This window comes from Triticum urartu, chromosome 2A (genome assembly GCF_056163025.1).
Source record: "Triticum urartu cultivar PI428250 chromosome 2A, HENAU_Tu73, whole genome shotgun sequence".
In the NCBI taxonomy this organism is placed as follows: domain Eukaryota; kingdom Viridiplantae; phylum Streptophyta; class Magnoliopsida; order Poales; family Poaceae; genus Triticum; species Triticum urartu.
Genome location: NC_141874.1, coordinates 72,459,743 through 72,531,831, shown reverse-complemented (window position 1 = coordinate 72,531,831; position 72,089 = coordinate 72,459,743). Strand labels below are relative to the sequence as shown.

The 72,089-nt window shown below is 43.5% G+C and overlaps 3 protein-coding genes across 3 annotated transcripts; 1 reads left to right on the top strand and 2 right to left on the bottom strand.

Annotated features, from left to right (window-relative positions):
• Window positions 1–46,200: 46,200 nt before the first annotated feature.
• Window positions 46,201–49,113, top strand: LOC125535710 (T-box protein). Its single transcript, XM_048698774.2, has 7 exons — window positions 46,201–46,721; window positions 47,207–47,284; window positions 47,366–47,508; window positions 48,013–48,083; window positions 48,176–48,271; window positions 48,406–48,498; window positions 48,589–49,113. Exons 1-7 carry the CDS (start codon window positions 46,278–46,280, stop codon window positions 48,669–48,671), a joined length of 1,008 nt encoding a protein of 335 aa, XP_048554731.2. The 5' UTR covers window positions 46,201–46,277; the 3' UTR covers window positions 48,672–49,113.
• Window positions 49,114–49,413: 300 nt separating this feature from the next.
• Window positions 49,414–51,814, bottom strand: LOC125535712 (Ribosomal protein S8e family protein). Its single transcript, XM_048698777.2, has 9 exons — window positions 51,669–51,814; window positions 51,370–51,489; window positions 51,209–51,276; window positions 50,828–50,936; window positions 50,676–50,744; window positions 50,526–50,583; window positions 49,999–50,234; window positions 49,803–49,854; window positions 49,414–49,713 (listed from the first exon to the last, which is right to left on the bottom strand). Exons 1-9 carry the CDS (start codon window positions 51,669–51,671, stop codon window positions 49,646–49,648), a joined length of 783 nt encoding a protein of 260 aa, XP_048554734.1. The 5' UTR covers window positions 51,672–51,814; the 3' UTR covers window positions 49,414–49,645.
• Window positions 51,815–52,564: 750 nt separating this feature from the next.
• Window positions 52,565–57,383, bottom strand: CPA (Subunits of heterodimeric actin filament capping protein Capz superfamily). Its single transcript, XM_048698775.2, has 10 exons — window positions 57,158–57,383; window positions 56,921–57,036; window positions 56,442–56,531; window positions 55,545–55,609; window positions 55,307–55,468; window positions 54,764–54,842; window positions 54,582–54,659; window positions 53,106–53,180; window positions 52,989–53,024; window positions 52,565–52,871 (listed from the first exon to the last, which is right to left on the bottom strand). The coding sequence occupies exons 1-10, from the start codon at window positions 57,267–57,269 to the stop codon at window positions 52,746–52,748; spliced, it is 939 nt and encodes a 312-aa protein (XP_048554732.1). The 5' UTR covers window positions 57,270–57,383; the 3' UTR covers window positions 52,565–52,745.
• Between the last annotated feature and the right edge of the window lie 14,706 nt (window positions 57,384–72,089).

The window sequence follows — 72,089 nt, the reverse complement described above, 5'->3', positions numbered from 1 at the left end:
CTTAGTCATAAAGAACTCACATACTTATTGCGAAAATCTATTAGTTATCGAAACAAAGTACTACGCGCATTCTCCTAGGGGGATAGATTGGTAGGAAAAGACCATCGCTCGTCCCCGACCGCCACTCATAAGGAAGGCAATCAATAAATAAATCATGCTCCGACTTCATCACATAACGGTTCACCATACGGGCATGCTACGGAATCACACACTTCAACACAAATATTTCTAAAATTCACAACTACTCAACTAGCATGACTCTAATATCACCATCTCCATATCTCAAAACAATTCAAGTATCAAACTCCTCATAGTATTCAATGCACTTATATGAAAGTTTTTATTATGCCTAAAAGAAAATTGCCATGTTGTTCTAAAGGAATCTCCAAATAATATAAGTGAAGCATGAGAGATCAATTATTTCTATAAAATAAAACCACCACCATGCTCTAAAATATATAAGTGAAGCACTAGAGCAAAAACTATATAGCTCAAAAGATATAAGTGAAGCACATAGAGTATTCTAATAAATTCTGATTCATGTGTGTCTCTCGCAAAAGGTGTGTACAGCAAGGATGATTGTGGCAAACTAAAAATAAAAGACTCAATTCATACAAGAGGATCCAAGCAAAACACATATCATGTGGTGAATAAAAATATAGCTCCAAGTAAAGTTACCGATGAACAAAGACAAAAGAGGGGATGCCTTCCGGGGCATCCCCAAGATTAGGCTTTTTGGTGTCCTTGGATTTTACCTTGGGGTGCCTTGGGCATCCCCAAGCTTAGGATCTTGCCACTCCTTGTTCCATAATCCATCAAATCTTTACCCAAAACTTGAAAACTTCACAACACAAAACTTAACAGAAAATTTCGTGAGCTCCGTTAGCGAAAGAAAACAAAACACCACTTCAAGGTACTATAATGAACTCATTCTTTATTTATATTGGTGTTAAAACTAGTGTATTCCAACTTCTCTATGGTTTATAAACTCTATTACTAGCCATAGATTCATCAAAATAAGCAAACAACACACGAAAAAACAGAATCTGTCAAAAACAGAACAGTCTGTAGTAATCTATAACTAACGCAAACTTCTGGAACCTCAAAATTTCTAAAATAAATTTCTGGACGTGAGGAATTCAGCTATTAATCATCTGAAAAAATAATTAACTAAATATCACCCTCCAATAAAAAATGGCAGCAATTCTCATGAGCACTAAAGTTTCTGTTTTTTACAGCAAGATCAAAAAGACTTTCCCCAAGTCTTCACAACGGTTCTACTTGGCACAAACACTAATTAAACACAAAAACACAACCAATACAGAGGCTAGATAAATTATTTATTACTAAACAGGAGCAAAAATCAAGGAATAAAAATAAAATTGGGTTGCGTCCCAACAGGCGCTATCGTTTAACGCCCCTAGCTAGGCATAAAAGCAAGGATAGATCTAGGTATTGCCATGATAATGATAAGGTAAATCGTGAAAGCTCATCTCATACTCCCTAAGTTCAGCAGCAAGATTTCTTTGTGGCAAGCAAAAGTAATCAAAAGGGCTAAATTTAATGGGACAAAAGTCCCCAAGATCAAGCTCAGGAGGTGTTGGTTCCTCCTTTGGCCCCTCATATTGCATAATCAATTCATCATTATAGGCATTCTTTTGGCAAAAAGTCATGAGCCTTTGTTCAAGGGAAAAACCTAGCCCATTGTTATGGATGGCAAAATTATCATTAAGTTCAGAGATCCTATTAACAAGAGCATCGGTAGGTACCTTTTTTCTAAGGTTTTCATTAAAAGCAACATGATATAAAGATCGTAAACGCATAATTCTTCTTGATAGAAAAGGATCGCTTCTATGGGAGGACGGCCAGCATTCACCCTATAATGGGCAAAAATTTCATTGGCTTCTTTTATTATAAATCTGAACTCATGAGCTAAAAAGATGGTTGCTGCTCGCTTAACAGAAGAATGCTCAATATTAGAAAATTCCAGGAAAATCCTTTGTATGGAAGGATGCATATGTAAAAATTGTCTTTCGAGTTCAACTATGAGCAAAGATATAGCATCTGCGAGACTACTAGTTTTATGAAGGATAGATCCACTCATGGTGGGCAAAGCACCGGCACAAGTAAAGAAATCTTGAATAACTCCCTTCCCAATAATATTACCGCTACCAATCCGAAACTTTTTAGTGTGTAAAATAGTAGGATCATCAATAGCATCAAAGTTTTCCATATTATTATCCTTATCAATGATAATCTCCCCAGTTTCAGACATGATGGCAACATATTGCAAAAAGAACATGCACACAGAAGGCAGGAAGGAAAAAGAGGCGAACGGAAAAGATAGCGAATAAAACGACAAGGGTGAAGTGGGGACAAGAAAACGAGAGGCAAATGGCAAATAATGTAATGCGAAGGATAAGAGTTGTGATGGGTACTTGGTATGTCTTGACTTGGCGTCGATCTCCCCGGTAACGGCACCAGAAATCCTTCTTGCTACCTCTTGAGCACTATGCTGGTTTTCCCTTGAAGAGGAAAGGGTGATGCAGTAAAGCAGCATAAGTATTTCCCTCAGTTTTTGAGAACCAAGGTATCAATCCAGTAGGAGACCACGCGCGAGTCACCTCGTACCTGCACAAACAAATAAGAACCTTGCAACCAACGTGATAAAGGGGTTGTCAATCCCTTCACGGACACTTGCAAGAGTGAGATCTGATAGAGATGATGATAATAAGATAAATATTTTGGTATTTTTATGATATAGATAGAAAGTAAAGATTGCAAAATAAAATAGATTGGAAACTTGTATGATGGAGAATAGACCCGGGGGCCATAGGTTTCACTAGTGGCTTCTCTCAAGATAGCATAAGTATTATGGTGGGTGAACAAATTACTGTCGAGCAATTGATAGAAAAGCGAATAATTATGAGAATATCTAGGTATGATCATGTATATAGGCATCACGTCCGAGACAAGTAGACCGAAACGATTCTGCATCTACTACTATTACTCCACACATCGACTGCTATCCAGCATGCATCTAGAGTATTAAGTTCATAAGAACAGAGTAACGCCTTAAGCAAGATGACATGATGTAGAGGGATAAACTCATGCAATATGATATAAACCCCATATTTTTATCCTTGATGGCAACAATACAATATGTGTCATTTCCCTTTCTGTCACTGGGATCGAACACCGCAGGATTGAACCCAAAGCTAAGCACTTCTCCCATTGCAAGAAAGATCAATCTAGTAGGCCAAACCAAACTGATAATTCGAAGAGACTTGCAAAGATAAACCAATCATACATAAAAGAATTCAGAGAAGATTCAAATATTGTTCGTTGATAATGTGGATCATAAACCCACAATTCATCGGATCTCGACAAACACACTGCAAAAGAAGATTACATCGAATAGATCTCCAAGAGAATCAAGGAGAACTTTGTATTGAGATCCAAAGAGGGAGAATAAGCCATCTAGCTACTAGCTATGGACCCGAAGGTCTGAACTAAACTACTCACACATCATTGGAGAGGCCATGGAATTGATGTAGAGGCCCTCCGTGATCAATGCCCCCTTCGGCGGAGCTTCGGAAAAGGCCCCAAGATGGGATCTCTTGGGTACAGAAGGTTGCGGCGGTGGAAATAGGGTTTCATGGTGCTCCTGGATGTTCTCGGGGTATATGGATATATATAGGAGGAAGAAGTAGGTTGGTGGAGCAACGAGGGGCCCACGAGGGTGGAGGGCGCGCCCAGGGGGTAGGCATGCCCCCTGCCTCGTGGTCTCCTTGATTGTTTCTTGATGTCCACTCCAAGTCCCCTGGATCACGTTTGTTCCAAAAATAACGCTCCCGAAGGTTTCATTCTGTTTGGACTCCGTTTGATATTCCTTTTCTGCGGAACACTGAAATAGGCAAAAAACAGTAATTTGGGCTGGGCCTCCGGTTAATAGGTTAGTCCCAAAAATAATATAAAAGTGTAAAATAAAGCCCATTTAATATAATAGCATGGAACAATCAAAAATTATAGATACGTTGGAGACGTATCATCCGCCCCCCTTCCCGAAGACTCAGCGGACCCCGTGCTAACGAGGATGCTGGCACCAGCATCGTACCAGGCGCCGGTGGAGGAGGGCAAGGTGGGGAGCGGGAAGACCAGGGATGGACTTCCTTCTGGAGGTAAATTAGACACCAGGTCCGGAGAAATCGATGTTTCTTCGCCCGAAGAGAAAGGCGAAGGAGAAGCAAGCATCCCTTCTCCATGTAGGAAGAAAAGGATCGCCCCCGAAGGTTGGGAGGAACTGACTCCCAAGAGGGGCAAGATGCCATCGTCGGGAAACCCGGGATTGGAAGGCGACGCCTTTGAACAGCTCCGTCGTGAGGAAAAACCTTTGTCCAAATCGTAAGTGAATCCGGGGTGCTTTAATCACGTCATGTTACTGAAGTAACATGTAATGTATATGTGTATCTTTACAGTTCGGCGCAGAGTGTTCCTGAGCGATTCTCTTCTTTGGGAGATCTTCTCCCGAAGATGATGGAAAGTGAGACGCCTCCCCCGACCTCCTCGCCCAATAAGGCGAACGACTCTGAAGTGTCGTCTCGGAGGGTTTTTTCTTGATCAACAAGCGGCACGAGGGATGAAGGAGGTAGTACCCGAAGGTGAACCCCCGATTGTTCGAGATTCGGGGGCCAACAACGAAGGCCCCAGACTATCCGGTTTTCAACCAGCAATGATTCTGGAGACAAGTAAACAGGTTCCTTCAAAGGATGGTCGTGCTCCTACAGCGTCTTCTAGAGACCCGGCGGCGCCGGATATGTTGAGGGATATGCTACGAAAAGCATCTGTCTCAGAGGAACAGCGTACCTTGATGGGTATGGTGGTTGAGAGGATTCTGTCCGCGAAGAGCGGATTGAATGAAGCCTGCTAAGAGGCTTCGAGGTTCGTGGTGTAATATTTTCAATCTATATTTTATTTGCAAAATGCACCTGTGTATAGGTAGTAGCCCCTGAGACTCGGGTTGGCTTCCCATGGGAGGCAAACAGAGGATCAAGAAGAAAAGCTCGGGGAATTATCTGGTTAATTGGAACACATGATGTTTCTCCCCTGACGACTGCCCGGACTATGGATATTGTCGAGCTGCAGCGGAAGCTTGATGTGGCAGGGGATGACATTGCGTTAATCAATAGGCGCCTTGACGAGTCGCAAGGTATGAATTCGGAGCGGTCCTTACACATACGTGTTTGTAATATAAGCGTGACGCTGAAAGTTGCATACTGGGATATGTATGGCTGTAGATGGTGCCGCCGCCATTGAGATTCTTCGGGCGGAGCTGGCCCGGGCCAAGGAGCAGGCCTAGTTTGGTAATGCGGCTACCGAAAAGGCATCAGCCGAGTTAAAGGCCGAACAAGCTGCTCCGCACCAAGACGAGGAGAAAATATCCACGATGGCGCTCGAACTAAAAAATGCTACTAACCGCTGTGAATTTCTTGAGAAGGAGAATAAAGCCAAAACGACTAAGCTTGACAAGGCCTTACGAGAGGCGAGAGAAGCGCGGTCCAAATCTAGAGCGGCTGATGTCTACTACACAACCTTCTTCTTGTAGACGTTTTTGGGCCTCCAAGTGCAGAGGTTTGTAGGACAGTAGCAAATTTCCCTCAAGTGGATGACCTAAGGTTTATCAATCCGTGGGAGTCATAGGATGAAGATGGTCTCTCTCAAGCAACCCTGCAACCAAATAACAAAGAGTCTCTTGTGTCCCCAACACACCCAATACAATGGTAAATTGTATAGGTGCACTAGTTCGGCGAAGAGATGGTGATACAAGTGCAATATGGATAGTAGATAATGGTTTTTGTAATCTGAAAATATAAAAACAGCAAGGTAACGAATGATAAAAGTGAGTGTAAACAGTATTGCAATGCGTTGAAACAAGGCCTAGGGTTCATACTTTCACTAGTGCAAGTTCCCTCAACAATAATAACATAATTGGATCATATAACTATCCCTCAACATGCAACAAAGAGTCACTCCAAAGTCACTAATAGCGGAGAACAAATGAAGAGATTATGGTAGGGTACGAAACCACCTCAAAGTTATCCTTTCTGATCGAACTATTCAAGAGTTTGTAGTAAAATAACATGAAGCTATTCTTTCCGTTCAATCTATCATAGAGTTCGTACTAGAATAACACCTTAAGACACAAATCAACCAAAACCCTAATGTCACCTAGATACTCCAATCTCACCTCAAGTGTCCGTGGGTATGATTATACGATATGCATCACACAATCTCAGATTCATCTATTCAAACCAACACAAAGTACTTCAAAGAGTGCCCCAAAGTTTCTACCGGAGAGTCAAGATGAAAACGTGTGCCAACACCTATGCATAGGTTCATGGGCGGAACCCGCAAGTTGATCACCAAAACATACATCAAGTGGATCAATAGAATACCCCATTGTCACCACGGGTATCCCACGCAAGACATACATCAAGTGTTCTCAAATCCTTAAAGACTCAATCCGATAAGATAACTTCAATGGGAAAACTCAATCCATTACAAGAGAGTAGAGGGGGAGAAACATCATAAGATCCAACTATAATAGCAAAGCTCGCGATACATCAAGATCATATCACCTCAAGAACATGAGAGAGAGAGAGAGATAAAACACATAGCTACGGGTACATACCCTCAGCCCTGAGGGTGAACTACTCCATCCTCATCATGGAGAGCGCCAAGATGATGAAGATGGCCACCGTAGAGGGTTCCCCCTCCGGCAGGATGCTGGAACGGGTCTAGATTGGTTTTCGGTGGCTACGGAGGCTTCTGGCGGCGGAACTCCCGATCTATTGTGCTCCTCGAAGTTTTTAGGATATATGTGTATATATAGGAGGAAGAAGTACATCGGTGGATCTCCGGGCTGTCCACGAGGCAGGGGGGCACGCCCAGGGGGGTGGGCGCGCGCCCCACCCACGTGGGCAGCCCGCGACTCTCCTGGTCCAACTCTGATACTCTGTGGGCTTCTCCTGGTCCAAAAATAAGTTCCGTGAAGTTTCAGGTCAATTGGACTCCGTTTGATTTTCCTTTTCTACGATACTCTAAAACAAGGAAAAAACAGAAACTGGCACTGGGCTCTAGGTTAATAGGTTAGTCCCAAAAATCATATTAAATAGCATATAAATGCATATAAAACATCCAAGGTTGGTAATATAATAGCATGGAACAATCAAAAATTATAGATACGTTGGAGACGTATCAGCGACCCGTGAGGAGATCTGGCAAGCTGGGGAGATTGCGGCTGGTAAGCCCTTTTTATTACAGACTAAGTTCGGCGATCTGAATTATGCTCAGCGTAACCAAGTGTGGAGCTCTCCAGACATGTTTTTGGACCTGCCGAAGAGTTCTTTCGATGCAACATAGTTTTACCAAGCGCAAGAGGGATATGCAATGGAGAAGCTTTTCTGGTCGTAGTTTGGTGCATCAAAACGCCCTCTGCTGCTGAATGAACAAATGTCCTAATGGGCCGAGCTTCACAGGATATCCGACGCTGGCATGAAGAACGTCATACTCCGGTTGTGGCCAACTGAGCCTATTCCGAATAGCTACTTTGGCTTGGTGCAGCGGCTTGCTGATGTGGTGCCACGTATCGATGCCGTGAAGCGGTTGGCGTGCATTGAAGGTGCACGGATGGCCTTTGCCCGAGTCAAGACATACTGGGGGAAGATGAAGGCCATCGATGTTGTAGCGAAGGGTCCACCCAAGGGCAAGGACCATCACGCACCAGAGCATTATTTTGAGGACGTCTTAGAGGCTGCCCGCTTGATAGAGGGTCAATGTTCGAAAGGAATAATATTCGAATGAACTCTGTACGAATTGTAAAAGACAATTTTTATAATTAGACTATATTTTAGTTTTGCCTAAAGGCTTTTGTTCCTCCTGTGCGGCCATTTTTATATGATCTAAAACTTTTCCAGTCGTCGGCTTCAGCCCCCTCGTAGGAAATACGGGGGTGTTTGGAAAAGCATCTGATCACTCGTGACCCAACGTCTTGGTCCGTGAAGGAGGTGTCAATGCGGTGAACCAGGCAACCGGACTATAGGGCGTTAACACTTTCACTTAGCCATAGGAGTTTTATGGTGGTTCTACGATATAGCCCCTGGTATGTACGCGGCTTATTCTCATACGATGCGTTTACATATTCGACCTAAAAGAGGTCCTTCGTGTGACACGGAGGGAATCGCGAAAGATTCAAATAAGTCATCGAGTGGTTGACTAGCTCTCGCTGCATCATGACAGTCAGTTTTCGGCTTTCTCTACTGAGGTGCTTAACCAGGTTAACCGGAAGCACAATCGCAGTAGTTCTCCCTTTACTACCCTAGCCGATAGAGCGGAACATAGGGTAGCAAGCACAGGAGCCGGGCAACCCAACTATTGACCCAAGACATGATTCGAAGCTGATGCATATAAGGCCAAACTCACGACACCGGAGTATGCTATAGAGCTGTTCGGACTTGTCGGCAACTCGTTTGTTCCCATACCGAGCCCCTGGCAAGTTACGCCGAGGTGTATGTTTGAAACAACCGTAGGGGCAAAACTCGGTTCTTTTAGAAAAGAGTGGATTATTTGTACTGGGATTTGAGTGATGTGCCAGTCGTTTATATAGATAACAAAGCCGCACCCTGGCTATTTTACATGCCAAGGGTGAAAGGTTGAGGATAAAGGTACTTTACAGGCTCGAAATACTAAGTGCGGTCTACAAAAATTTATTTTGGACCTCCTGTCGCACGTCTGCGTCGCCTGTCCTTGGTTAGGGTATTCCTTGACGGAAATGACTTTTGGATGAGTGTATGAATCCGAACTCCGATAGAGTCAGTGGGTGACTAGCCTTTGAGCCATCTGTAGAGAAGGTAGTAAAAAAAGAAGATAATTAGAAAAACAAGAGAGTTTATGGGAGTGCTTGTAGGCCCATCCTTATTGTGCTTCTGCCGATGACCAGGGTACTTTAAGTGCATAATTGTGTATGCGTGGTGCCGACTTCACAGGCATATCAGGTGAGTGGCGGAAGCTGAATTGCTAGTCTAGTATGGACATTGACCGGTCATGTTGAACGGAGACAGGCGGTGCCATGGCCGATGAGGTATGCGGTGAGATGAGGCCGCTTTGTAGTTCGGCTAAGGTATCCATAGTATGGTCCTCTATACGGGGGGGGTCCAGTGCATTCACCTCTAGGGGTGTATGTGACATATGCCATGTTTACTGTTTTTACTTCGGGAGGAAACTGCTTCTGTCCTCCAATGTTCGGTTGATGTGTCTCTTCGCTGTTGCTATCGCCAGGCGGCTTCTTCCCCTTGTGTTCGGCATTTAACTTGCCGGCCTGTTTGAGAACCCAACAACTTCTGTTGGTATGATTAGCTGGTTTGTTGGGGTGGCCATGAATCTGGCATGGCCTATCCAATATTTTGTCTAAATTGGATGGTCTGTCCCTATTTGCCGTGAAAGGCTTTTTTCGTTGGCCGGGTCTGGGGCCGCTGAATCCAGCGTTGACCGCTGTGTCATCTCTTTCCTCATTGTTATTGCGGTGCTTGCATTTATTGCGTCGTGGCTTCCCATTGCCATCCCGGACTCCGGAAGTGCCCGGGTCACTGGCGCTATTGCTTCTACGAGCGAGCTAGCTGTCTTCTCCTGTGCAAAAGCGGGTCATCAGAGCCGTAAGTGCTGGCATGGATTTTGGTTTTTCCTAACCGAGGTGGCGGGCAAGCCACTCATCTCGGACGCTATGCTTGAAGGCCGCTAGGGCTTCTACATCCGGACAGTCTACAATTTGCTTCTTTTTAACTAAGAACCTAGTCCAGAGCTTCCTGGCGGACTCCCCGGGCTGCTGGACAATGTGACTTAAATCATCGGCATCCGGTGGCCGGATATATGTACCTTGAAAGTTTTCGCGGAAGGCGTCTTCCAGATCGTCTCCACGAGCCATATGGATGTCGAGGACAAACCTCCTGGTCCTTTGAGTTTTAATGGGAGGTATTTGATGGCGTGGAGATCGTCTCCACGAGCCATATGGATGTCGAGAAGGAAAACTTCGATCCACACCGTGGGATCTGTTGTTCCATCGTATGATTCGATATTTACAGGTTTAAACCCTTCTGGGAATTCATGATCCATTACTTCATCAGTGAAGCAAAGGGGGTGTGCGGCACCTCTATACCGGGCCACGATGCGACGTGTCTCTGATGGGGTTCGTCTGCGATTTTCGGCCCGGGCGTGACTGGGTTTGGCACATCCGAATAGATAGCCGTCGTCATGTGTTGAGGTGCGTCCTTGCGATCTGTAGATTGATCTGGTATGACCTGCTTTGTTGTTCAGGTCCTGCCGGAGGTCATATGTGTGACCATGAGTTGTTTCATCTCTGCCTTTATAATGAGGCGGGGCGGGCTGGTGTTCGTCTTGAGTTGCCATTTTATCTCGACCACGTGGTGGTCGGTCAACCCCGTTGCGTGATGATGGTATGGGCTCCAGCGCCTCATCATTGAACTGAGGCAGCAATTTGCGCTTCGGGTAACTTTTAGCTGGGCGCTTAAGGTCGTATTCTTCGGCTGCCAGGATATCAGTCCACCTATCGTTCAGCAGATCTTGATCACCTTGAAGCTGCTGGTGCTTCTTTTTCAGGCTTCTTGCAGTGGCTATTAGCTGGTGCTTGAAGCGCTCCTGCTCGAGAGGTTCCTCAGGCACGATGAACTCCTCATTGCCGAGGATCACCTCATCCTCGGAGAGTGGAAGATAATTATTGTCCACTGAGTCTTCGTTTACGGCCTGTTCGTCGGGGCTAACTTGCCCATCTTCCTGTTCTTCTTGTTCGGAAGTTTCTTCAATGGGGTCTTCATTATCGTCGGCACCGTCCGGAGTATTATCTTCTCCCGTGCCGGTGTTGTTGTCTTTGCTGCGGCATGATTTAGAGCGGCGCTGCTGACGTTGGTGCTTAGGCTGTGTCCCAGGAGGTTTGTCCTCGACTGGGTTTTCTTTGTCATCGTCGTTGGCTACTTTGGGTGTATCCACCATGTACACATCGTACGAAGAAGTGGCCGTCCATTGTCCAGTGAATAGAGGGTTTTGGCTCTGCTCCTCGTCAGCATCGTCGTCCATACCGTCGATGTCTTCGGAGCCGTAATCAAGAATGTCGGTTAAGTCCTCGACTGTGGCTATGAAGTGGGTGGCGGGTGGGAAGCAAGATTCTCCATCATCAGCCCCTAGTTCGAAACGAACATAGTTCGGCTGTGAGTCCCCCGCCAAGGACGGGTTCTTTAATGAGTTTAGCACATCTCCCAAAGGTGAGTGCTGGAAGATGTCTGTGGCGCTGAATTCGAAGATCGATAAATGATCAAGTTCAACGTCCGCGGGCTCACATGGTTCGGAACTTATGGCCGAAGACGAGTCCGGAGTTCCGGTGGCACAGTTATGAATCTGTGGCCTCCGTGGCGGGGTTGAGCTTCCCGCCCTTGGATAGCGTAGTCTGCTCCAGATCTAAGGCCAGAGCAGTTACAGGAGCTGTCTCCTGGATGCGGTCCGATGACAGATTTAGGTCATGTCCATCGGGGTGACCAGAAGTGGTTGCCGCGGTCTCGAATCCGGCGAAGGTCAAATCTCCACGGATGTCCGCAACATAGTTCAAGCTCCCAAATCTGACCTGGTGGCCAGGGGCGTAGCTATCGATCTACTCCAGATGGCCAAGCGAGTTGGCCCGCAGTGCGAAGCCGCCGAACACGAAGATCTGTCCAGGGAGGAAGGTCTTGCCTTGGACAGCATCGTCGCTGATGATTGAAGGGGCCATCAAACCTTTAAGGGATGGCATAGTGGAACTCTCAATGAAAGCACCAATGTCGGTGTCAAGATTTCGGGTAGGGGGTCCCGAACTGTGCGTCTAAGGTTTATGGTAATAGGAGACAGGGGACACGATGTTTACCCAGGTCCGGGCCCTCTCTATGGAGGTAATACCCTACTTCCTGCTTGATTGATCTTGATGAATATGAGTATTACAAGAGTTGATCTACCACGAGATCGTAATGGCTAAACAAGGAGGATCTAGGGTTACACAAGGTCGGTTACAAAGAAAGGAATCTACATATTTGGTCGCCAAGGAGAGTCCCATCCGGACACGGGTGCAGTCTTCGGTCTTCGTATCTTCACAACCCATATGTTCGTCCCATGGCTAACAGGCCGGACACCCGAGGACCCCTTAGTCCAGGACTCCCTCAGTGTACAGCAAGGATGATTGTGGTAAACTAAAAAACAAAGACTCAAATCATACAAGACTCTCCAAGCAAAACACATATCAAGCTTAGGCTTTTGGTTGTCCTTGAATTTTACCTTGGGGTGCCATGGGCATCCCCAAGCTTAGGCTCTTGCCACTCCTTATTCCAAAATCCATCAAATCTTTACCCAAAACTTGAAAACTTCACAATGCAAAACTCAAACAGAAAATCTCATGAGCTCCGTTAGTATAAAAAATAAATCACCACTTTAAGGTACTGTAATGAACTCATTCTTTATTTATATAGTGTTAAACCTACTGTATTCCAACTTCTCTATGGTTCATACCCCCTCGAAACTAGCCATAGATTCATCAAAATAAGCAAACAACACACGACAAACAGAATCTGTCAAAAACAAAACAGTCTGTAGCAATCTGGAGGTTTCGAATACTTCTGTAACTCCACAAATTCTGAAAAATTAGGATGACCTAAATGATTTGTATATTGATCTACTGCAGTCGGAATTGGTATTTTATCGCTCTCTGGTAAAAAATGAAAATTATTCTCGTGAGCGCACACTTTCTGTTTTTTCAGCAAGATCAAACAACAATCACCCAAGAAGATCCTAAAGGCTTTACTTGGCACAAACACTAATTAAAACATAAAAACACAATCATAACAGAAGATATATGAATTATTGATTACTAAACAGGAACAAAAAACAAGGAACAAAAATAAAATTGAGTTGCCCCCCAACAAGCGCTATCATTTAACGCCCCTAGCAAGGCATAAAAGCAAGAATAGATCTAAGTATTGTCATCTTTGGTATGAAATCCATAAGTGGATCTCATAATAGACTCATAATGTAATTTAATTTTATTTCTAGGAAAGTGTTCCATGCCTTTCCTTAACAGAATTGGAATCTAATATTTCCTTCTTTCATGTCAATAATTGCACCAATCGTTCTAAGGAAAGGTCTACCAAGAATAATAGGACATGTAGGATTGCAATCTATGTCAAGAACAATGAAATCTACGGGCACATAATTCCTATTTGCAACAATAAGAACATCATTAATTCTTCCCATAGGTTTCTTAATGGTGGAATCCACAAGGTGCAAATTTAAAGAACAATCATCAAATCCATAAAAACCTAACACATCACACAAAGTTTTTGGAATCATGGAAACACTAGCACCCAAATCACATAAAGCATAGCATTCATGATCTTTGATCTTAATTTTAATGGTAGGTTCCCACTCATCATAAAGTTTTCTAGGGATAGAAACTTCTAGTTCAAGCTTTTCTTCATAAGATTGCATTAAAGCATCAACGATATGTTTAGTAAAAGCCTTATTTTGATCATAAGCATGAGGAGAATTTAACACGGATTATAACAAGGAAATGCAATCTATCAAAGAGAAATTATCATAATTAAATTCCTTGAAATCCAAAATAGTGGGTTCATTGCTATGTAAAGTTTTGACCTCTTCAATCCCACTTTTATTAATTTTAGCATCAAGATCTAAAAACTCCGAATCATTGGGACGCTTTTTAACTAAAGTTGACTCATCTCCAGTCCCATCTTTATCAAGATTCATAATGGAAAACAAGGATTAATAGGAGACACATCAATCACTTTTAGATCTTCATCATTATTATCATGAAAACTAGAGGAACACGCTTTCACAAAGCAATCTTTTTAGCATGCATCCTAGCGGGTTCTTTCTTTGCACTCATCAATGGAAATTCTCATGGCCTTGAGAGACTCATTGATATCATGCTTAGGTGGAATAGATCTAAGTTTCAAAGAATCAACATCAAGAGAAATTATATCCACGTTCCTAGCCAACTCATCAATCTTAGGCAATTTTTCTTCAAGCAAAGCATTGAAATTCTTTTGCGAATTCATAAATTCTTTAACACTAGTCTCAAAATCAGAGGGCATCTTATTAAAATTTCCATAAGAGTTGTATGAATTACCATAATTATTAGAGGAATCACTAGGAAATGGGCTAGAATTAAAATTTCCTCTATATGCGTTGTTACCAAAATTGTTCCTACCAACAAGATTCACATCCATAGATTCATTATTATTCTCAATCAAAGTGGACAAAGGCATATCATTAGGATCAGAAGAAACACTCTTATTAGCAAACAATTTCATAAGTTCATCCATCTTTCCACTCAAAACATTAATCTCTTCAATAGCATGAACTTTTTACTAGTGGATCTTTCGGTGTGCCATTGAAAATAATTAACCATAATATTGTCTAGGACTTTAGTAGCTTCTCCTAAAGTGATTTTCATAAAAGTGCCTCCTGCGGCCGAATCTAAAAGATTTCTAGAAGCAAAATTCAATCCAGCATAAAGATTCTATATAATCATCCATAAATTCAAACCATGTGTAGGGCAATTACGTATCATTAATTTCATCCTCTCCCAAGCTTGTGCAACATGCTCATGATCAAGTTGCTTAAAATTCATAATATCGTTTCTAAGAGAGATTATCTTAGCGGGAGGAAAATACTTAGAGATAAAAGCAGCACTTATTCCATGAATCAATACTATTTTTAGGCAAAGAAGAAAACCAAGTTTTAGCACGATCTCTAAGTGAAAACGGAAATAGCTTCAATTTAACAATATCATTATCCACATCTTTGTTCTTTTGCAAATCGCACAAATCAACAAAGTTGTTTAGATGGTTAGTGGCATCTTCACTAGGAAGGCCGGAAAATTGATCTTTCATGACAAGATTCAACAAAGCAGCATTAATTTCAAAAGATTCAGAATCGGTAATAGGACCAATTGGAGTGCTAATAAAATCATTGTTGTTGGTACTGGAAAAGTCACATAATTTAGTATTATCTTGAGCCATCGTGACAAACAATCAATCCAACACACAAGCAAACAAGAAGCAAGCAAAAAGAGGTGAACGAAAGAGGGCAAATAAAACGGCAATGGTAAAGTGGGGGAGAGGAAAACGAGAGGCGAATGGAAAATAATGTAATGCGAGGGAGAAGAGTTTGTGATGGGTACTTGGTATGTCTTGACTTGAGCGTAGATCTCCCTGGCAACAGTGCCAAAAATCCTTCTTTCTACCTCTTGAGCATGCGTTGGTTTTCCCTTGAAGAGGAAAGGGTGATGCAGCAAAGTAGCGTAAGTATTTCCCTCAGTTTTTGAGAACCAAGGTATCAATCCAGTAGGAGACTAGGCAAAGTCGCCTAGTACCTGCACAAACAATCAAGAACCTTACAACCAACGCGATAAAGGGGTTGTCAATCCCTTCACGGCCACTTGCAAAAGTGAGATCTAATAAAGATAATAAGATAAATATTTTTGGTATTTTTGTTATATAGATTGTAAAATAAAGATTGCAAAATAAATAGTAAACTAGAATTATAGACCGGAAACTTATATGATGTAAAGTATACCCGGGGGCCATAGGTTTCACTAGTGGCTTGTCTCATGATAGCATATATTACGGTGGGTGAAAAAATTACTGCCGGGCAATTGATAGAAAAGCGCATAGTTATGACGATATCTAAGGCAATGATCATGAATATAGGCATCACGTCTGTGTCAAGTAGACCGAAACGATTCTGCATCTACTACTATTACTCCACACATCGACCGCTATCCAGCATGCATCTAGAGTATTACAGTATTAAGTTCATAAGAACGGAGTAACGCATTAGGCAAGATGACATGATGTAGAGGGATAAACTCAAGAAATATGATATAAACCCCATCTTTTTATCCTCGATGGAAACAATACAATACGTGCCTTGCTGCCCCTGCTGTCACTGGGAAAGGACACTACAAAATTGAACCCAAAGCTAAGCACTTCTCCCATTACAAGAAAGATCAATCTAGTAGGCCAAACTAAATCGATAATTCGAAGAGACTTGCAAAGATATCAAATCATGCATATAAGAATTCAGAGAAGAACCAAATAATATTCGTAGATAATCAAATTCATAAACTCACAATTCATCGGATCTCGGCAAACACACCGCAAAAGAGTATTAAATCGAATAGATCTCCAAGAACATCGAGGAGAACTTTGTGTTGAGAACCAAAGAGAGAGAAGAAGCCATCTAGATAATAACCATGGACCCGAAGGTCTGTGGTAAACTACTCACACATCATCGGAGAGGCTATGGTGTTGATGTAGAAGCCCTCCGTGATCGAATCCCCCTCCGGCAGATCACCGAAAAAGGCCCCAGATGGGATCTCATGGGTACAGAAGGTTGCGGCGGTGGAAAAGTGGTTTCTTGGCTCTCCTGGATGTTTTTAGGGTACATGGGTATATAGGCGAAAGAAGTACGTCGATGGCGCTCCGTGGGGCCCACGAGGGTGGGGACGCGCCTACCCCCTTGGGCACGCCCCCCTACCTCGTGGAAGCTTCACGGACTTCCAGACTTGTACTCCAAGTCTCCTGGGTTGTGTTTGTTCCAAGAAAGATCCTCACGAAGGTTTCGTTCCGTTTTGATTCCGTTTGATATTCCTTTTCTGTGAAACACTGAAATAGGCAAAAAACAACAATTTGCACTGGGCCTTTGGTTAATAGGTTAGTCCCAAAAATAATTGAAAGTGCATATTAAAGCCCATTAAACATCCAAAACAGATAATATAATAGCATGGAACAATAAAAAATTATAGATATGTTGGAGACGTATCAACAAGTAACAATAGTAGCAAAGGTGCAGCAAGGTGGCTCAATCCTTTTTATAGCAAAGGGCAAGCCTAAAAGTTCTCTTATACTACATAAAGCAAAGTGGTCTCGAGTACACATGGAAATTGTCGTCTAGTCACGTTCATCATATTTAGTTGATTCACGTTCGCTGCTTTTAAAATTTAATATGTGGGTGGACTGATGCGTGGGTGTTGTTCTTACTTGAACAAGCAACCCACTTATGATTACCCCCTCTCGCGACCATCCACAACTAATAAAGAAGAATTAAGATAAATCTAATCATAGCATGAAAATATATGTTGGGGAACGTAGTAATTTCAAAAAAATTCCTACGCACACGCAAGATCATGGTGATGCATAGCAATGAGAGGGGAGAGTGTGATCTACGTACCCTTGTAGACCGACAGCGGAAGCGTTAGCACAACGCGGTTGATGTAGTCGTACGTCTTCACGGCCCGACCGATCAAGCACCGAAACTATGGCACCTCCGAGTTCTAGCACACGTTCAGCTCGATGACGATCTGCGAACTCCGATCCAGCAAAGTGTCGGGGAAGAGTTCCGTCAGCACGACGGCATGGTGACGATCTTGATGTACTACCGTCGCAGGGCTTCACCTAAGCACCGCTACAATATTATCGAGGATTATAGTGGAAGGGGGCACCGCACATGGCTAAGAATATGATCACGTGGATCAACTTGTGTGTCTATGGGGTGCCCCCTGCCCCTGTATATAAAGGATCAAGGGGAGGAGGCCGGCCGGCCCCTATGGCGCGCCAAGGAGGAGAGGGGGAAAGAAGTGGGGAGGGAGAAGGAAAGGGGGGCGCCGCCCCCCCTCTCCTAGTCCAATTCGGACCAGGGGGGAGGAGGCACGCGGACCACCTTTGGCTGCCCCTCTCTCTCTCCACTAAGGCCCATATGGCCCATTGCTTCTCCCGGGGGGGTTCCGGTAACCCTCCGGCTCTCCGGTTTTCTCCGAAATCACCCGGAACACTTCCGGTGTCCGAATATAGCCGTCCAATATATCAATCTTTATGTCTCGACCATTTCGAGACTCCTCGTCATGTCCGTGATCACATCCGGGACTCCGAACTAACTTCGGTACATCAAAACTCATATACTCATAATATAACTGTCATCGAAACCTTAAGCGTGCGGACCCTACGGGTTCGAGAACAATGTAGACATGACCGACACACGTCTCCGGTCAATAACCAATAGCGGAACCTGGATGCTCATATTGGCTCCTACATATTCTACGAAGATCTTTATCGGTCAGACCGCATAACAACATACGTTGTTCCCTTTGTCATCGGTATGTTACTTGCCCGAGATTCGATCGTCAGTATCTCAATACCTAGTTCAATCTCGTTACCGGCAACTCTCTTTACTCGTTTCGTAATACATCATCTCGCAACTAACTCATTAGTTGTAATGCTTGCAAGGCTTATGTGATGTGCATTACCGAGAGGGCCCAGAGATACCTCTCCGACAATCGGAGTGACAAATCCTAATCTCGAAATACGCCAACCCAACATGTACCTTTGGAGACACCTGTAGAGCTCCTTTACAATCACCCAGTTACGTTGTGACGTTTGGTAGCACACAAAGTGTTCCTCCGGCAAATGGGAGTTGCATAATCTCATAGTCATAGGAACATGTATAAGTCATGAAGAAAGCAATAGCAACATACTAAACGATCGGGTGCTAAGCTAATGGAATGGGTCATGTCAATCACATCATTCTCCTAATGATGTGATCCCGTTAATCAAATAACAACTCTTTGTCTATGGTTAGGAAACATAACCATCTTTGATTAACGAGCTAGTCAAGTAGAGGCATACTAGTGACACTCTGTTTGTCTATGTATTCACACATGTATTATGTTTCCGGTTAATGAAATTCTAGCATGAATAATAAACATTTATCATGATATAAGGAAATATAAATAACAACTTTATTATTGCCTCTAGGGCATATTTCCTTCAAAGGCCTATCAGGGGCGCCACAAGCTCGGGGGGCGCCCAGGGGGGTAGGGCGCATCCTGTTGTTTCCTTCGCCAATATTTTATATATATATATATTCCAAAATAGTTCTCCGTAAATTTTCATGTCATTTTATATATTGGCTCCCACATATTCTACGAAGATCTTTATCGGTCAGACCGCATAACAACATACGTTGTTCCCTTTGTCATCGGTATGTTACTTGCCCGAGATTCGATCGTCAGTATCTCAATACCTAGTTCAATCTCGTTACCGGCAACTCTCTTTACTCGTTTCGTAATACATCATCTCGCAACTAACTCATTAGTTGTAATGCTTGCAAGGCTTATGTGATGTGCATTACCGAGAGGGCCCAGAGATACCTCTCCGACAATCGGAGTGACAAATCCTAATCTCGAAATACGCCAACCCAACATGTACCTTTGGAGACACCTGTAGAGCTCCTTTATAATCACCCAGTTACGTTGTGACGTTTGGTAGCACACAAAGTGTTCCTCCGGTAAACGGGAGTTGCATAATATCATAGTCGTAGGAACATGCATAAGTTATGAAGAAAGCAATATCAACAAACTAAACGATCAAGTGCTAAGCTAATGGAATGGGTCAAGTCAATCACATCATTCTCCTAATGATGTGATCCTGTTAATCAAATGACAACTCATGTCTATGGTTAGGAAACATAACCATCTTCGATCAACGAGCTAGTCAGGTAGAGGCATACTAGTGACACTCTGTTTGTCTATGTATTCACACATGTATTATGTTTCTGGTTAATACAATTCTAGCATGAATAATAAACATTTATCATGAAATAAGGAAATAAAAAATAACTTTATTATTGCCTCTAGGGCATATTTCCTTCAGTCTCCCACTTGCACTAGAGTCAATATTCTAGTTCACATTGCCATGTGATTTAACACCAATAGTTCACATCATTATGTGACCAACACTCAAAGGGTTTACTAGAGTCAATAATCTAGTTCACATCGCTATGTGATTAACACCGAAAGAGTACTAAGGTGTGATCATGTTTTGCCTGTGAGAGAAGTTTAGTCAACGGGTCTGCCATATTCAGATCCGTATGTATTTTGCAAATTTCTATGTCAACAATGCTCTGCACGGAGCTACTCTAGCTAATTGCTCCCACTTTCAATATGCATCCAGATTGAGACTAAGAGTCATCCGGATCAGTGCCAAAACTTGTATTGACGTAACCCTTTTACGACGAACCTTTTGTCACCTCCATAATCGAGAAACATATCCTTATTCCACTAAGGATAATTTTGACCGCTGTCCAGTGATCTACTCCTAGATCACTATTGTACTCCCTTGCTTAACACAGTGTAGGGTATACAATAGATCTGGTACACAGCATGGCATACTTTATAGAACCTATGGTTGAGGCATAGGGAATAACTTTCATTCTCTTTCTATCTTCTGCCGTGGTCGGGCTTTGAGTCTTACTCAAATTTCACACCTTGTAACACAGCCAAGAACTCTTTTCTTTGACTGTTCCATTTTGAACTACTTCAAAATATTGTCAAGGTATGTACTCATTGAAAAAACTTATCAAGTGTCCTGATCTATCTCTATAAATCTTGATGCTTAATATGTAAGCAGCTTCGCCGAGGTCTTTCTTTGAAAAACTTCTTTCAAACACTCCTTTATGCTTTGCAGAATAATTCTACATTATTTCCAATCAATAATATGCCATTCACATATACTTGTCAAAAATGCTGTAGTGCTCCCACTCACTTTCTTGTAAATACAGGCTTCACCGCAAGTCTGTATAAAACTATATGCTTTGATCAACTCATCAAAGTGTATATTCCAACTCTGAGATGCTTGTACTAGTCCATAGATGGATCGCTGGAGCTTGCACATTTTTGTTAACACCTTTAGGATTGACAAAACCTTCTGGTTGCATCATATACAACTCTTCTTTAAGAAATCCATTAAGGATTGCAGTTTTGTTATCCATTTGCCAGATTTCATAAAATGCGGCAATTGCTAACATGATTCGGACAGACTTTAAGCATCGATACGAGTGAGAAAATCTCATCGTAGTCAACACCTTGAACTTTGTCAAAAACCTTTTTCGATAAGTCTATCTTTGTAGATAGTAACACTACTATCAGCATCCGTCTTCGTCTTGAAGATCCATTTAATCTCAATGGCTTGCTGATCATCGGGCAAGTCAACCAAAGTCCATACTTTGTTCTCATACATGGATCCCATCTCAGATTTCATGGCCTCAAGCCATTTTGCGGAATCTGGGCTCATCATCGCTTCCTCATAGCTCGTAGGTTCGTCATGGTCAAGTAACATGACCTCCAGAATAGGATTACCGTACCACTTTGGTGTGGATCTCACTCTGGTTGACCTACGAGGTTCGGTAGTAACTTGATCTGAAGTTACATGATCATTATCATTAGCTTCCTCACTAATTGGTGTAGTAGTCACAGGAACAGATTTCTGTGATGAACTACTTTTCAATAAGGGAGCAGGTACAATTACCTTATCAAGTTATACTTTCCTCCCACTCACTTCTTTCGAGAGAAACTCCTTCTCTAGAAAGTTTCCGAATTTAGCAACAAAAGTCTTGCCTTCGGATCTGTGATAGAAGGTGTATCCAATAGTTTCCTTTGGATATCCTATGAATACGCACTTCTCCGATTTAGGTTTGAGCTTATCAAGTTGAAACTTTTTCACATAAGCATTGCAACCTCAAACTTTAAGAAACGACAGCTTAGGTTTCTTGCTAAACCATAGTTCATACGGTGTCATCTCAACGGATTTAGATGGTGCCCTATTTAATGTGAATGCAGTTGTCTCTAATGCATAACCCCAAAATGATAGTGGTAGATCAGTAAGAGACATCATAGATCGCACCATATCTAATAAAGTACGGTTATGACGTTCGGACACACCATTACATTGTGGTGTTCCAGGTGGCGTGAGTAGTGAAACTATTTCACATTGTTTTTAACTGAAGACCAAACTCGTAACTCAAATATTCTACTTCTGCGATCATATCGTAGAAACTTTTATTTTTGTTACGATGATTCTCCACTTCACTCTGAAATTATTTGAACTTTTCAAATGTTTCAGACTTGTGTTTCATCAAGTAGATATACTCATATCTGCTCAAATCATCTGTGAAGACCAGAAAATAATGATACCTGCCACGAGTCTCAATATTCATCGGACCACATACATCAATATGTATGATTTCCAACAAATCTGTTGCTCGCTCTATTGTTCTGGAGAATGGAGTCTTAGTCATCTTGCCCATGAGGCATGGTTCGCAAGCATCAACTGATTCATAATCAAGTGATTCCAAAAGCCCATCAGCATGGATTTTCTTCATGTGCTTTACACCAATATGACCTAAACGGCAGTGCCACAAATAAGTTGCACTATCATTATGAACTTTGCATCTTTTGGTTTCAATATTATGAATATGTGTATCACTACGATCGAGATTCAACAAACTATTTTCATTGGGTGTATGACCATCGAAGGTTTTATTCAGAACAACAATTATTCCCTGATTTTAATGAATAACCATATTGCAATAAACATGATCAAATCATATTCATGCTCAACGCAAACACCAAATAACACTTATTTAGTTTCAACACTAATCCCGAAAGTATAGGGAGTGTGCGATGATGATCATATCAATCTTGGAACTACTTCCAACACACATCGTCACCTCACCCTTTACTAGTTTCTGTTTATTCTGTAACTCCCGTTTTGAGTTACTACTCTTAGCAACTGAACCAGTATCAAATGCCGAGGGGTTGCTATAAACACTAGTAAAGTACACATCAATAACACGTATATCCAATATACCTTTGTTTACCTTGCCATCCTTCTTATCCGCCAAATACTTGGGGCAGTTCCACTTCCAGTGACCAGTCCCTTTGCAGTAGAAGCACTTAGTCTCAGGCTTAGGATCAGACTTGGGCTTCTTTACTTGAGCAGCAACTTGCTTGTCATTCTTCTTGAAGTTCCCCTTCTTCCCTTTACCCTTTTTCTTGAAACTAGTGGTCTTGTTGACCATCAACACTTGATGCTCCTTCTTGATTTCTACCTCCGCAGCTTTCAGCATTGCGAAGAGCTCGGGAATAGTCGTATTCATCCCTTGCATATTATAGTTCATCACAAAGTTCTACTAACTTGGTGATGGTGACTAGAGAATTCTATCAATCACTATCTTATCTGGAAGATTAACTCCCACTTGATTCAAGCGATTGTAGTACCCAGACAATCTGAGCACATGCTCACTAGTTGAGCGATTCTCCTCCATCTTTTAGCTATAGAACTTGTTGGATACTTCATATCTCTCAACTCGGGTATTTGCTTGAAATATTAACTTCAACTCCTGGAACATCTCATATGGTCCATGACGTTCAAAACGTCTTTGAAGTCCCGATTCTAAGCCATTAAGCATGCTGCACTAAACTATCAAGTAGCCATCATATTCAGCTAGCCAAACGTTCATAACGTCTGCATCTGCTCCTGCAATAGGTCTGTCACCTAGCGGTGCATCAAGGACATAATTCTTCTGTGCAGCAATGAGGATAAACCTCAGATAACAGATCCAATCCGCATCATTGCTACTAATATCTTTCAAGACAATTTTCTCTAGGAACATATCAAAATAAACATTTGAAAGCAACAACGCGAGCTATTGATCTATAACATAATTTGCAAAATACTACCAGGACTAAGTTCATAATAAATTTAAGTTCAATTAATCATATTACTAAAGAACTCCCACTTAGATAGACATCCCTCTAATCCTCTAAGTGATTACGTGATCCAAATCAACTAAACCATGTCCGATCATCACGTGAGATGGAGTAGTTTCATTGGTGAACATCACTATGTTGATCATATCTACTATATGATTCATGCTCGACCTTTCGGTCTCTGTGTTCCGAGGCCATATCTGTATATGCTTGGCTCGTCAAGTATAACCTGAGTATTCTGCGTGTGCAACTGTTTTGCACCCATTGTATTTGAACGTCGAGCCTATCACACCTGATCATCATGTGGTGTCTCAGCACGAAGAACTTTCGCAACGGTGCATACTCAGGGAGAACACTTCTTGATAATTAGTGAGAGATCATCTTAAAATGCTACCTTCAATCAAAGCAAGATAAGATGCATAAAAGATAAACATCACATGCAATCAATATAAGTGATATGATATGGCCATCATCATCTTGTGCTTGTGATCTCCATCTTCGAAACACCGTCGTGATCACCATCGTCACCGGCGCGACACCTTGATCACCATCGTAGCATCGTTGTCTTCTCGCCAATCTTATGCTTCCACGACTATCGCTACCGCTTAGTGATAAAGTAAAGCATTATAGCGCAATTGCATTGCATACAATAAAGCGACAACCATATGGCTCCTGCCAGTTGCCAATAACTTGGTTACAAAACATGATCATCTCATACAATAAAATTTAGCATCATGTCTTGACCATATCACATCTCAACATGCCCTGCAAAAACAAGTTAGACGTCCTCTACTTTGTTGTTGCAAGTTTTACGTGGCTGCTATGGGCTTAAGCAAGAACCAATCTTACCTACGCATCAAAACCACAACGATAGTTTGTCAAGTTGGTGCTGTTTTAACCTTCGCAAGGACCGGGCATAGCCACACTCGGTTCAACTAAAGTTGGAGAAACTGTCACCCGCTAGCCACCTTTGTGCAAAGCACGTCGGGAGAACCGGTCTCGCGTAAGCGTACATTGTAATGTCGGTCTGGGCCGCTTCGTCCAACAATACCGTCGAACCAAAGTATGACATGCTGGTAAGCAGTATAACTTATATCGCCCACAACTCACTTGTGTTCTACTCGTGCATATAACATCAACACATAAAACCTAGCTCTGATACCACTGTTGGGGAACGTAGTAATTTCAAAAAAATTCCTACGCACACGCAAGATCATGGTGATGCATAGCAACGAGAGGGGAGAGTGTGATCTACGTACCCTTGTAGACCGACAGCGAAAGCATTAGCATAACGCGGTTGATGTAGTCATATGTCTTCACGGCCCGACCGATCAAGCACCGAAACTACGGCACCTCCGAGTTCTAGCACACGTTCAGCTCGATGACGATCTCCAAACACCGATCCAGCAAAGTGTCGGGGAAGAGTTCCGTCAGCACGACGGCGTGGTGACGATCTTGATGTACTACCGTCGCAGGGCTTCACCTAAGCACCGCTACAATATTATCGAGGATTATAGTGGAAGGGGGCACCGCACACGGCTAAGAATATGATCACGTGGATCAACTTGTGTGTCTATGGGGTGCCCCCTGCCCCTGTATATAAAGGATCAAGGGGAGGAGGCCGGCCGGCCCCTATGGCGCGCCAAGGAGGAGTCCTCCTCCTACTAGGAGGAGGACTCCTACTAGGAGGGGGAAAGAAGTGGGGAGGGAGAAGGAAAGGGGGGCGCCCCCCCCCCTCTCCTAGTCCAATTCGGACCAGGGGGAGGAGGCGCGCAGCCCACCTTTGGCTGCCCCTCTCTCTCTACACTAAGGCCCATATGGCCCATTGCTTCTCCCGGGGGGGTTCCGGTAACCCTCCGGCTCTCCGGTTTTCTCCGAAATCACCCGGAACACTTCCGGTGTCCGAATATAGCTGTCCAATATATCAATCTTTATGTCTCGACCATTTAGAGACTCCTCGTCATGTCCGTGATCACATCCGGGACTCCGAACTAACTTCGGTACATCAAAACTCATAAACTCATAATATAACTGTCATCGAAACCTTAAGCGTGCGGACCCTATGGGTTCGAGAACAATGTAGACATGACCGACACACGTCTCCGGTCAATAACCAATAGCGGAACCTAGATGCTCATATTGGCTCCTACATATTCTACGAAGATCTTTATCGGTCAGACCGCATAACAACATACGTTGTTCCCTTTGTCATCGGTATGTTACTTGCCCGAGATTCGATCGTCAGTATCTCAATACCTAGTTCAATCTCGTTACCGGCAACTCTCTTTACTCGTTTCGTAATACATCATCTCGCAACTAACTCATTAGTTGTAATGCTTGCAAGGCTTATGTGATGTGCATTACCGAGAGGGCCCAGAGATACCTCTCCGACAATCGGAGTGACAAATCCTAATCTCGAAATACGCCAACCCAACATGTACCTTTGGAGACACCTGTAGAGCTCCTTTATAATCACCCAGTTACGTTGTGACGTTTGGTAGCACACAAAGTGTTCCTCCGGCAAACGGGAGTTGCATAATCTCATAGTCATAGGAACATGTATAAGTCATGAAGAAAGCAATAGCAACATACTAAACGATCGGGTGATAAGCTAATGGAATGGGTCATGTCAATCACATCATTCTCCTAATGATGTGATCCCGTTAATCAAATAACAACTCTTTGTCTATGGTTAGGAAACATAACCATCTTTGATTAACGAGCTAGTCAAGTAGAGGCATACTAGTGACACTCTGTTTGTCTATGTATTCACACATGTATTATGTTTCCGGTTAATACAATTCTAGCATGAATAATAAACATTTATCATGAAATAAGGAAATAAATAATAACTTTATTATTGCCTCTAGGTCATGTTTCCTTCAATATATGGATACAAATTAGCCCCATATAGAATAACACATAAACTAGGGTTTAAGCTTCTGTCACTCTTGCTACCCATCATCTACTTATTACTGCACAATGACTTCCCTTAGGCCCAAGTATGGTGAAGTTTCATGTATTCGACATTCACATGACACCACTAAAGGAAGAAACAACATACATATCATCAAAATATCAAACGAATACCAACTTCACATGATTACTTATAATAAGACTTCTCGCATGTCCTCAAGAACAATAGTACTACTCACAAATCATATTCATGTTCAAGATTGAAGGGTTATTGAATATCATTAAGAATCTGAACACATAATCTTCCACCAAATAAACCAACTAGCATCAACTACAAGATGTAATCAACAACACTAGCAACCCACAGGAACCAAATTGAGGTTTTGGAAAGGTTGAATACAACAAATGAACTAGAGTTTGAGATGAGATGATGCTAGTGAAGATGTTGATGAAGATTGCTCCTCCCACGATGAGAGGATCGTTGGTGATGCCGATAGCTTCAATTTACCCCTCCAAGAGGGAGGTTTCCCCAGCGCAATCGCTTCACCGAAGAGCAAAAGTGCTCCTGCCAGGTTCCACTTCGAGACGGCGGCGATTTGTCCCGAAAGCCTTCTTCTGTTTTTTCTAAGGCAAATGGCATCATATAGGAGAAGATGGACCCCGGAGGCTGTTGGGGAACGCAGTAATTTAAAAAAAAATCCTATGCACATGCAAGATCCATCTAGGTGATGCATAGCAACGAGAGGGGAAGAGTGTTGTCTACGTACCCTCGTAGACCGTAAGCGGAAGCGTTATGACAACGCGGTTGATGTAGTCATACGTCTTCATGATCCGAACGATCCTAGCACCAAAGGTACGGCACCTCCGTGATCTGCACACGTTTAGCTCGGTGACATCCCGCGAACTCTAGATCCAGCTGAGTGCCAAGGGAGAGTTTCGTCAGCACAACGGCGTGATGATGGTGATGATGAAGCTACCGTCGCAGGGCTCCTCCTAAGCACTGCAACGATATGACCGAGGTGGATTATGGTGGAGGGGGACACCACACACGGCTAAACAATGTCAACTTGTGTGTCTATGGGGTGCCCCCCTCCCCCGTATATAAAGGAGTGGAGGAGGGGGAGGGCTGGCCCTCTATGGCGCGCCCTGGAGGAGTCCTACTCCCATCGGGAGTAGGATTCCCCCCCCCCTTCCCTAGTTGGACTAGGAGAGAAGGAAGGGGGGAGAGGGAGGAAGGAAAGGGGGGCCGCCCCCCCCCTTCCTAGTCCAATTCGGACCAGAGGGGGAGGGGCGTGTGGCCTGCCCTGGCTGCCTCTCTCTCTCTCTCCACTAAAGCCCATTAGGGTCCATATACTCCCCGGGGGGTTCCAGAAACCCCTCGGTACTCTGGTATATGCCCGAACTCACTCGGAACCATTCCGATGTCCAAACATAGGCTTCCAGTATATTGATCTTTATGTCTCGGCCATTTCGAGACTCCTCATCATGCCCATGATCACATTCGGGTCTCTGAACAACCTTCGGTTCATCAAAACACATAAACTCATAATACCGATCGTCACCGAACATTAAGCGTGCGGACCCTACGGGTTCGAGAACTATGTAGACATGACCGAGACTCATCTCCGGTCAATAACCAATAGCGGAACCTGGATGCTCATATTGGTTCCTACATATTCTACGAAGATCTTCGTCGATCAAAGCGCACAACAACATATGTTGTTCCCTTTGTCATCGGTATGTTACTTGCCCGAGATTCGATCGTCGGTATCGTCATACCTAGTTCAATCTCGTTACCGTCAAGTCTCTTTACTCGTTCCGTAATGCATCATCCCGCAAATAACTCATTAGTCACATTGCTTGCAACGCTTATAGTGATGAGCATTACAGAGAGGGCCCAGAGATACCTCTCCGATACTCGGAGTGACAAATCCTAATCTCAATCTATGCCAACTCAACAAACACCATCGGAGACACCTGTAGAGCATTTTTATAATCACCCAGTTATGTTGTGACGTTTGATAGCACACTAAGTGTTCCTTCGGTATTCGGGTGTTGCATGATCTCATAGTCATAGGAACATGTATAAGTTATGGAGAAAGCAACAGCAACAAACTAAACGATCATCGTGCTAAGCTAACAGATGGGTCAAGTCAATCACATCATTCTCTAATGATGTGATCCCGTTAATCAAATGACAACTCATGTCTATGGTCAGGAAACATAACCATCATTGATTCAATGAGCTAGTCAAGTAGAGGCGTACTAGTGACACTCTGTTTGTCTATGTATTCACACATGTACTAAGCTTCTGGTTAATACACTTCTAGTATGAATAATAAACATTTATCATGATATAAGGAAATACAAATAACAACTTTATTATTGCCTCTAGGGCATATTTCCTTCAGCCTCCCACTTGCACTAGAGTCAATAATCTGGTTCACATTGTCATGTGATTTAACACCAATAGTTCACATCTTTATGTGATTAGTTCACTTCTCCATGTGACTAATACACAAAGGGTTTAATCTAGTTCACATTGCTATGTGATTAACACCCAAAGAGTGATCATTTTTTGCTTGTGAGAGAAGTTTAGTCTATGGGTCTGTAACATTCAGATTCGTATGTATTTTGCAAATTTCTATGTCTACAATACTCTGCACGGGGCTACTCTAGCTAATTGCTCCCACTTTCATTATGTATCTAGATCGAGACTTAGAGTCATTTAGATCGGTGTCAAAAGCTTGCATCGATGTAACTCTTTACGACGAACTCTTTTGTCACCTCCATAACCCAGAAATATTTCCTTAGTCCTCTAAGGATAATTTTGACCGCTGTCCAGTGATCTACTCCTAGATCACTATTGTACTCCCTTTCCAAAATCATGCTAAGGTATACAATAGGTCTGGTACACAGCATAGTGATACGTCTCCAACGTATCTATAATTTTTTATTGTTCCATGCTATTGTATTATCTATTTTGGATGTTAATGGGCTTATTTATACACTTTTATATTATTTTTGGGACTAACCTACTAACCCAAGGCCCAGTGCAAATTGTTTTTTTGCCTATTCCGGTGTTTCGCAAAAAAGGAATATCAAACGGAATCCAAACGGAATGAAACCTTCAGGAGAGTTATTTTTTGGACAAACGTGATCCAGGGGACTTGGAGTAGACGTCAAGAAATCAACGAGGAGGCCACGAGGCAGGGAGGCGCGCCTGCCCCCCTGGGCGCGCCCCCCACCCTCGTGGGCCCCTTGTAGCTCCACCGACGTACTTCTTCCTCCTATATATATCCATATACCCCGAAGACATCCAGGAGCACCACGAAATCCTATTCCAACCGCCGCAACCTTCTGTACCCATGAGATCCCATCTGGAGACCTTTTCCGGAGCTCCGCCGGAGGGGGAATCGATCACGGAGGGCCTCTACATCAACTCCATGGCCTCTCCGATGATGTGTGAGTAGTTTACCGCAGACCTTCGGGTCCATAGTTATTAGCTAGATGGCTTCTTCTCTCTCTTTGAATCTCAATACAAAGTTCTACTCGATCTTCTTGGAGATCTATTCGATGTAACTCTTTTTGTGGTGTGTTTGTCGAGATCCGATGAATTGTGAGTTTATGATCAAGTCTATATATGAACAATATTTTATTCTCCTCTGAATTCTTTTATGTATGATTGGTTATCTTTGCAAGTCTCTTCGAATTATCAGTTTGGTTTGGCCTACTAGATTGATCTTTCTTGCAATGGGAGAAGTGCTTAGCTTTGGGTTCAATCCTGTGGTGTCCTTTTCCAGTGACAGCAGGGGCAGCAAGGCACGTATTGTATTGTTTCCATTGAGGATAAAAAGATGGGGTTTATATCATAATGCTTGAGTTTATCCCTCTACATCATGTCATCTTGCCTAATGCGTTACTCTGTTATTATGAACTTAATACTCTAGATGCATGCTGGATAGCGGTCGATATGTGGAGTAATAGTAGTAGATGCAGAATCATTTCGGTCTACTTGTCGCGGACGTGATGCCTATATACATGACCATGCCTAGATATTATCATAATTATTCGCTTTTCTATCAATTGCTCGACAGTAATTTGTTCACCCACCATAGAATATGCTATCTTGAGAGAAGCCTCTAGTGAAACATATGGCCCCCGGGTCTATCTTTCATCATACAAGTTTCCAATCTATTTTACTTTGCAATCTTTACTTTCAATCTATATCATAAAAATACCAAAAATATTTATCTTATTATCTCTATCAGATCTCACTTTTGCAAGTGGCCGTGAAGGGATTGACAACCCCTTTATCGTGTTGGTTGCGAAGTTCTTGTTTGTTTGTGCAGGTACTAGGTGACTTGAGTGTACCTCCTACTTAATTGATACCTTGGTTCTCAAAACTGAGGGAAATACTTACGCTACTTTGCTGCATCACCCTTTCCTCTTCAAGGGAAAACTAACACATGCTCAAGAGGTAGCAAGAAGGATTTCTGGCACCGTTGTCGGGGAGGTTTACGCACAAGTCAAGACATACCAAGTACCCATCACAAACTCTTATCCTTTGCATTACATTATTTGCCATTTGCCTCTCGTTTTCCTCCCCCCCCCCACTTCACCCTTGCCTTTTTATTCACCCTTCTTTTGTTCGTCTTTTCGTTTGTTTTGATGTCTTACTTGGCTCGTTTGCTCGTTTGGTTGGAATAGTTGTTTATTTATTGCTAAACAGCGAACCTAAGATCTATGGATCCTCATCCGCTTCCTAATATTTTTAAAAAATCCAATTATGATGAACCAATTGCTAGTGAGTTTTGGGCACTAGATTATCTTTATGAGGTTTTGCTTGAAATTTGTGAATCTGGAAATTGTGATGAAGTGTTGAAAGAAGAAACTTATGAAGTGATTCACGATAGCCCCTTGAATAGAAAGCATGATCACAATGATGATAGTATAAATTCTATTAATGTCAATTGTGCTTATAATATGCAAAGCCCTAAGCTTGGGGATGCTAGTTTTGCTATGTCTACTACTTGTTGCAATGATCATGATTGGGGTGATTCTTCTTATGATCTTGAAAATTTATTTAAGCCACATGATGAATATGAGATTGATTATAATGTTTGCAATAACATTGAAAGTGGGTTTGGAAGAGTGTCAACTTTAGATCCCACATATTTGGAGAATGTTCAATCTTATGAAGTTTTTAATAAAAGTGGGTTTGGAGAGGTCATGACTTTAGTTAATGTTAATCTCACTATTTTGGAAGAGTGTCAACTTTGTATACATGTGGATTGTGTTAAGAATATGTTGTGTGATAGCTATATTGTTGAATTTGCTTATGATCCTGTATGTAATTATTATGAGAGAGGGAAATATGGTTGTAGAAATTTTCATGTTACTAAATTACCTCTCGTTATGTTGATATTGCTAATGTTTCTTTCCGCTTCCTTGCATATGCTAGTTTTTTGCTTGCCTTGATAATTTATTTGACTATAAGATGCCTCTGCATAGGAAGTATGTTAGACTTAAGTGTGTTTGTCACATGTTTCATGATGCTCTCTTTGTGCTTCAATTCTTGTCTTTCATGTGAGCATCATTAAAATTAGCAATGCCTAGCTAAAAGGCTTTAAAGAAAAGCGCTTGTTGGGAGATAACCCAATATTTTTACTTGCTATTATTTAATAAATAATCTATCTAGCCTCTGTTATGGTTGTGTTTTTTATGTTAAATTAGTGTTTGTGCCAAGTAGAACCTTTGGGGAGACTTGGGGAAAGTCTTTGCGATCTTGCTGTAAAAAATCGAAACTTTAGCGCTCACGAGATTAGCTGCCATTTGTTACTGGAGAGTGCTATTTAGTTGATTATTTTTGAAGATGATTAACAGATAAATTCCTCACGTCCAGCAATTTATTTCAGAATTTTTGGGGTTCCCGAAGTATACGTTTTATACAGATTACTACAGACTGTTCTGTTTTTGACAGATTCTGTTTTTCGTGTGTTGTTTGCTTATTTTGATGAATCTATGGCTAGTATCGGAGTGTATGAACCATAGAGAAGTTGGAATACATTAGGTTTAACACCAATATAAATATATAATGAGTTCATTACAGTACCTTGAAGTGGTGGTTTGTTTTCTTATACTGACGGAGCTCATGAGATTTTCTGTTTGAGTTTTGTGTTGTGAAGTTTTCAAGTTTTGGGTAAAGATTTGATGGATTATGGAATAAGTAGTGGCAAGAGCCTAATCTTGGGTATTCCCAAGGCACCCCAAGGTAAAATTCAAGGACAACCAAAAGCCTAAGCTAGGGGATGCCTCGGAAGGCATCCCCTCTTTCGTCTTCTTCTATCGGTAACTTTACTTGAGGCTATATTTTTATTCACCACATGATATGTGTTTTGCTTGGAGCGTCTTGTATGATTTGAGTCTTTGATCTTTAGTTTACCACAATCATCCTTGCTGTACACACCTTTTGGGAGAGACACACATGATTCGGAATTTATTAGAATACTCTATGTGCTTCACTTATATCTTTTGAGCTAGATAATTTTGCTCAAGTGCTTCACTTATATCTTTTAGAGCACGGTGGTGGTTTTATTTTATAGAAATTATTGATCTCTCATGCTTCACTTATATTATTTTGAGAGTCCTTTAGAACATAATGGTAATTTTCTTTGGTTATAAAATTGGTCCTAATATGATAGGCATCCAAGATGGGTATAATAAAAACTATTATAAAAAGTGCATTGAATACTATGAGAAGTTTGATACTTGATGATTGTTTTGAGATATGAAGATGGTGATATTAGAGTCATGCTAGTTGAGTAGTTGTGAATTTGAGAAATACTTGTTCTAAAGTTTGTGATTCCCGTAGCATGCACGTATGGTGAACCGTTATGTGATGAAGTCGGAGCATGATTTATTTATTGATTGTCTTCCTTATGAGTGGCGGTCGGGGATGAGCGATGGTCTTTTCCTACCAATCTATCCCCCTAGGAGCATGTGTGTAGTAATTTGTTTCGATAACTAATAGATTTTTCAATAAGTATGTGAGTTCTTTATGACTAATGTTGAGTCCATGGATTATACGCACTCTCACCCTTCCACCATTGCTAGCCTCTCTAGTACCGCACAACTTTCGCCGGTATCATAAACCCACCATATACCTTCCTCAAAACAGCCACCATACCTACCTATTATGGCATTTCCATAGCCATTCCGAGATATATTGCCATGCAACTTTCCACCGTTCCGTTTGTTATGACATGCTTCATCATTGTCATATTGCTTTGCATGATCATGTAGTTGACATCGTATTTGTGGCAAAACCACCGTTCATAATTCTTTCATACATGTCACTCATGAGTCATTGCACATCCCGGTACACCGCCGGAGGCATTCACATAGAGTCATATTTTGTTCTAAGAATCAAGTTGTAGGTAAATAAAGTGTGATGATCATCATTATTAGAGCATTGTCCCATGTGAGGAAAGGATGATGGAGACTATGATTCCCCCACAAGTCGGGATGAGACTCCGGACGAAAAAAAGGCCATAAAAAGAGAAAAGGCCCAAATAAAAAAATGAGAGAAAAAGAGAGAAGGGACAATGTTACTATCCTTTTACCACACTTGTGCTTCAAAGTAGCACCATGATCTTTATGGTAGAGAGTCTCCTATGTTGTCACTTTCATATACTAGTGGGAATTTTACATTATAGAACTTGGCTTGTATATTTCAATGATGGGCTTCTCCAAAATGCCCTAGGTCTTCGTGAGTGTCGGTGTCAAAACCGGCGGATCTTGGGTAGGGGGTCCCGAACTGTGCGTCTAAGGTTGATGGTAACAGGAGACAGGGGACACGATGTTTACCAAGGTTCGGGCCCTCTCTATGGAGGTAATACCCTACTTCCTGCTTGATTGATCTTGATGAATATGAGTATTACAAGAGTTGATCTACCACGAGATCGTAATGGCTAAACCCTAGAAGTCTAGCCTATATGACTACGGTATTGAGTATATCCTTTCCGGACTACACCCTCCGGTTTATATAGACACTGGGGGGATCTAGGGTTACATAGAGTCGGTTACATAAGACGGAATCTTCATAGTTGTTTGCCAAGCTTGCCTTCCATGCCAAGGAGAGTCTTATCCGGACACGGGTACAGTCTTCGGTCTTCATATCTTCACAGCCCATCAGTCCGGCCCATAGATAACAGGCTGGATGCCCGAGGACCCCTTAGTCCAGGACTCCCATAGTGAGCAAGCAAGTTGGATGCACACCCACTTAGTTTCTTTTGTTGAGCTTTTATACACTTATAGCTTTAGTGCATCCGTTGCATGGCAATCCCTACTCACTCACATTGATATCTATTGATGGCCATCTCCATAGCCCGTTAATACGCCTAGTTGATGTGAGACTATCTTCTCCTTTATTGTCTTCTCCACAACCACCATTCTATTCCACCTATAGTGTTATGTCCATGGCTCGCGCTCATGTATTGTGTGAAGATTGAAAAAGTTTGAGAACATCAAAAGTATGAAACAATTGATTGGCTTGTCATCGGGGTTGTGCATGATTTAAATATTTTGTGTGATGAAGATAGAGCATAGCCAGACTATATGATTTTGTAGGGATAGCTTTCTTTAGCCATGTTATTTTGAGAAGACATAATTGCTTTGTTAGTATGCTTGAAGTATTATTATTTTTATGTCAATATTAAACTTTTTTCTTGAATCTTTCGGATCTGAACATTCATGCCACAATAAAGAAAATTACATTAAGAATTATGCTAGGTAGCATTCCACACCAAAAAATCTGTTTTTATCATTTACCTACTCGAGGACGAGTAGGAATTAAGCTTGGGGATGTTTGATACGTCTCCAACGTATCTATAACTTTTTATTGTTCCATGCTATTATATTATCTATTTTGGATGTTAATGGGCTTATTTATACACTTTTATATTATTTTTGGGACTAACCTACTAACCCAAGGCCCAGTGCAAATTGCTGTTTTTTTGCCTATTTTAGTGTTTCGCAGAAAATGAATATCAAACGGAATCCAAACGGAATGAAACCTTCGGGAGAGTTATTTTTGGAACAAACGTGATCCAGGGGACTTGGAGTAGACGTCAAGAAATCAATGAGGAGGCCACGAGGCAGGGAGGCGCACCAGCCCCCTGGGCACGCCCCCACCCTCGTGGGCCCCTCGTAGCTCCACCAGCGTACTTCTTCCTCCTATATATATATATATCCATATACTCCCAAAACATGCAGGAGCATCACGAAATCCTATTTCCACCGCCGCAACCTTCTGTACCCGTGAGATCCCATCTGGGGACCTTTTTCGGAGCTCCGCCGGAGGGGGAATCAATCATGGAGGGCCTCTACATCAACTCCATGGCCTCTCCGATGATGTGTGAGTAGTTTACCGCAGACCTTCGGGTCCATAGTTATTAGCTAGATGGCTTCTTCTCTCTCTTTGAATCTCAATACAAAGCTCTCCTCGATCTTCTTGGAGATCTATTCGATGTAACTATTTTTGCGGTGTGTTTGTCGAGATCCAATGAATTGTGAGTTTATGATCAAGTCTATCTATGAACAATATTTGATTCTCCTTTGAATTCTTTTATGTATGATTGGTTATCTTTGCAAGTCTCTTCGGATTATCAATTTGGTTTGGCCTACTAGATTGATCTTTCTTGCAACGGGAGAAGTGCTTAGCTTTGGGTTCAATCTTGCGGTGTCCTTTCCCAGTGACAGCAGGGGCAGCAAGGCACGTATTGTATTGTTGCCATCGAGGATAAAAAGATGGGGTTTATATCATATTGCTTGAGTTTATCCCTCTGCATCATGTCATCTTGCCTAATGCGTAACTCTGTTCTTATGAACTTAATACTCTAGATGCATGCTGGATAGAGGTCGATGTGTGGAGTAATAGTAGTAGATGCAGAATCATTTTGGTCTACTTGTCACGGACGTGATGCCTATATACTTGATCATGCCTAGATATTCTCATAATTATTCGCTTTTCTATCAATTGCTCGACAGTAATTTGTTCACCCACCGTAGAATATGCTATCTTGAGAGAAGCCTCTAGTGAAACCTATGGCCTCCGGGTCTATCTTTCATCATACAAGTTTCCAATCTATTTTACTTTGCAATCTTTACTTTCAATCTATATCATAAAAATACCAAAAATATTTATCTTATTATCTCTATCAGATCTCACTTTTGCAAGTGGTCGTGAAGGGATTGACAACCCCTTTATCGTGTTGGTTGCAAAGTTCTTGTTTGTTTGTGCAGGTACTAGGTGACTTGTGTGTACCTCCTACTGGATTGATACCTTGGTTCTCAAAACTGAGGGAAATACTTACACTACTTTGCTGCATCACCCTTTCCTCTTCAAGGTAAAACCAACGCATGCTCAAGAGGTAGCACATAGCATACTTTATATAACCTATGACTGAGGCATAGGGAATGACCTTTTCATTCTCTTTCTATTTGTCTGCCGTGGTCGGGGTTTGAGTCTTCACTCAACTTCACACCTTGCAACACAGTCAAGAACTCCTTCTTTGACTGTTCCATTTTGAACTACTTCAAAAACTTGTCAAGGTATGTACTCATTGAAAAATTTGTCAAGTGTCTTGATCTATCTCTATAGATCTTGATGCCCAATATGTAAGCAGCTTTACCGAGGTCTTTCTTTGAAAAATTCTTATTCAAGTATCCTTTTATGATTTCTAGAAATTCAGTATCATTTCCGATCAACAATATGTCGTCCACATATAATATCAGAAATGCTATAGAGCTCCCACTCTCTTTCTTGTATACAGGCTTCTCCAAAAGTCTGTATAAAACTATAAGCTTTGATCAACTCATCAAAGCGTATATTCCAACTCCGAGATGCTTGCACCAGTCCATAGATGGATCACTAGAGTTTGCGCACTTTGCTAGCACCATTAGGATTGACAAAACCTTCTGGTTGCATCATATAAACTCTTCTTTAATAAATCCATTAAGGAATGTAGTTTTGATATCCATTTGCCAGATTTCATAAAATGCAGCAACTGCTAACATGATTCGGACAGACTTTTAAGCATCGATATGAGTGAGAAAATCTCATTGTAGTCAACACCTTGAACTTGTCGAAAACCTTTTGTGACAATTCGAGCTTTGTAGATAGTAATACCACTATCAGCGTCCATCTTCCTCTTGAAGATCCATTTATTCTGAATGGCTCACCGATCATCGGGCAAGTCAACCATAGTCCACACTTTGTTCTCATATATGGATCCCATCTCAGATTTCATGGCCTCAAGCCATTTTGCGGAATCTGGGCTCATCATCGCTTCCTCATAGTTCGTAGGTTCGTCATGGTCAAGTAACATGACTTCCAGAACAGGATTACCGTACCACTCTGGTGCGGATCTTACTCTGGTTGACCTACGAGGTTCGGTAGTAACTTGATCAGAAGTTTCATGATCATCATCATTAGCTTCCTCACTTACTAGTGTAGGAATCACTGGAACTGATTTCAGTGGTGAACTACTTTCCAATAAGGGAGAAGGTACAATTACCTCGTCAAGTTCTACTTTCCTCCCACTCACTTATTTCAAGAGAAACTCCTTCTCTAGAAAGGATCCATTCTTAGCAATGAATATCTTGCCTCCGGATCTGTGATAGAAGGTGTACCCAACAGTCTCCTTTGGGTATCCTATGAAGACACATTTCTCCGATTTGGGTTTGAGCTTATCAGGTTGAAGCTTTTTCACATAAACATCGCAGCCCCAAACTTTAAGAAATGACAACTTGGGTTTCTTGCCAAACCATAGTTCATAAGGTGTCATCTCAACGGATTTCCATGGTGCCCTATTTAATGTGAATGCAGTTGTCTCTAATGCATAACCCCAAAACGATAGTGATAAATCGGTAAGAGACATCATAGATCGCACCATATCTAATAAAGTATGGTTATGACGTTCGGACACACCATTACGCTGTGGTGTTCCAGGTGTCATAAGTTGCGAAACTATTCCGCATTGTTTCAAATGAAGACCAAACTCGTAACTCAAATATTCTCCTCCACGATCAGATCGCAGAAACTTTATTTTCTTGTTACGATGATTTTCCACTTCACTCTGAAATTCTTTGAACTTTTCAAATGTTTCAGACTTATGTTTCATCAAGTATATATATCCATATCTGCTCAAATCATCTGTGAAGGTCAGAAAAATAACAATACCTGCCGCAAGTCTCAACACTCATCGGACCACATACATTTGTATGTATTATTTCCAACAAGTCTGTTGCTCGCTCCATTGTTCCGGAGAACGGAGTTTTAGTCATCTTTGCCCATGAGGCATGGTTCGCAAGCATCAAGTGATTCATAATCAAGTGATTCCAAAAGCCCATCAGCATGGAGTTTCTTCATGCGCTTTACACCAATATGACCTAACGGCAGTGCCAGAAAAAATGTTGCACTATCATTATCAACTTTGCATCTTTTGGCATCAATATTATGAATATGTGTATCATTATGATCGAGATTCAATAAACCATTTATATTGAGTGTATGACCATAGAAGGTTTTATTCATGTAAATAGAGCAACAATTATTCTTTGACTTAAATGAATAACTGTATTGCAATAAACATGATCCAATCATATTTATGCTCAACGCAAACACCAAATAACATTTATTTTAGGTTCAACACTAATCCCGAAGGTAAAGGGAGTGTGCGATGGTGATCTTATCAACCTTGGAATCACTTCCAACTCACATCATCACATCGCCCTTAACTAGTCTCTGTTTATTTTGCAACTCTCGTTTCGAGTTACTACTCTTAGCAACTGAACCAGTATCAAATACTGAGGGATTTCTATAAACACTAGTAAAGTACACATCAATAACATGTATATCAAATATACTTTTGTTCACTTTTCCATCCTTCTTATCCGCCAAGTATCTAGGGCAGTTCCACTTCCAGTGACCATTTCCTTTGCAATAGAACCACTCAGTTCCAAGCTTGGGTCCAGCTTTGGGCTTCTTCATGGGAGTAGCAACTTGCTTGCCATTCTTCTTGAAGTTCCCTTTATTTCCCTTGCCCTTTTACTTGAAACTAGTGTCTTGTCAACCATCAACATTTGATGCTTTTCTTGATTTCTACCTTCGTCGATTTCAGCATCACGAAGAGCTCGAGAATCGTTTTCGTCATCCCTTGCATATTATAGTTCATCATGAAGTTCCAGTAACTTAGTGATAATGACTAGAGAACTCTATCAATCACTATTTTATCTGGAAGATTAACTCCCAATTGATTCAAGTGATTGTAGTACTCAGACAATCCGAGTACATGCTCACTGGTTGAGCTATTCTCCTCCATCTTGTAGGCAAAGTACTTGTCAGAGGTCTCATACCTCTCGACTCGGGCATGAGTCTGAAATACTAATTTCAGCTCTTAGAACATCTTATATGCTCTGTGGCGTTCAAAACGTTTTGAAGTCCCGGTTCTAAGCCGTAAAGCACGGCGCATTAAAATATCAAGTAGTTATTATACCGAACTTGCCAAATGTTCATGACGTCTGCATCTGCTCCTGCAATAGGTCCGTCACCTAGCGGTGCATCAAGGACATAATTCTTCTGTGCAGCAATGAGGATAATCCTCAGATCACGGACCCAGTCGGCATCATTTCTACTATCATCTTTCAACATAGTTTTTCTCTAGGAACATATCAAAAATAAACGGGGAGCTACATCGCGAGCTATTGATCTACAACATAGTTATGCAAATACTACCAGGACTAAGTTCATGATAAATTAAAGTTCAATTAATCATATTACTTAAGAACTCCCACTTAGATAGACATCCCTTTAATCATCTAAGTGATCACGTGATCCATATCAACTAAACCATGTCCGATCATCACGTGAGATGGAGTAGTTTTCAATGGTGAACATCACTATGTTGATCATATCTACTATATGATTCATTCTTGACCTTTCGGTCTTAGTGTTCCGAGGCCATATCTGCATATGCTAGGCTCGTCAAGTTTAACCCGAGTATTCTGCATGTGCAAAACTGGCTTGCACCCGTTGTATGTGAACGTAGAACTTATCACACCCGGTCATCACGTGGTGTCTCGGCACGACGAACTGTAGCAACGGTGCATACTCAGGGAGAACACTTGTACCTTGAAATTTAGTGAGGGTTCATCTTATAATGCTACCGTCGTACTAAGCAAAATAGGATGCATAAAAGATAAACATCACATGCAATCAAAATATGTGCCATGAGATGGCCATCGTCATCTTGTGCCTTTCATCTCCATATCCAAAGTACCGTCATGATCTCCATCGTCACCGGCATGACACCATGATCTCCATCATATTGATCTCTATCAATGTGTCGTCACATGGTCGGCTCGCCAACTATTGCTTTTGCAACTATTGCTATCGCATAGCGATAAAGTAAAGCAATTATATGGCGCTTGCATCTTATGCAATAAAGAGACAACCATAAGGCTTCTGCCAGTTGCCGATAACTTTAACAAAACATGATCATCTCATACAACAATTTATATCTCATCACGTCTTGACCATGTCACATCACAATATGCCCTGCAAAAACAAGTTAGACGTCCTCTACTTTGTTGTTGCAAGTTTTACATGGCTGCTACGGGCTGAGCAAGAACCGTTATTACCTACGCATCAAAAACCACAACGCGGTATAGTGATTGCTTTTTGATCTTCAGAAAGAACCCTATTCATTGAATCCGATTCAACAAAAGTTGGAGAAACGGATACCCACCAGCCACCTGTGTGCGAGGCACGTCGGTAGAACCAGTCTCGCGTAAGCGTACGCGTAATGTCGGTCTGAGCCACTTCATCGAACAATACCGCTGAACCAAGAATCAACTAGTGACGGCAAGCAATATGTATATACCCACGCCCACAACTCATTTGTGTTCTACTCGTGCATATAACATCTATGCATAAACCTGGCTCGGATGCCACTGTTGGGAAACGCAGTAATTTCAAAAAAAATCCTACGCACACGCAAGATCCATCTAGGTGATGCATAGAAACGAGAGGGGAAGAGTGTTGTCTACGTACCCTCGTAGACCGTAAGCGGAAGCGTTATGACAACGCGGTTGATGTAGTCGTACGTCTTCACGATCCGACCGATCCTAGCACCAAAGGTACGGCACCTCCGCGATCTGCACACGTTCAGCTCAGTGACGTCCCGCGAACTCTAGATCCAGCTGAGTGACGAGGGAGATTTTCATTAGCACGACGGCGTGATGACGGTGATGATGAAGCTACCGGCGCAGGGCTTCGCCTAAGCACTACAACGATATGATCGAGGTGGATTATGGTGGAGGGGGGCACCGCACACGGCTAAACAATGTCAACTTGTGTGTCTATGAGGTGCCCCCCTCCCCCGTATATAAAGGAGTGGAAGAGGAGGGAGGGCCGGCCCTCTATGGCGCGCCCTGGAGGAGTCCTACTCCCACCGGGAGTAGGATTCCCCCCCCCCCTTCCCTAGTTGGACTAGGAGAGAAGGAAGGGGGAGAGAGGGAGGAAGGAAAGGGGGCGCCCCCCCCCTCCTAGTCCAATTCGGACCAGAGGGGAGGGAGCGCGCGGCCTTCCCTGGCTGCCTCTCTCTCTCTCTCTCTTCACTAAAGCCCATTAGGGCCCATATACTCCCCGGGGGGTTTCAGTAACCCCCCGGTATTCCGGTATATGCCCGAACTCACTCGGAACCATTCTGATGTCCAAACATAGGCTTCCAATATATCGATCTTTATGTCTCGACCATTTCGAGACTCCTCGTCATGCCCGTGATCACATCCAGGACTCCGAACAACCTTCGGTTCATCAAAACACATAAACTCATAATACCGATCGTCACCGAACGTTAAGCGTGCGGACCCTACGGGTTTGAGAACTATGTAGACATGACCGAGACTCATCTCCGGTCAATAACCAATAGCGGAACCTGGATGCTCATATTGGTTCCTACATATTCTACGAAGATCTTCATCGGTCAAACCGCACAACAACATACGTTGTTCCCTTTGTCATCGGTATGTTACTTGCCCGAGATTCGATCATCGGTATCGTCATACCTAGTTCAATCTCGTTACCGGCAAGTCTCTTTACTCGTTCCATAATGCATCATCCCGCAACTAACTCATTAGTCACATTGCTTGCAAAGCTTGTAGTGATGAGCATTACCGAGAGGGCCCAGAGATACCTCTCCGATACTCGGAGTGATAAATCCTAAGCTCGATCTATGCCAACTCAACAAACACCATCGGAGACACCTGTAGAGCATCTTTATAATCACCCAGTTACGTTGTGACGTTTGATAGAACACTAAGTGTTCCTCCGGTATTCGGAAGTTGCATGATCTCATAGTCATAGGAACATGTATAAGTTATGGAGAAAGCAATAGTAACAAACTAAACGATCATCGTGCTAAGCTAACGGATGGGTCAAGTCAATCACATCATTCTCTAATGATGTGATCCCGTTAATCAAATGACAACTCATGTCTATGGTCAGGAAACATAACCATCATTGATTCAACGAGCTAGTCAAGTAGAGGCGTACTAGTGACACTCTGTTTGTCTATGTATTCACACATGTACTAAGTTTCCGGTTAATGAAATTCTAGCATGAATAATAAACATTTATCATGATATAAGGAAATATAAATAACAACTTTATTATTGCCTCTAGGGCATATTTTCTTCAAAGGCCTGTCAGGGGCGCCACAAGCTCGGGGGGCGCCCAGGGGGGTAGGGCGCATCCTGTTGTTTCCTCCGCCAATATTTTATATATATATTCCAAAATAGTTCTCCGTAAATTTTCATGTCATTTGGAGTTGTGCAGAATAGCTATCTCTGATGTAGCCCTTTCTAGTCCAAAATACCAGCTGCCGACAATCTCCCTCTTCAGGTGAAACTTGCAAAAAAAAGAGAAAAGGCATAATAATTGCATCACGAGGTGAAATAAAAATTCCAAAACATAATGAATAACAGTAGGAAAACATGATGCAAAATGGACGTATCAGCCGTCATCCAACGCTAGCCGCATACATTTCAAACTCTTTTCCAATAAACCGGATGAAATTCATGCAAACCCGGCTGGATTTCATATAAACAAGACGGATTTCATACAAACCAGATGAAAACGGTTACATTTTGGATCTATATTCAACTAAAAAGGTAAAATTATGTGCACGTACAGTCGCGCGGAGCTCCACTCCCATGACAAGGATACACTACACTAGTCTCGGCGGGCCACGACAGATCGCTATGTCTTCTCTATGTCCGGCAGCCCGCTAACCGGACTGCTAGGAGTCCTAGAGGCATATTCTTCTCCTGTATCTTCCCTATGTCCGGCTACACCGCTCATCGGAGAGGTAAAGAGGGTGCTTCAGTGGAGCCCAAACGGGTGTGCCCAGGATGGTCTGAGATAAAGACCGGACAGATCGTCGGCTGTACAAGCCGGGGACGCGCCGACGTCGGCCTCCATGGGATACGAAAAAAGTAAATACTCCCAAGTTGCGACAAGTGGCGTGCATACAGCGCGTCACTTGTCGCAACCTGAGAGGTGGAAGGGGTACCTCTCAATTAGTGATTACATACTATGACTCCATTGGACTAAGTTCCGGGCCGCTGATTTGTTATCCATCCCATGATCCGCCGACCTCTTCTTTTTATTTTGTGAAATCACTACATATACTAAGCTTCCAGGAAATGAGAGTAAGTGGTGCATCGTAAGGTTGGATGTTTGTTGTGAGCCCGGTTGTGATATTGTGCCTCGTTTTTTAACATAGTATAATTAAAGTCGCTCACATAAACGAGCATACACTCATTCTTGTGAGCACTCACCCTATCCCTATGAACACATTTGAGAGATTGAACCAGCATAACATTTTTAAATTTTACGAAGTTACCACAGGCGCCTTGCAATCGATGGGAACGTCTCCTCCCACTGAACAGACATCGATATAAGTCTGAAATAAATTCAGGAATAATGCGAACATCAATGTCAAGCCTAGGACTTGAACCCTGGTAGGCTGGGGGTATCACCGTCCTCCTAACCATTCAACGACATGTTGGTTCGTGATGTTGTGCCTTGTTGGTCAAACATATATCTATCTGCTCACATGAGTCATGGCGGGCATGAGGCCTGGGGTTCCTCCAGATGAGTCCCACCATAATTTCACGCCATCCCTCGAAATATGTGCTAAAACAAATAGGCCGCTATCCTTTGATGGGGAGTCCAGTGATCAGTGGAACATCCTGCAAAGTAATCGTCATCTCTCCAGCAAATAAGTGGAAAGTATGTGTCTCGGGCCGTTATCGATCAATGAGTGTCGTGATTGCACAAGGGTTCATCTTCGACATCGGATGAGACACGAGTGAGATAAATGGGAGAAGCCCCGTCTTTCAGATATACTTCGTGTATCGCTTGTCATATTGCATCTTGTCATGAACCGCATCGGACCTGAGGTGAGGTGAAGCTGATCAAAACCATTCTTTCATCTGCCATGTACCGTCCACGATGCAATAGATCGCACGATGGATGGATAAGAGAAACCATCCTAGAAAATTACAATGTATGTCGTAGGCCTCCTTGTCATTTGTAAACATCCAGAGTAGTGCAAATACAAACATAATACATGTGCAAATATCCATATCCACACAACAAATGGATACATACAAGTGCAAATAAGTACCTAGGCCAACTCATCCATACAAGTGAACATGCATATACACATTTACAAACAACCCTAGTATTCTCATGTTCAAAATTGCTACAAATAATAGCTCATACATAATAGTAAAAAATCCAACTATAAGTACCAAATCCTAATCACACCATACAAATCCCTACTCATACATTTCTAAGACAGGCGCAAATATCAACAAATTTTGAAAAAAAAGGGATGAACTAGGGTTTCTACACATGGGCTCAATGCAAAAAAAAACAATAAAAAGAGAGGAAAGTTGGGGGAATACCTTAAGGATTGGGAGGGAAGAAGATCCACCAGTTTTCCCCTCGATCCATACTTCTTCACCATGAATTTGGAGGGAGGAGAAGGGCAACGAGTAGGGTGAGAGAAGACATGAATAAAGAATGAGCCCTCTGGCTCGGGTATGCAGCAAATCACGCTGGCTCTGTTTTTTTTTGTGAAGGGACATGGCTCCCCGGCCTAGGGTGTCATGTCTATCGGCATAGGCGCATAGCGCCCCTGACTAGGGCGTCATGCGTCAACATATGGGCCCAACAATCGTCGATGTCGGCATGGTAGATCAGCACCTTGAATGGCGCACTTGTCCAGGGTGTTATGATGACTAGCATGACACCCCGGGCTCGAGCGGCGTGTAGAAAGGATCATTTTGTGAAATATTTTTAAAATGAGTTCATTTTGTGCTGAACTTTGAGGGTCGTCGTTTTTCACGATCGCGCCTTCTGAAGTTCTGATGCACGGCAACAGCACTGCTCCACCGTTTGATTTAAGTGTTGGCTGCATGTCCTGTGCGTACTGTGGTCTGCGGGGTGGATTTTCTCAAGAAGCAAAAGCAGTTGGAGTAGTCCACACTACAGCTCAACCCGTTGGAGTAGGGGATGGAACGCTTCCGGTTCAGGGCACCTCCCCTCTCGCTCAAGCTAGCCTTCGCCGCCGTCTCCCTCGGCGTCTCCTTCGCCGCCGTCTCCTCCTCCCCCTCTCCCCTCCCTTCCTCGGCCGCCTCCTCCTCTCCGCGGACCGTAGCCGCCGACCTCCTCGCCGTCCTCGCCGGCCCGCGCGCCGCGGCGCGGGTGCCGGCCCGGGAGGCCTCGCGCCTGAGCTCCTGCCTCCGGTTCCTCTCCCCGGCCAACCCCGCCGCCGTGTCTAGCGCGTATCCCCGGAGGGGCTCCCGGAAGGTTCTCCTGGAAGGCTGCGATGCGGCCGAGGCGGACGTGATGGTGATGTGGCCGCCGGCGCCGGTCTTGGAGCTGGCGCTCCTCGCCGTCGACTCCGGAGGCGACCCTGGGGCCATCCACCGCTTGCTCGACCCCACCATGCTGCCGGTGAGTGCTCATTTTCCTCAATTGCTCCCCAGAGGCGTGGAATTTTGCACCGTTTAGGGTCTCGGAAGGTTTGGGGGCGATGGAATTTGAGATCCTGAGGGGCACGAGAGCAGGCATTGGTTAGAAGGGAAATGGTTCATTCGTCTGGTGATAATTCATTTTGATTTTGCATGATCATTGATCAAAATGTGGGATACTGTTATGAAGTGAGTTTCTAGTGGAGAATTCAGTTTGGTTTAGATGATCTGGATAAGGATGTTGTTTTATGTCATGTACATACTTCGGATAGGCACTACATATTGCATATTGGATTTCGAGATGTGTTTTTGTTTTACTTTATAAGGTTTGTGAGTGATTGGTTGTGGGAAAAAACTAGCTTGTGTGGAGTAAACTGGTACACTAATGGAGAGTCACAAGTTTATCTACCAATGCCCGCAGTATGTTCTTTCTTTTCCTAACAAAATCTACCACGGTATCCTCGTTAGGTGCCTGATATTGAGGGAACGAAGAAGAGCAAATGCCACCTCACAAGAACACCGTATGGAAGACGCTTTGCTGATGAGGTCCGTGTTTGGCTCAACTTTTAGCCGGCGTTCCTTTTACTTGTATGTCCGGCATTGTTTACATGTTTGTGTTATGATCAGGACATCAATTCATACTTTGCATTTCTGTTTGAATTGATTGCTGCGCGAGGACCATCGGTTGGATTAAATGTTTCACTGACTCGTTATGATTTATTCCACGGGCATCTTTTCCTGGCATCTGGTACAGGAAGGCTTGGGATTCTGTAAGTTCTACCCAAATTTCTTATGGTTAAGATTCAAGCTTCCTTTCAATAACTATAGCAGAACAGTTTTTATGATCTGGACATGTTTGGTATCATCACAATTTGTTGACTTCAGTAAGCCAATATGTATTTACAATGTAAGATTAATCATTTGCAAACTTAAACTGGAAGTTAGCCGCCTTTTGGAGAAAGAAAAAATGGGACTTCCTAACCTCTTGTGGGTCGAGCTACCTAGGTAGGAGTAATCATTTTGATTATAGGATTGTGAAAAGAATATTTCTGTTAACGGATGGTCTTTAAAATACCACTAGAAACATTATGTATATATGAATGTTGCATTTACACCTTTAGATTGGTACGTATAAGTAAGAGCGTGTTTTCTTTCTGTTAACAGATGGTCTTTAAAATACCACTACAAATATCATGTACTCCTTTAGATTGGTAAGTATAAGTAACAGTTTGTTAATTGCTAGGTATTGTCATGTTGATTATTTTCTGAAACAGGTTCCACGCCAAAGAATATCCAGCATTCGACAAGAAATTGTTCCCTTACAATTTGGGATATTGCCAGGCTGGTATGATTTAGTCAGATGCATATGAACTCTAAATCAAAAATTTCCTTGCACTGTGTGTTTGCATTTGATTAAAAAATTCACTATCTTGACAGAATCTGATGTACCCTATGATGATTCCATGAATTTACGTAATATCCTTTGGTTAGCTCCATTGCCGTCCAGTGATAATAAAGCTTGGTTAGCACCAGGTATGCTGATACAGGCTACTGAGTACTCGAAGTTGTCCATGTTTCCGCCTTGTTCCTGTTTAAGAGATCGCAGAACTTCTTCCTGTTTTGCACATACGAACTGACATTTTGTGGACAATTTTGCAATCATACAGGGGTGCTAGTCGTCTTGGATGCACATCCAGATGGAATTATTTATCAAGATATGATACGTGACTATGTTCAGATCGTACGAACAATATACGAAGGTATGCTTTGTCAATGTACCTGCTGCTGTGACATGAACGCTTACTAAAAGGTCAAAAACCTAACTGTTAGTTCTCTGAATGGTCCTGCAGATGATTTCGGAGAGCTTGCGGTCGATGTCAACTATCTGAATGTAGCCAACACAGCTCCAGCGGATAGAATTTTCATTTGCTGACGTCCATCCATAGGATCATTGCCTCCACCGTGTGATTTCATCTCTGGGAAGGGAACACCAAATGTACCATTTTTTACAAGATGCACTCACTCGAGATCCAGGAAAGCATCAGTGATTTGGTGGCAAGTATCCTGTATAGTTCAGGTGTTCATCTCCAAGACGGCTTCAGATGCTTATTTGATTGAATGTACAGATGTAGCACTCGAGGAAGCAGTTAATCTATCGCACGCATGACATGTTTGTTTGATGGAGTTCATCAGAAATTCATTTGGTTGTGGCATTCGGGGGAACCAGTGTTTATATATTGTGAAAAGAATCAAGGTTGTACCTAGTTGTGCCTGTATCAACAAGTAACGTAGGTTGTATCTCGAGTGAACGAGGCACTTGAATTGCGTTCGTACTCGTTTCAGAACAACAAAAGCTATGGGTCCTCTTACGACTATGCTGCTGCATCACCAATTTGCAGTGATAAATTATTAGTAGCATGTTGCATTATTCAAGTATAGTCAGAAACAAGATGATCCAAAAGATATGCGGAGGATCTTTTATTCAAGGATTTGATTGTTTTTATAGTTCAAATTGTAAAGCAGGTTACGTCAAGGGGGAAGCACTGTCACCCCCTGGTACTACATTGTAGAGTGGGTGATCCCAAGATGAGAATCGCAACACACTCTGCTGCAGCATGATATTTTTGCATTACTGGAGGATGAATCGTAGAAATAAGCCAACCTACAACGTAATATGAGCAAGGAAAACAGAGACAGGTGGGACTTCCATTCAAGTATTTGCCGGATCTATAGCTCAAATTTTACAGCAGGTTACAGTAAGGGAAGAAGACTATTCCACCTTGACATTACACTAGAAAGTGGGTCTATTCCAAAGACAAGCACGAACTGCAACGCCGACAAAATTGCCCTCGTTAGACCGGATACAAACAGCAGACTCGCCGTCTTGACCAGAATTGTATCAAAGCTTCACACGAGCAAGACAGCATTGATACATCCATCGTTCTCCGGGTTATTCGTAACCTGTGCGTATTTGCCTGCACAGACAAGAAACATTGGTTTATGGAACATGGCTTAAGGCGCAGGGAAGGGCAAAAGGAGCTGAGCTTTTCCACGGATGACTTACCCCAAACAACTTTTCCAGCAGGGGTTACAAGACCAAGTTCACTTACATTCACCTGAGTGAAGATTTATTATTGTAAGTACCAACAGGAAAATAAATCAAAGAACAATGACAAGCATCATTACTGTAAGCATTGATAGGGGGGAAAGTATATTAGCTACAATACTATTGCAGTGGAGATAAGGTTTGCTTTGCATACCTCAATAATTGTTCCCCTCGTCATAACACCAAGAGAAGTGTACATTGGACCATTTGGGTTTTTCTTCACCGAAATTATGTCGAGGTTGAACGTACATTTCAGTTCAGGGTGAGTCACATGAGCCTTGGTGAAACGCAGACCAGTAGGCCGGATGAACCTCTCGTACTTTGGTGGCTTCCTTGTAAATCCAGGGCCAACAAAGGTGGCTTTAGTTACCATTCTCTTCCACTGCTTGGCTGGACAAGGAAAATTTACCAGCTAAATTATTCGGTTCAGTGGAGAAGAAATAGTTATATGTAGTCAGTGCATTGTTCACCGAATGTTAAAAGCAACTTCAGACCAAAAACAGAAGTGAGCAGAATTCAGTTGCAGCACATTCACTTTTAGGAAAGCATTCCGAAACAAAAAAATGGGCTAGCAACCGCCAAGGAATTACAAACTTATGCAATTCCTGTATATGAAATGCACGACATATGCAGATTACAAACTGTAATCTAGGTTGCCTAATAGATCTCATCATGACTTACTTTTCCGCTTGCCAGTGCGTAGAACTTTGAACATCTCTTCTTCAGCAACAGGTCTGACCTGCAAGAAGATGAAGCGTGGCAATATTTAGCCAAGTGGGAACCCACTGATTTTGAAGCAGGCAAACAACAGCAGTTTGAACTGAGAAATACCTTTGGCAAAGGAACATCCCATTTGCCAGCCTTTTCCTTCCTCTTTTGCTTAATTGTGTTGCTGAGAACCTACAATTGACGATAAATCAGCAACTGGTGCGCTAAGAAAGGTCTGTATCACGGCAGGCGGTAGGAACAGGGTATGTATGCACCTTGGCGCGCTGTGTCGGATCACGATCCAGCAGATACGAAGGAATGGCGCCCTCCTCAACATCATCATCAACCTTCTGCCGGGAAGAAGACTCGTCATGCATTTTCAGGCTGCATGAACAACAATTGTGAGTAAGGCCCACACAACCGCAATCACATACGCTGATTCTACATCACGAGGAAAACATCCTTGATGCTGGAGTGTCTCCTATTCGTGTCACTGATCTTCTACCTAAATGGCACGGCGGTTGTTGCCCCCTTCGTCTCTAAAAAAATCTACTACGACTGCGACAGCGAACAATCATCATATCTCCTAGTTCTAGGCAAGTACCAACTGGAGCAGCAGCAAGCAGTCATTCAGAAACATTACACAGAGCACTTACGTCTTCTTCATCTGCGCCTTCTCGGCATACCGCTTCTTGGCGAACCTCTTGCCCTTGGCACCGAGCAACTGCGACAGACAAAACCACACACGCATCAGCAACAGAAACGCGCAGAAACATACTACATGGGATACGAAAGAGGGGTCGCATCGGGCAAGCACCTTGCGGGCATCCTTGGAGTTCTTCTTGACCGCGCGCGCCTCCTTCTTGCGCTTGCGCTCCTCGTAGTCCATGCGCCGGCCATGGCGCTTCTGGTGAAGCTCTATGTAATCTCCCTGAGGCTGCAGGCAACTCGAGCGCGGAGGAAATCAGCGCAAAATTCGAGGGGAAAAGACATCGTGCGGCAATCAGAGAGCGAGCGGAGAGGCGGAGCGAGCTCGGGAGGGAACGGATCGGGAGCGGGGGCGGAGGGCGGCGAGGTCCGGGCGGAGGCGGTGGGAGGAGGACGGAGGGGACTTACCATGGCGGCGAACCCTAGGGCTGGTCGGGGTTTGCGGTGGGGAGGCGGCGGAGAGGAAGGAGAAGAGAAGTCGTTTTGGGGGTTTATAGGTATTTATGGGCCTTGGGCTGCACGATCTGTGCCTGGGCAATTTTGACCGTTAGGAGGCTCGCGCATAATATGGGCCAAAAAGGCCTGCCTGGGCAATTGATTACCTCTCAACAAAAAATTGATTGATCGCGTTTGCCTACGCTCTTCGCTTGAGTTGAAAAGTTGAGACCGTTGACTAAAATGTAATTTAACATGGGCAGTTAACAGGGTTTCCTCAAAAAAGGTAATGATAGTTAGCATGGTTGTTATACCCCTAGCCCGTCAGGGATCAAATACTAGGTATGTTTCCATTGACAACAAGGTGTGTTTGTGGTTACTTGATCAATCTTCTTCGTAATCCAACCTTCGGTAGATGATGTATGAGTACATTCATGTGGTTCGCATGTCTATGTTGTATACTTAGTATTTCTATAAGAGAATATGGTATGTCTTCGGACATGTTAATGTAAGAGTGTTCACTCCAGTTTTTTCTCTCTTATTTTTTGCAAAAAAAAAATATTGGACAACTCATAGGCAAATAAAATCTTGACTGAAATTTAGGCTAGACAGATTTTTGGTAGGGCAAACTTGGGCACTAGTACCAAACATACCATGAGGGTATACATGATAACCTTCGTCCTAGAGACGATTGTAGGAATTTCAAAGAATGTTTCAAGAGTTCTGCACCATCTCTTGTCAGTTGTACATTATGTACATAGCAGATGATAAAATCTGTTTCGGGTCATCTCAAAAGGCACAAGGGACACATGTGTTTGATTTGGAGGCCAAATACAAACATCTCACATCAAATGAGGCAAGTCAGAATCTGAATGAACGAACATATATTCTGGCGATGCGATTTCTCCACAAAAGAAAGGTCAAGCTCTTGATTTACACCGCTATGTGAAACCACAGTAACCGAAAGAAGAAAACTGCTGATTATACAGGATAAGAATTGTACAGCCTACAGAACAGCAAATTGCATGGAGATAAAAATTCCACACGAAGCTACCTAGTGACATGGCTTCCTTTCCCTATCCCTAGCTCTTTGGCGAGGTCCCGCGTGAGGGTGATGGCATGCGTGTTATGCCATGGGAAAAGGGTGCGGGTAACCGGAAGTTTCCTCCGAAGATCCTGTGCACGAGACAAAACATGGAGTGAAACAGGGGACATGAAAAGATAACTGCAGTAATCCGAGCGTTGCAACTATCCTGTTTAATGCCAGATTGTTTTATTGATGCCTCGGCGTACCTTAAACGTTGCGTCGGAGAGATTCAAGTATGATTCCTGTGCGCAGAAATGTGTAAATAGCATTATTCACTGTGTTAGCATCTTGGGAGATTAAGTAGAGAACAGAAAGGTTCCAACCTCGAGAGATGAAAAATACTCGGACTCGTGATGCCGAATGATGTTAGCAACTGTGTGTGCAGTGTCTTCAGGCGACTGAAACATAAGTAATATAACATCAGAGGCATGTTTAAAATTTTAAACCTGGCGTTGATATAATAAAATGGACAAAGAAAGCAAATAGGGATATTGAAGGTGGCACCATGACTAAATATCCAAAAAGCATACTCAAGGCAGCACAACAAATTTAGATCAGATGGCACATCAATGGGTGAATGACACAAAGATACTACTACCTCCATTCCAAAATAATTGAAGTTCTGGATTTGCCCAAAGTCAAAATTGTTTAATTTTTTGACCCAGTCTATACAAAAATATATTAACACTTAGAACACCAAATTAGTCTCTTAAGATTCTTTAAGACATATATTTTCGTATTATGTGTATTTTCTGTTGTAGATCTCTGCACATTTTTCAATAGAGGTGGTCAACCTTAAGCAAGTTTGACTTAGGAAAAAACTAGAACTTCAATTATTTTGGGACAGAGGGAGTACACATAAAGAAAAGGACAGACCCAGTGCATAGAAGCTCCCACACAAGGCGGGGTCTGGGGAGGGATAATTGGAACCTAGTCTTACCCCTGCAAAGTGCAACGCAGAGAGGCTGGTTCGAACCCAGGACCTCTTGGCACAAGTGGGAGGACTTCACAGCCAGGCCTGCCCTCTTGAAATGTGAATAGTGCAGCACACAAACTCCACAGCCAGATACAAAAGAAAATAACTAGGAAGGAAAAGAGTAACTATGCCCCACCCACGCTTTCTCTCTTACATGCTAGTCATGAGGTGAACTTGCAACTGTCATTTCTATCTACACAATCCAGCAAAGTAAAATCTGGGAGAGGAAATATGCCATAGGTTCATCATTTCCCAGAAAAAAGTTTGCATAAAGCTTAGGTTTGTGTTGGAGCAGTTTGCACCAATATAGTGACTTGGTAAAGTGAAGATAATATTTCTAAGTTTCTTGAATACAAATAAATGAACACATACCGACTTGCATGTGCAGGAGTTTTCGAGAAAACAATATTATCGAAGAATGGAATAAAGTTTACCTAAAATTTATAATGGCTGCACTGTGGGTCCAACTATACAAGCAAAGAATACTAAAGCAGTGATACAACAACCAAAATAGAGCTTCAGAGCCTGAGAAGAGACTTAATGGTAGGCCATGTTTAAGGTGATAAAACACCAAGTTCTGCAAAACAAATCCAAAATTCGAACATTGAGGGTGCCTAGAGGGCCAAGGTCGTAGTTTCGAGCCAAAATATGCTGCAGAGCTTTAGGCCTCTTCTTATGCATCAGAGGTTTTTAAAACGAAAGGGGAGGTCAAGGACCATGTTAGTCTTACAAATTTCCGCCCACACAAGCAACATATGTCCACTATGAGGTCAAAAAAAAATCACTACAATATGTAGGGCTCAAAATTATTCCATTCACTAACCTGCATTATTGTGGAGTCCTTGCGATCAACATCAGTATCCAGCTGCACATTTCCCTCTTCAAAATAATGAGCATCTACCTGGTGACCATACAAGTAATCTTTAAAATACAGAAGTTACTAATTTTACTTGCAGTGACATTATTTAACCATGATTTTAGCTTCAGCTAAGTAAAACAGCTAACCTGTATCTTTCCTTTAATTTCTACAAGTTGAAACGCATAACTGAATTCCAAAGTCCAAATGGAACGCCAGCTGCCATTGCTGGATGACACAATATTAAGTTGCCTCCATCAGACAGACACTAAATGATACGAAGATCAAACCTATAAGGAACATACTTCAAGTGTTCTAGCGACGTATTCTGTGAAACAAATGTTCAGATATAGCACAAGCACTAAATCTTTAAGTAAGAAAGTACAATTAAACATATAATAATGTATTATTATAAGCAGGTGATAAACAGCATAGCCACACACCAAATGATTAGTTACTAGTGGGAGGCAAGAAACAATAGAGTGGTAAATATACAATCAAAAGTTGCATACTGAAAGAGAAATATAAGGATACAAAGATAAAAACTAAAGCCTCTAGAGACACTATAAAGAGGAGGAACTGAAAACAGGCATTATAATCCAAACTAAAGTCACTGATCTATAGGTACATAAACAAGGTAATTTCCTTATAATAACAGCAAGGTAACAAAAAAGTCAGAAAAGAGAACATACCAAAAGTTCCGTGGGCTTCGTCTAGCAGCAGAAATAACTACTGCCAAACCAAAATCAGCTCCTGGTTCCTCTAGATCCTTTCCATTGGTACAATAAACGGCAGAAACACCTTTTGGATAAGCTTCACCAACATATTTGGACACTTCATAATCTATAGCACTCCTGTCTCAAGTAAATAAGTATGGATTATTCACTGACTATGTAATATGGGCAATGAAAAGTAGCAGAGATAACATACCTAAATTCTTCAATATATCCTGACGGAAGCTCCTCATCTGTAGCAGGCCTCAATTTTGTACAAGTCTAAACATAAACACGAAACAAAATGAATTAACTTAAGGTAAGAATTCTCATATTTAATGACAATAAGAAAGGAGAATGAAATCCCATATCCAAATTTGTGGAGGCGGGTAATATTAGCCTGCAAAGCATAGTTCTGCTGGTAGTGGTGTTTGATGTAAGGGTTAATAGATAAAGGCCACTGCAATTTTGAAATATATTGGAGAAGTCATTTTTCATGTTTCTGCTGGTAGTGGTGTTTGATGTAAGGGTTAATAGATAAAGGCCACTGCAATTTTGAAATATATTGGAGAAGTCATTTTTCATGTTTCTGCTTTTTTGAGCTATTTCAAGTATCATAAGAAACCCATTCAATTCAAGTCCAGCAAAGCCATTTGGTTTGAAACATATGATTATTTCAGTATCATTGCCCAGATCAATTCCTCAGTAAAAATATAAACCAGCAACAGAGAGAGTGGATTATTTACATGCAGAGCTTGGCTCAGAGCTAAAGTATGTTGAGTTATACACTATATTACATCCATGTGACATGTTCAACATGAAATAAGTGGTTTCGGAACAGCGTAAATTGCAAACTGAGTGAACACTGCTAAACCATAAATGACCTGGGCCATTCGTCAAAACTCAAAAGTATAAGAATGGTAAGACCATTAAGGTCAAGATGCAAGCCATGCTTACTGCAGATACGCAATTGCTAAATACACTACTCTCTAAGATGAGTGATTATTTGTACAGTGGTTTGCTGTACATTTTCTGGCGTGTTAAAATATTGTAAGAATAGGCATAATAAAGCTAAATTGTCGTGAGCGGTATCATGCACATCATTCAATGATACCTGCTTAACATGGTCCACGGTAGCAATTTGTGCGGTCCTAGGGTCCAGATAGTTGTTCCTGTCAATCTCCCCATAAGTTGTGATGATTATCTGCAGGCATGTATCACACAATTAAAATTGAACATTCGGAAGACAGGGACACTTCAGGCATTATACTCCCTTCATGGCAAGGGAAATTGACACAAAAAGAACAGTGGCCCATCCAGCGGAAATGCTCCTACTATAATTATCATGTAGTCAGAGAGAGAAACTACCCCAAATGTTCCTATCCTCAACTCGGCCTACGGTACAGTACAGCTGTTCAGTTCCACAAGCCTAGCAAATTAAAAATAAATCCGAAAGATAGCCTAAGAGCCAGATTCGTGGAGTCTTAACCGCTGGTTTAAGAACTATGGCACACACAAGTTATCACTTCCAAAGTAATTCGGCACTGTACGACAGCTCTGAAGGGAGAGAGAGAGAGAGAGAGAGATGCTCACATCGCCGCTGCGGTCTGGGAGCTCGAGGGAGACGAGGTGCGTCTTGTTGTACTCCGGGTAGGCCTCGGCGGCCGCGGCCTCGTACGCGGCGTCGTCCCCCAGCAACGCCCGCACATCTGCGCGCATTCGAACAGGCGAGGAGTCAAACAGACGGCACGGGCGAAACACACACACGGCTCGCCGGAATTACGGGCGCGTAACTGGGGATCGAATGGAGGGGGGCGGGCGGGGGGTTACCCTTGGCGACGTAGTGGATCTCGCCGGTGGGGGCGTTGGCGAGGAACCAGACGGCGATCTCCCGCTTCTGGTCGCCGCTGAGCGGCTCGCCGGCGCCGCCGTCGTCCGACATTTGGCGGGCGCGGGCGGGGAGCGGCGGTGGGTGGGGGACGGGAGGCGATGTGGAGTGGGCGGAGCGGGAGGCGTGGGGGGGAGGGGGAGAGGGATTGATGGGTGGCCGCACGGGCGGCACGTGGGGGGCAGGCGAGGCGAGCAGCGGGTGGCGCCTGCCGGGCCGTGCCGGTTGACGATGGTCGCGGTACTGTACCCGATCGGACGGACGGGGCCGGTGGGTTTTCCGTGCGGAGTAGATGGCCGCTGGAGGGTTTTTTTTCTAGGGCAAAGGAAGGAATTAATTTGTGAAGTACTAGTACAGAGGAGTGAACAAAACAGCAAAGTTACAAGAATGGAAATTATGGAGCTTTTGTAGATCTTGTGAAGTACTAGTATCATGTACTTTTTTCTCTACATTCATGAGACTGGATCTGTGTTTGACAAACGAGTAACAAAGGAGTTATGAAATTGGAGGTTGTTGACGTATCAATATTTTCAATTACTCCGGTATTCAATCAAGCTTACTAAAGGAATGCTTGTACTACTGGACCGAAGAAGAGGAGAACTCATGAGGATTGCGTGAAGATGATTGTTCAATAGAGCTTATATCTGAGGGCCCATTTTTCAACCGATGTTGATGATTCTATAATAGATAGCTCCTCTTGCTGAATTTCCTTTTGCTATTTTTTTATCTTGGCTACTTTGGTTTAGCCTGAGCCGTGTGAACAGTCATCATGTGTTTCTTTTGCTTCTCTCTTTTACTCCCTCCATTTCTAAATATTTGTCTTTTTATAGATTTCAACAAATGACTACATACGGAGCAAAATGAGTGAATCTACACTCTAAAATATGTCTATATACATCTGTATGTGGTAGTCCATTTGAAATCCTAAAAAAACAAATATTTAGGAACGGAGTGAGTATAAAATAGGACAGAGAAACCCCTTTAATCAAATATAATAATTTATTCCCCAATGCTTTTTTTTCACTTAACAAGAGAATAATTCTCCTTTGATTTTCACAAAAAAAAACATACCGCTAGCTACTAGACAATATCGAGGATGAATTGTGAAAGTACATATCTAGCCTCTATCCTAACTCCTTTTACTTGAAATTGTATTCACTCGCTCCTATTAGCACCAGACAAGTTGCCACATGCATGATATTCATTTCCGTTGTGTGATGGTGGTCCAAATTTGATCTTAAGGATCATCACAACCTTCGCATCATCGCCGACCACTATGTGCGCTAAAACATCTGCACTTTTCTACCTCTATAGTTATTTTTAAAAATGTACAGGTGATGAGTAAAGAAAGAAGATGAGGTAGGTGCCCGAGATGACGAGAATATCCCCTCGCTTCATAAATAGAAAATGAGACAGTTTTAAAATGGAAATTATGGAGCTTATGTAGATCTTGTGCAGTGTCTTTTTTCTGTACAGTCATGAGATTGGATCTGTGTTTGACAAATGAGAAGTAGTGAGAAGCTCTTCCGGGTGGAGTGGTAGACAACACAAAGGTTGCTGCCACTGGCCCGGGTTCGAGTCTTCTCAACTCCTATCAGAATAAGACAGGGGAGTCTCCCCCCTCTGTTCTGATTTTATTTTTACAAACGAGAAGTAGAGGAGTTATGAAATTGAAGGTTGTTGACATATCAATATTTTTAATTACAACTTATGTTAACATATCTAGTTTATTCTCCAGTACTCAATCAAGCTTACCAAAAGGGTGCTTGTACTACTGGATCGAAGAAGAGGAGAACTCATAAGGACCGCGTGAAGATGAAGAATAAGGTAGGCCTAAGAACTGTTCAATAGAACTTCTATGTGAGGGGTCGTTCCAGCTGATGCTGGTGATGTTGTAATAGATAGCTCCTGATTGATGAACTTCCTTTTGCTAGTGTTGTTGGTTGTCCTTTTAAAACTTGTTTGGCTTGGCTACTTTGTTTTAGCCTCAGCTGTTGAGGCATATCTCTCTCGATGTGGTTTTGGTGACTGATGACAACGTGTTTGCGGACTAATCGTGTGCTTTGAGCATTTCAAAGATTCATCGTTGGCACGAGACGATTTTTTCCCCTCGGAGTGTCATTCAAGACGGTGTATCTCTTTCATTTCTTTTTCGGTGGACTAGTTGCGTAGAGGGCACCGTACTATCAAGAGGGGGTCCGCTTTGGTATTGCTTGGGTGGAATCAACACGTACACATCCGCTTCTCACCCTCCGAGCCCTTCCGCTTCTATGGAGAGATCTTCTCTCTTCTTGTGGGCTTTGTCTGGTACCCAGCGGTAGTATCGCTTAGGGGTCACAAGCGGCAGTACCGCTTCGCAGCGGTAGTACCGCCAGTGACTCCCCAGCAGTACTACCGCTGGCTTGCCAGGTCCCTACCGCGTCGATTCGAGGGGTCTTTTTCTGTGTCGGATTGTGCGGTACCTCGCTGCGGCAGTAGTGCGGCAGTACCGCCCATTAGCGGCAGTACCGCCCTTCCACCTTGGCAGTACCGCCCGGTTCCCTCTTTCCCCTTACCCTTCTTTCTGCGCGGTAGTATCGCTTAACCCAGCGGTAGTACCGCTGTCTCCCGCGGCAGTACCGCCCTCTGCGGGGCTGTTTGGAGGGGGGGTAACGGTTGGATTGTTCCCCCCACTATATAAGGAGGTCTTCTTCCCCAAAGTTGACCTACCTCTTCTCCCTCAAGCTCCATTAATGCTCCAAGCTCCATTTTTGCCCGATCTATCTCTCTAGCCAATCAAACTTGTTGATTTGCTCGGGAGTGGTTGAGAAGGCCCCAATCTACACTTCCACCAAGAGATTTTTTATTCCCCCACCTATCCCTAGCGGATCTTATTATTCTTGGGTGTTTGAGCATCTTAGATGGTTGAGGTCACCACGGAGCCATAGTCCATTGTGGTGAAGCTTCGTGGTATTGTTGGGAGCCTCCGATTAAGTTGTGGAGATTGCCCCAACCTTGTTTGTAAAGGTCTGGTTGCCGCCTGCAAGGGCACCAATAGTGGAATCACGGCATCTCGCATTGTGTGAGGGTGTGAGGAGAATACGGTGGTGAAGGAAATATGCCCTAGAGGCAATAGTAAAGTTATTATTTATTTCCTTATATCATGATAAATGTTTATTATTCATGCTAGAATTGTATTAACCGAAAACATAATACATGTGTGAATACATAGACAAATAGTATGTCACTAGTATGCCTCTACTTGACTAGCTCATTGATCAGAGATGGTTAAGTTTCCTAACCATAGACAAAGAGTTATCATTTGATTAATGAGATCACATCATTAGGAGAATGATGTGATTGACTTGACCCATTCCGTTAGCTTAGCACACGATCGTTTAGTATGTTGCTATTGCTTTCTTCATGACTTATACATGTTCCTATGACTATGAGATTATGCAACTCCCGTTTACCGGAGGAACACTTTGTGTGCTACCAAACGTCACAACATAACTGGGTGATTATAAAGGTGCTCTACAGGTGTCTCCGAAGGTACTTGTTGGGTTGGCGTATTTTGAGATTAGGATTTGTCACTCCGATTATCAGAGAGGTATCTCTGGGCCCTCTCGGTAATGCACATCACTTAAGCCTTGCAAGCATTGCAACTAATGAGTTAGTTGCGGGATGATGTATTACGGAACGAGTAAAGAGACTTGCCGGTAACGAGATTGAACTAGGTATTGAGATACCGACGATCGAATCTCGGGCAAGTAAACATACCGATGACAAAGGGAACAACGTATGTTGTTATGCGGTCTGACCGATAAAGTTCTTCGTAGAATATGTAGGAGCCAATATTAGCATCCAGGTTCCGCTATTGGTTATTGACCGGAGACGTGTCTCGGTCATGTCTACATAGTTCTCAAACCCGTAGGGTCCGCACGATTAACGTTACGATGACAGTTATATTATGAGTTTATATGTTTTGATGTACCGAAGGTTGTTCGGAGTCCCGGATGTGATCACGGACATGACGAGGAGTCTCGAAATGGTCGAGACATGAAAATTAATATATTGGAAGCCTATGTTTGGATATCGGAAGTGTTCCGGGTGAAATAGTGATTTTACCGGAGTACCGGAGGGGTTACCGGAACCCCCCGGAGGCTATTGGGCCTTATGGGCCCAAGTGGAGGAAGAGGAGAGGCGGCCAAGGGGCAGCCGCGCGCCCCTTCCCCCCCAAGTCCGAATTGGACAAGGAGGGGGGCAGCGCCCCCCTTTCCTTTCCCTCTCTCCTCCTTCCCCCCAAGTCCTAATCCAACTAGGAAAAAGGAGGGGAGTCCTACTCCTGGTGGGAGTAGGACTCCTCCTGCGCGCCTCCTCCTATGGCCGGCCGCACCCCCCCCTTGCTCCTTTATATACGGGGGCAGGGGGGCACCCCATAGACATAACAATTGATCATTGATCTCTTAGCCGTGTGCGGTGCCCCCCTCCACCATAGTCCACCTCGATAATACTGTAGCGGTGCTTAGGCGAAGCCCTGTGTCGGTAGAACATCAACATCGTCACTACGCCGTCGTGCTGACGAAACTCTCCCTCAACACTCGGCTGGATCGGAGTTCGAGGGACGTCATCGGGCTGAACGTGTGCTGAACTCGGAGGTGCCGTACGTTCGGTACTTGATCGTCAGATCGTGAAGACGTACGACTACATCAACCGCGTTGTGCTAACGCTTCCGCTTTCGGTCTACGAGGGTACGTGGACAACACTCTCCCCTCTTGTTGCTATGCATCACCATGATCTTGCGTGTGCGTAGGATTTTTTTTGAAATTACTATGTTCCCCAATAGTGGCATCAGAGCCAGGTTATATGCGTTGATGTTATATGCACGAGTAGAACAGAAGTGAGTTGTGGGCGATATAAGTCATACTGCTTACCAGTATGTCATACTTTGGTTCGGCGGTATTGTTGGATGAAGCGGCCCGGACCGACATTACGCGTACCAAGGTTGTCAGAATCGCGATTCTGTTATACGATTCTATGACTTTACGATCCAAACTAACCCCTATGATTCTATGATTTTAGTTCTTAGAATCTACGACTTTACGATCCTGATAGTGAAGATCCTATGATTTGTGATCCAACCATTGAAGCTCCGATCCGATTCAAAATCACGATTCTAACAACCTTGACGCGTACGCTTACGCGAGACTGGTTCTACCGACGTGCTTTGCACATAGGTGGCTGGCGGGTGTCAGTTTCTCCAACTTTAGTTGAACCGAGTGTAGCTACGCCCGGTCCTTGCGAAGGTTAAAAAAGAACCAACTTGACAAACTATCGTTGTGGTTTTGATGCGTAGGTAAGAACGGTTCTTGCTAAGCCCGTAGCAGCCACGTAAAACTTGCAACAAGAAAGTAGAGGACGTCTAACTTGTTTTTGGAGGGCATGTTGTGATGTGATATGGTCAAGACATGATGCTAAATTTTATTGTATGAGATGATCATGTTTTGTAACCGAGTTATCGGCAACTGGCAGGAGCCATATGGTTGTCGCTTTATTGTATGCAATGCAATCGCCCTGTAATGCTTTACTTTATCACTAAGCGGTAGCGATAGTCGTGGAAGCATAAGATTGGCGAGACGACAACGATGCTATGATGGAGATCAAGGTGTCGCGCCGGTGACGATGGTGATCATGATGGTGCTTCGGAGATGGAGATCATAAGCACAAGATGATGATGGCCATATCATATCACTTATACTGATTGCATGTGATGTTTATCTTTTATGCATCTTATCTTGCTTTGATTGACGGTAGCATTATAAGATGATCTCTCACTAAATTTCAAGATAAAAGTGTTCTCCCTGAGTATGCACCGTTGCCAAAGTTTGTCGTGCCCAGACACCACGTGATGATCGGGTGTGATAAGCTCTACGTCCATCTACAACGGGTGCAAGCCAGTTTTGCACACACAAAATACTCAGGTTAAACTTGACGAGCCTAGCATATGCAGATATGGCCTCGGAACACTGAGACCGAAAGGTCGAGCGTGAATCATATAGTAGATATGATCAACATAGTGATGTTCACCATTGAAAACTACTCCATTTCACGTGATGATCGGTTATGGTTTAGTTGATTTGGATCACGTGATCACTTAGAAGATTAGAGGGATGTCTTTCTAAGTGGGAGTTCTTAAGTAATATGATTAATTGAACTTAAATTTATCATGAACTTAGTCCTGGTAGTATTAGCATATCTATGTTGTAGATCAATAGCTCGCGTTTAGCTCCCCTATTTTACTTTTGATATGTTCCTAGAGAAAACTAAGTTGAAAGATGTTAGTAGCAATGATGCGGATTGGATCCGTGATATGAGGTTTATCCTCATTGTTGCACAGAAGAATTATGTCCTTGATTCACCACTAGGTGACAAACCTATTGCAGGAGCAGATGTAGATGTTACGAACATTTGGCTAGCTCAATATGATGACTACTTGATAGTTTAGTGCACCATGCTTAAATGGCTTAGAATCGGGACTTCAAAGACATTTTGAACGTCATGGACCATATGAGATGTTCCAGGATTTGAAGTTAATATTTCAAGCAAATACCCGAGTTGAGAGATATGAAGTCTCCAACAAGTTCTATAGCTAAAAGATGGAGGAAAATAGCTCAAGCAGTGAGCATGTGCTCAGATTGTCTGGGTACTACAATCATTTGAATCAAGTGGGAGTTAATCCTATAGATAAGACAGTGATTGGTAGAGTTCTGTAGTCACTATCACCAAGTTACTAGAACTTCGTGATGAACTATAATATGCAAGGGATAACGAAAACGATTCCCAAGCTCTTCGTGATGCTGAAATCGACGAAGGTAGAAATCAAGAAAAACATCAAGTATTGATGGTTGACAAGACCATTAGTTTCAAGTAAAGGGCAAAGGGAAGAAGGGGAACTTCAAGTAGAACGGCAAGCGAGTTGCTGCTCAAGTGAAGAAGCCCAAGTCTGAACCTAAGCCTGAGACTAAGTGTTTCTACTGCAAAGGGACTGGTCACTAGAAGCAGAACTGCCCCAAGTATTTGGTGGATAAGAAGGATGGCAAAGTGAACAAAGCTATATTTGATATACATGTTATTGATGTGTACTTTACTAGTGTTTATAGCAACCCCTCGGTATTTCATACTGGTTCAGTTGCTAAGAGTAGTAACTCGAAACGGGAGTTGCAGAATGAACAGAGACTAGTTAAGGGTGAAGTGACGATTGTCGGCGTTCTGGGAACGGGGGTCCCCAGACTTGCCTACCTGCGGCCTGTAGCGTGGCTCAAAGGAGGCCCAGCACGGCCCATCTTCATCAACGCAAGACTCAAGACCCTCGCGAGGGGCCAAGCCTCGCGAGGCCGACGACACGGAGCTTCCTCAGGCACGGCCTCGTCAGGCTGGCTCGCGAGGAGGCGGAGAGATCAAGGCGGGGTACCTCGCGACGTGCCCGTGACGCAGGCCATGACGACTCAGGGTGCCAGGCGGGTGCCAGCGCGCGCAGCATCCTTCTTTCCTCTTTGGTGCAAAGGGGGCAAGCGCAGCCGCGGAGTACCGAGGCATCAGGCAAAGGTTGCCATTTCGGTGCAACGAGACCAAGACCGGGAGGACTACTTGACGAAGGTCACCGTGGAGCCCAGGACGGCGTCATCACCAGAGCTTTGCGCAGGCGAAGACTGCTTTTGTCAGGATAGTTGATACTTGCTATCCCCCTTCAAATTAGCCCGCCATTGTTGGCTCCCTTCCCGCTCGATATTTAGGAAGAGGACCAGGGCCTCTATAAATAGGACCAGCCACCCGCATAGCAAGTGGAGGTTAGGTTCGGTTCTGTTCGTTCGACCGGTAGGAAGCAGAGTAAGAGAGAGAGAGAGAAAGGCGGCTGAACTCCTCCTAGCAGTTCATCGCCCCAGCCAAGAACAGACCCTCGTGAGGCTGTTCTTCCTTTTATTGTTCATCATCATCAGCCCCAGAAGGCAATCCACCAACCACACACTGGAGTAGGGTATTACACCACAACGGTGGCCCGAACCAGTATAAATCTTGCGTCCCTTGTGCAGTTCTTTGAGTAGTTTAGATCTTTGCGAGGCGGGGAGGTAGAAGGCGTAATCTCCGTGCGCACCCCAGTGTTCGAACCTTAAGGGTCCGCCGGAACCCGAAATCCGACATTTTGGTGCGCCAGGTAGGGGTGCGCCGGAATTCATCGTCCACCGCCCTGTTCTCCTCCGACCATCGCATCCATGTCCGACGCACGTCGGGCCTGCGCCGAGCGCCGGGCCGCCATCGCTTCTCGCGTCGCCCAGACGGCGCCCGTCGGCGGACGTCCTCGTCGTTCCCCGTCGCCCGCCGTCAATGCCGCCACCGGCCCGGCGGGGGGCGAGCAGCAAGCATCGTCTCAGCATCCATCTGTGCGGCAAGACGGCCACACCGCTACTCCATCGCTCGCACCTGCTGGTTCTTCGTCCCGCGCGCTCCGCGCACCCTTGGAGGCTCGAGCTGCGCTCCTCGCGACAAACGAGCTTCTGCGCTACCGTCCCGTCGACGATGTCTACGAGGAGTGGCTCGACCACGTCGCCGAGCTTGTCCGCGCCGCAGGGGGCTCTCCCGCGCCGTCTGTTCCGCTGCGCCGCACCCCGCTCCGCGCGGGCAACGAAGCTCCGGAGGCATACCAGCCGCCTCCTCTCCAAGAAGACGCTATGGCTCCAAGGCGCGTGGCCGCTGGGCGGAACCCGCTCCGTCAGGCGCCAGCGCAGCAAGAACGGAGCTGCCAAGAGGTCCCACGCCCGCAAGGGGCTGCCCCGGCACTCCCTGCTCCGGCACGCCGCGACCCTGCTCCAGTTCCGGCACGCCAAGACCCCGCGCTGCTCCTAGCTGCAGCGCGTGGGGACCCTCAAGACCACGCTCTCCACTAGTCGAGGCCTTTCGTGGCCACCGCAGGCTGCCGTGCCTACACCACCGAGCTGCGTAGCGTCGCGTGGCCCGGCAAATTCAAGTCAGACCTGCCTCCTCGTTATGATGGCACGACAGACCCTGCAGAGTTCCTCCAGCTCTATGAGCTGGGCATCGAAGCTTCCAGCGGGGACGAAAAGGTCATGGCGAACTGGTTCCCCATGGCGCTCAAGGAAGGAGCTCGCACCTGGCTCCTGAATCTGGCTCCGGGCACGATCTCTTCCTGGGACCAGATGTGCACCCGCTTCATCGCCAACTTCCAAGGTACTCGCGACCGGCCACCCGCCGTGAGCGACATGCGCCGTATCAAGCAACAACCCGGAGAGACCCTGCAGAAGTACATCCAGCGCTTCAACAGTGCGCGCCTCAAGATCCCCAAGGTGTCCGAGGAGGCCATCATCTCGGCCTTCTCCGATGGTGTGCGTGACGTCAAGATGAAGGAGGAGCTGGCGATGCATGAAGACCTGTGCACCTCCCTGGAGCTGTTCAACTTGGCGACCAAGTGCGCCAGGGCTGAGGAGGGACGCCTCTCCCTCCTCGAGCTGCCAGCCGCAGACCCAGAAGAGAAGAAGCCTAAGGCCAAGGATGTGAAGCGCAAGGGGGCCGCCGTGCTCGCAGCAGAGCCAGACACCAAGCGGGGCAAAGATCTGCCTGAGTCCACCAGGGGCAGCCGGTACTGTGTGTACCACGACCTCCACACCCACAACACCAACGAATGCCAAGAACTCTGCGCCGTGCGAGAAGGAAGGATCAGCCGTCGTCCCGACCGCGCCGATCGGGGCTACTGTTGGGGAGCGTAGTAATTTCAAAAAAATTCCTACGCACACGCAAGATCATGGTGATGTATAGCAACAAGAGGGGAGAGTGTGATCTACGTACCCTTGTAGATCGACAACGGAAGCGTTTGGTTGATGTAGTCGTACGTCTCCACGGCCCGACCGATCAAGCACCGAAACTACGGCACCTCCGAGTTTTAGCACACGTTCAGCTCGATGACGATCCCCGGACTCCGATCCAGCAAAGTGTCGGGGAAGAGTTCCGTCAGCACGACGGCGTGGTGACCATCTTGATGTACTACTGTCGCAGGGCTTCGCCTAAGCACCGCTACAATATTATCGAGGACTATGGTGGCAGGGGGCGCCGCACACGGCTAAGAATATGATCACGTGGATCAACTTGTGTGTCTATGGGGTGCCCCCTTCCCCCGTATATAAAGGAGTGGAGGAGGGGAGGGCCGGCCCTCTCTATGGCGCGCCCTAGGGGAGTCCTACTCCCACCGGGAGTAGGATTCCCCCTTTCCTAGTCCAACTAGGAGTCCTTCCATGTAGTAGGAGTAGGAAACAAGGAAGGGGCGCAGCCCCTCCCCCTAGTCCAATTCGGACTAGGCCTTGGGGGGGGGGGCGCGGCCTGCCCTAGGCAGCCCCTCTCTCTTTCCCGTATGGCCCAATAAGGCCCAATACTTCTCCCGGCGAATTCCCGTAACTCTCCGGTACTCCGAAAAATACTTGAATCACTCGGAACCTTTCCGATGTCCGAATATAGTCGTCCAATATATCGATTTTTACGTCTCGACCATTTCGAGACTCCTTGTCATGTCCTCAATCTCATCCGGGACTCCGAACTCCTTCGGTACATCAAAACTTATAAACTCATAATATAACTGTCATCGAAACCTTAAGCGTGCGGACCCTACGGGTTCGAGAACAATGTAGACATGACCGAGACACGTCTCCGGTCAATAACCAATAGCGGAACCTGGATGCTCATATTGGCTCCTACATATTCTACGAAGATCTTTTATCGGTCAGACCGCATAACAACATACGTTGTTCCCTTTGTCATCGGTATGTTACTTGCCCGAGATTCGATCGTCGGTATCCAATACCTAGTTCAATCTCGTTACCGGCAAGTCTCTTTACTCGTTCCATAATACATCATCCTGCAACTAACTCATTAGTTGCAATGCTTGCAAGGCTTAAGTGATGTGCATTACCGAGAGGGCCCAGAGATACCTCTCCGACAATCGGAGTGACAAATCCTAATCTCGAAATACGCCAACCCAACATGTACCTTTGGAGACACCTGTAGAGCTCTTTTATAATCACCCAGTTACGTTGTGACGTTTGGTAGCACACAAAGTGTTCCTCCGGTAAACGGGAGTTGCATAATCTCATAGTCATAGGAACATGTATAAGTCATGAAGAAAGCAATAGCAACATACTAAACGATCGAGTGCTAAGCTAACGGAATGGGTCAAGTCAATCAGATCATTCATCTAATGATGTGATCCCGTTAATCAAATAACAACTCTTTGTCCATGGTTAGGAAACATAACCATCTCTGATTAACGAGCTAGTCAAGTAGAGGCATACTAGTGACCCTCTGTTTGTCTATGTATTCACACATGTATTATGTTTCCAGTTAATACAATTCTAGCATGAATAATAAACATTTATCATGAAATAAGGAAATAAAAAAAAACTTTATTATTGCCTCTAGGGCATATTTCCTTCAGTCTCCCACTTGCACTAGAGTCAATAATCTAGTTCACATCGCTATGTGATTAACACCAACAGTTCACATCTTTATGTGATTGGTTCACATCTCCATGTGACTAACACCCAAAGGGTTTACTAGATTCAATAATCTAGTTCACATCGCTATGTGATTAACACCCAAAGAGTGATCATGTTTTGCTTGTGAGAGAAATTTAGTCAACGGGCCTGCCAAATTCAGATCCGTATGTATTTTGCAAAATTCTATGTCTACAATGCTCTGCACGGAGCTACTCTAGCTAATTGCTCCCACTTTCAATATGTATCCAGATTGAGACTTAGAATCATCTGGATCAGTGTCAAAAACTTGCATCGACGTAACCCTTTACGACGAACCTTTTTGTCACGTCCATAATCGAGAAGCATATCCTTATTTCACTAAGGATAATTCTGACCGCTGTCCAGTGATCTACTCCTAGATCACTATTGTACTCCCCCTCCCAAATCAGTGCAGGGTGTACAATAGATCTGGTATACAGCATGACATACTTTATAGAACCTATGGCCAAGGCATAGGGAATGACTTTCATTCTCTTTCTATCTTCTGCCGTGGTCGGGCTTTGAGTCTTACTCAACTTCACACCTTGTAATACAGGCAAGAACTCTTTCTTTGACTGCTCCATTTTGAACTACTTCAAAATCTTGTCAAGGTATGTACTCATTGAAAAAACTTATCAAGCGTCTTGATCTATCTCTATAGATCTTGAAGCTCAATATGTAAGCAGCTTCACCGAAGTCTTTCTTTGAAAAACTCCTTTCAAACACTCCTTTATGCTTTACAGAATAATTCTATATTATTTCCGATCAACAATATGTCATTCACATATACTTATCAGAAATACTGTAGTGCTCCCACTCACTTTCTTGTAAATACAGGCTTCACCGCAAATCTGTATAAAACTATATGCTTTGATCAACTCATCAAAGCGTATATTCCAACTCCGAGATGCTTGCACCAGTCCACAGATGGATCGCTGGAGTTTGCACATTTTGTTAGCACCTTTCGGATTGACAAAACCTTCTGGTTGCATCATATACAACTCTTCTTTAATAAATCCATTAAGGAATGTAGTTTTGTTTATCCATTTGCCAGATTTCATAAAATGCGGCAATTACTAACATGATTTGGACAGACTCAAGCATAGATACGAGTGAGAAACTCTCATCGTAGTCAACACCTTGAACTTGTCAAAAACCTTTTGCGACAATTCTAGATTTGTAGATAGTAACACTACTATCATCGTCCGTCTTCCTCTTAAAGATCCATTTATTCTCAATTGCTTGCCGATCATCGGGCAAGTCAACCAAAGTCCATACTTTGTTCTCATACATGGATCATATCTCAGATTTCATGGCCTCAAGCCATTTATTGGAATCTGGGCTCATCATCGCTTCCTCATAGTTCGTAGGTTCGTCATGGTCAAGTAACATGACCTCCAGAATAGGATTACTGTACCACTTTGGTGTGGATCTCACTCTGGTTGACCTACGAGGTTTGGTAGTAACTTGATCCGAAGTTACATGATCATCATCATTATCTTCCTCACTAATTGGTGCAGGAGTCACATGAACAGATTTCTGTGATGAACTACTTTCCAATTATGGAGCAGGTACAGTTACCTCATCAAGTTCTACTTTCCTCCCACTCACTTCTTTCGAGAGAAACTCCTTCTCCAGAAAGTTTCCGAATTTAGCAACAAAATTCTTGCCTTCGGATCTGTGATAGAAGGTGTACCCAATAGTAACTTTTTGGGTATCCTATGAAGACACACTTTTCCTATTTGGGTTTGAGCTTATCAGGATGAAACTTTTTCACATAAGCATTGCAACCCCAAACTTTGAGAAACGACAACTTTGGTTTCTTGCCAAACCACAGTTCATACGGTGTCGTCTCAACAGATTTAGATGGTGCCCTTTTAACGTGAATGCAGCTGTCTCTAATGCATAACCCCAAAACGATAGTGGTAGATCGGTAAGAGACATCATAGATTGCACTATATCCAATAAAGTACGGTTATGACGTTCGGACACACCATTATGCTATGGTGTTCCATGTGGCATGAGTTTGTGAAACTATTCCACATTGTTTTAACTGAAGACCAAACTCGTAACTCAAATATTTGTCTCCGCGATCAGATTGTAGAAACTTTATTTTCTTGTCACGATGATTTTCCACTTCACTCTAAAATTCTTTGAACTTTTCAAATGTTTCAGACTTATGTTTCATCAAGTAGATATACCCATATCTGCTCAAATCATCTGTGAAGTTCAGAAAATAACGATACTTGCCGTGAGCCTTAACACTCATTGGACCGCATACATCAGTATGTATTATTTCCAATAAGTCAGTTGCTCGCTCCGGAGAACGGAGTCTTAGTCATCTTGCCCATGAGGCATGGTTCGCAAGCATCAAGTGATTCATAATCAAGTGATTCCAAAATCCCATCAGCATGGAGTTTCTTCATGCGCTTTACACCAATATGACCTAAACGGCAGTGCCACAAATAAGTTGCACTATCATTATTAACTTTGCATCTTTTGGTTTCAATATTATGATTATGTGTATCACTACGATCGAGATCCAACGAACTATTTTCATTGGGTGTGTAACCATATAAGGTTTTATTCATGTAAACAGAACAACAATTTATTCTTTTACTTAAATGAATAACCGTATTACAATAAACATGATCAAATCATATTCATGCTCAACGCAAACACCAAATAACACTTATTCAGGTTCAACACTAATCCCGAAAGTATAGCGAGTGTGCGATGATGATCATATCAATCTTGGAACTACTTCCAACACACATCGTCACTTCACCCTTAACTAGTCTTTATTCTGCAACTCCCGTTTCGAGTTACTAATCTTAGCAACTGAACTAGTATCAAATACTGAGGGGTTGCTATAAACACTAGTAAAGTACACACCAATAACATGTATATCAAATATACTTATGTTCACTTTGCCATCCTTCTTATCCGCCAATCACTTGGGGTAGTTCCGCTTCCAGTGACTAGTCCCTTTGCAGTAGAAGCACTTAGTCTCAAGCTTAGGATCAGACTTGGGCTTCTTCACTTGAGCAGCAACTTGCTTGTTGTTCTTTTTGAAGTTCCCCTTCTTCCCTCTGCCCTTTTCTTGAAACTAGTGGTCTTGTCTACCATCAACACTTGATGTTTTTCTCGATTTCTACCTTCATCAATTTCCGCATTACGAAGAGCTTGGGAATCGTTTCCGTTATCCCTTGCATATCATAGTTCATCACGAAGTTCTACTAACTTGGTGATGGTGACTAGAGAATTCTGTCAATCACTATCTTATCTGGAAGATTAACTCCCACTTGATTCAAGCGATTGT

Coding starts and splice junctions, on each gene's coding strand:
- CPA (XM_048698775.2), bottom strand. CDS start 57,269: ATGTCGGACGACGGCGGCGCCGGCGAGCCGCTCAGCGGCGACCAGAAG. Junction 54,660..54,763: donor AAATTAAAGGAAAGATACAG/GTTAGCTGTTTT, acceptor TATGGTCACCAG/GTAGATGCTCATTATTTTGA. Junction 53,025..53,105: donor AGTATTTTTCATCTCTCGAG/GTTGGAACCTTT, acceptor TTCTGCGCACAG/GAATCATACTTGAATCTCTC.
- LOC125535710 (XM_048698774.2), top strand. CDS start 46,278: ATGGAACGCTTCCGGTTCAGGGCACCTCCCCTCTCGCTCAAGCTAGCC. Junction 47,285..47,365: donor GAAGACGCTTTGCTGATGAG/GTCCGTGTTTGG, acceptor TGTTATGATCAG/GACATCAATTCATACTTTGC. Junction 48,499..48,588: donor CGTACGAACAATATACGAAG/GTATGCTTTGTC, acceptor ATGGTCCTGCAG/ATGATTTCGGAGAGCTTGCG.
- LOC125535712 (XM_048698777.2), bottom strand. Junction 50,937..51,208: donor AAGGCGCAGATGAAGAAGAC/GTAAGTGCTCTG, acceptor TTGTTCATGCAG/CCTGAAAATGCATGACGAGT. Junction 49,714..49,802: donor TGCTGGAAAAGTTGTTTGGG/GTAAGTCATCCG, acceptor TTGTCTGTGCAG/GCAAATACGCACAGGTTACG.